We start from the raw sequence: 72,089 nt of genomic DNA, 5'->3' as shown, positions 1-72,089 counted from the left end.
ACAGTATAGTAATAAAAAATGGATTTGAAAAGAGGGAGGTTGTAAAAACAGCATTCCAAGGATGAGGCGATTGCGGACTCAGTCCGTGCTCTTGTCTAACTCCACCAGGCCTGTGTCTGCACAGGGGACTGGCCATTCATGCTGTCTCATCCGCAGTAGAGACCCACCACAGTGCATTCCCAGGCCTGTGTGAGACAGCTGCTGTTCAGGCAATGTTTAAATGCATGTTCAGTTTAACTATTTAAAATATGCCTGGCACCAGTAGCTACGCCTGCAATCCTAGCTACTCAGGAGGCTGAGATCTGAGGATGGTAGTTCAAAGCTAGGTCAGGACAAAAAAAAAATCCGTGAGCCTCTTATCTCCATTTAATCACTAAAAAGCTGGAAGTGGAGCTATGGCTCATGTGGTAGAACATGAGCTTTGAATGAAAAAGCTAAGGGACAGTGCTCAGGCTCTGAGTTCAAGCCCCAGGACCAACACACACACACACATACACACACACACACACACACACACACACACACACACACACAGAGGCATAAAGACTTCTTTTTTTTTTTAAAGTAAACCAACAAGAACCAACTCTAATTTCCTTACTGTATTAGAAAGAGCTCATAGAGAAATATAGCAATAAAATCAATACACACATTTTTCATAAGAATATTTTCTAAAATCCTTGAGCATACCATCACTTCTTTATTGAATAATATATGCATGAAGCCTGATCATTCTACATATGATTTGTATCACTTGCTATGCATGTTCAATTAAAATGATAACTTAAGCAAGAAATAATAAAGAAAAGGATGTGAGGTAGAGAGGTGATAATTAGAAACATTGTCACAAGCATCAAAATCAAAGTGAGTACTGAAGTTCACAGAATTATTCCCATTTGCTATGAAAAATATCAGGATTACGATTGTAAATGAACCTTGTCTGGAGAGATTTTCTTCCAGGCGTCACTTTGGAGGGCGCTTCTGGATTCTTCTATATTATAGGATGGTCCAAGATGATATTGTAAGGACAGCTTTCTGTTATATGTGCTCCATCGAGCATATGAAAGCTGGTATTGTCTTCACAAATTTCTAAAAGTTCTAGTTAATTAAAACTTAAAGGTTATACAAAAACTTCTTTCCCTATTGCTTTTCTATTCTAGCTCTATTTTCTTTTCTTTTTTGATCTCTTCCTTGCCAAACTGAGAACTGAAGAAATGAAGTTGCTCACTGATGCAGGGCTAGGCCTGGTGCCTTCTTGCTGCCCCACCAATATGAAGTACAAGGGTGTGGAAAGGCAGTTGGCACTGAAGGAGATTGCTTAGCATGTGAAACCATCCTGGGACTCATCTCTGCCTTTGAAAACCCTTCATCTATGGAGTTTGGTTAGGAGATCAGATTTACGGACAATCACATGTGGATGCATGCCAAGTAAGGTAACTGCATACTATCTCCCCACACCCAAGGGCGGGCTGACTGCTGTGGGCGGTGCCCCTTATTCTAGGTTTAGGGACATGGGATGATAGCAGAAAGGAGCAGCACCAAAATTCCCAGTATTAATATTCCCAGGATTAACACTGACAACTCTCCATTCGCCTCACTTCTTTCAATAATTTACCTGTTTGAGAAGACTCAGAGTCAGCTTTAGATAGTGACGATGATATACCACTGTTGACATTCTGTGGCTTTGGAGTTCATGTAAATGTCCACAGTTCCTTTTCCAACCACTTGCTCATTTGAAATTTGACTTGAAAAACAAACACGGTTCCTGGGTTCTTGTGCTTAAGGCCAGCACTCTACCACTTCGAGCCACAGCACCACTTCCAGTTTTCCAGTGGTTATTTGGAGATAAGAGTCTTGGAGACTTTCCTGCTCAGGCTGGCTTTGAACCCGCAGTGCTCAGACCCCAGCATCCTGAGTGGCTAGATGAGCCACTGGCACCCAGCAAGGTTTTTTCTTTGTTGTTTTTGTTTCTTTATCTTGTTTGGTCCTTTATCTGCAGAGAGTACAAAAATTGGGAGGGTGAGGGGACACAGAAATGGAGGGACAAAAGGTGAACAAATGCAGCAGTGATCCTCACTAGACACTATGTGGAAAATGAACTATACAACTGGTGGGTGGGGAGTGAGGGAAATGGGGAGTGAGGGAAGGGGTGACATTGTCCAAAAAGAAATATACTCTTCTCCTGACTTATATAACTGTAACCCCTCTGTACATCACCTTTTTAATAACAGTAAAAAAAATATTTAACATTGTTCTTTGTAAGAACAATGCTTAAGAAGAAGCCCGCATCTTGCTCCCAAAGTCCTTTCCTATCCAGCTCTTACTATTTCAACCTACCTTTTGGCCCCTATTAGGGTTAAATAATGATTATAATGGCTCCTAGACATTTTACATGGCACAAATTTATTTTAAAAATCATCAGGTAGATGAAATACATCTTTATAAATTTTGTGCTCTAAGATCTCATAGTTCATCACTTTTACTACCAGGTAAATAAAAGCAAACAAGAATGAAGGCTAATAGTGTTAAGTGCAACTATTCTGGTCTTGTGTTAATTCTCATATACTGTTAGTTAAGTAAAAGCATTACCAGCAAGTCAATGCATGGAACTTTTAAGGAAAAAAAAATGCTTGTACCTTTGTAAAATCTATTGAATCACAAATATAAAATGTTGGCATTAAATGCCTTCTATGAAATTGCCAATGTCCATTAAAAAAAACAGTACTTCTTCCTTGTTTTTGACAATTAGCATGCTTCTGGTAAATTTTAGTGGGTTTATATGATAATTAACCAAATCATGAGCTGACATTTCATTGTATCTTCTTGTGAGTCTTATTCCATTACATCAGCTTCTAAATTTCAGAATCCATTCTGCCCTGACCTCAGAAACAGCTATGGAAGAAATGCATTCTGCTTTCCAAATTAAGCATGCAGGCTACTGAATATACATATATTTGTCCTAGAGTTGCAAGTTTTGTTTATATGTGTTCACACAGTACACATAAAAATGTATAAATACATTCATTTTGAAAAAGTATAAACAAAGCCTCAACCAAATTTCCCTTTAGTCCGCAGCTACCCAAATGACCTCATTTTTCCCTCCTTGAGAAAATACTTTAATGAAAACACTGTGTCTTTTTATTCAAACTCTTTTTAAATATATGCACGTAAATTCCAAGAAGGCTATCATCTAGATCAAACCTGAGATTTCAGTGGGACAGTGATAAGAAGACATCAAAATTAGCCAGAGTCAAGAACACAAGCTTCTAGATAGCCAAGGACAAAGATTGAGAGATAAGCTGAGTGCCAGTGGCCTACACCCATACTTCCGCTTGCTCAGGCTGAGATCCAGAGGATTACAGCTCAAAGCCAGCCAAAGATTCTATCTCAATTGAGCCAGCACCATCCACGAGTGAGCAATCTGCCAATCAAGCTCAAGGCCCTGAATTCACAACATTGTACTAGTACACACACACACACACACACACACACACAGGATTAAAAAGTAAATCTTATGTATACATGGAGGTAATTGTGTGTAAGGTCAGAAAAGGAAACCTGGAATAGGGTAGTTTTCACTGAAAAAGTATGCTTGGAATCCCTAAAATATTTACATTCTACTTTGCAAACTACATCTTAAAACTCATTTAAAAAAGTGTTCTATTCTCACTGCCTCTTATTAAACATACTGCACTAGTACCAACCCTCTGTAAGAATTACACTCATAGAGGAGAAGCTAGATGCATGCAGACTACTTGATCACCATGTAGCATACATGGAAAGATACTGAAGGACAAAACACAAAGATACTGAGGCACAAGACACCCTTAAGCCCAGAACCATCACAATCAAAGGACAACTTTGTGGTAGGGGGCTCAGACCAGATTATGGTGTAATCTTAGACTTGTTAAAAAACTATTTTCCAAGCAGCACGGCACTGCTACTTCTATAAATAATTGCTGAGCAGCTCTTCAGTGGCTGGGCCTCAGCTCTGCACTTTTGCAGAAAATATATTACCTAGATAAATCTCCTCAGCTCCTGAGTTCCAGAAACCTTCCTTGAGCCATCAAGTACAGGGCCCCAAGATCATAATATCAAATTGCTTTTATAAATATATCCTCCAGGAGTTTGCTTTTCATAGTCTTTCCAATTCTACAATAGCCTTGGAATGTCTTGTTTATGATCTCTTGGGATATTAAAATGACAAATTCTCCTGAGGGATACCAAGGAAGAAAAATGGTATTTACCTGTTTATTTATTCCGTGGCCTAGGCATGGGTATACCAACGGTTTGGAAATGTAATTGTCTCAATCTTTTGGACCAGTCACTATCCTTATTGGAAATATTCTTTGTTTAAATTGTACTAAAATGTAGGTGTTAAGGTCACTGAATAGGCATGTGCTAAACATAAAACCAATGGTTCATACATGAGACACATTCATGAGCAGTTTCCCAATCATAACACAAGTTCATATCTAAAATTCCCATTTTTTTGGGTCACATCAAATCACATATATTCCAGGCTACGGAGGAAAGAAAGCTTTCCGGAAGCAAAAGCTCTTGAGGTGCTCTTAACTCTGGGATTATTCATGAGAAATTCTCTAGGGAAACGTGGCAGGCAGAACTTGGAGCAACTGGAGATATCAGAGGAACGTTTTAAATTGATAAGATTTGTGCAGTGGAAGCCATATAAAAACATGCATTGATTACAAATGTGTGTGTGTGTGTGTGTGTGTGTGTGTGTGTGTGTGTGTGTGTGTGTGGTTCAGTCATTGTATTGATTGCTTGGGGCACTCATTACAACATCCCATAAAGTTGATTCTGTAACAATTCTGGTGGCCACAGTCCAAAATCAAGATGTTAGAAGGACTTTATTCCTGTCAGAAGCTCTGTGGAAGAATTTCTTCTATGCCTGGCTAGTGAGTACAGCCTTTCCTACCATGTATCTACAACTGTCTGTCATCAATCTATTATCTATCTATCTACTTATTCATTCATTTATTAGTGTCATTGGAAATTGGACTCGGAGCCTCATAAAGAATGCTTCATTGTGCATATGTACTTCTTTTTCTTTATGCATTCATCAAGTGATCCATGTTTTGGAATGATTCCATATTTTGGACTGTTGTGAACACTGCTGCTATGAACATGTGTGTGCAGGTATCTCTATTGTATGTAGACTTACATCACTCAGTGTGGCATATTTATTTGTTCATTTATAATTTACTGCCTTAACACTGAGATGTAATCCATGAAAGCTGAGTCCTGGTCTTACTATTTGCAGCTAATTCTCTAATACCAAGAATGGTGATGAGTATGGATAAATATCCGTTTATAAAACAGTCATCACAAGGCTATGGGACAATCAAAAGTTACAATATTAAGCCAATGACAATCATTTCTTAATACTAGATTTTGTTCTTTTATAAAGATCTTGGTCTTTTATTTTTATTGAAAAATTGTTTATATTTAGGGCACACATATGAGGTTTTAAAACATACATGCATTTTATTTTTTTTCTTTTTTAAATTTTTTATTGTGAAAATACCATATAGAGGGGTTACAATTACATAGGCAAGGTAATGAGTACATTTCTTATCAAGCATTGTTGCCTCTGCCTTTGTTTCCCCTTACCATCCCTTCCCATCTCCCTGCCCCACCCCCCTTGCTGGCCAAAGTTGTAAAGTTTGTTTTTTTGTTTTTTTGGTTTTTTTTAATTGTAAAGATACTATACAGAGGGTTACAGTTACATGAGTAAGGTAATGAGTACACTTCCTATTGAGCATTGTTACCCCCTCCATTGTTTTCCCCCTACCATCCCTTCCCTCCCTACCTTTCCCGAGGTTCTTTTTTTTTTTTTTTGATTGTGATTAAGTGATTACATAATTTCCCGAATTTCACAGTATTGTGGAATAATGATGCTCATTTAAAGTCACAAGTTCATTCTAGCTTTCCTGGAGCAAATTGTCTATCACAGTCTGTAATATATAACGGTGTAGCCGGGCGCTGGTGACTCACGCCTGTAATCCTAGCTACTCAGGAGGCTGAGATCTGAGGATCGCGGTTCAAAGCCAGCCCGGGCAGGAGAGACCGTGAGACTCCTATCTCCAATAAACCACCAGAAAACCGGAAGTGACGCTGTAGCTCAAGTGGTAGAGCGCTCGCCTTGAGCTGAAGAGCTGAAGGACAGCACCCAGGCCCAGAGTTCAAGCCCCATGACTGACCAAAAAAAGAAAAAAAAACACATATAACGGTGTACACATGTTATACACCATACACATACATGCATTTTAGAATAGCTAGGTTAAACTAATTAACATAAAAGTCAATATCAACCTCCATTACCTCACATACTTATCTTTTTGTGGTGAGAATATTAAGATCCATTCTCTCAGCAACTTTGATGCATATTACATTATTACAAGCCAGGCTGGGTTGTACTACAGGTAGTATTAACTACCACTAAACTATCATGTGTACTTCTCACACAACCCTCAGAAGCCAGTGGGGCTATTTCCATTTTTAGAGAGTGGATGGTGCACCAGCAATCACACAGTCTTCATCAGAGCAGAATCTCAGCTGACATTGTTCTTACCACAAATGTTGTGTATCTTTAATGATGGCTCACTAAATTGATTTCATGACCACTTGACAGATTATATGTCATGGTTTTAATTTTTGTTATAGTGTTTGAAATATTTTTGAATAACTAAAGTAATATATATATATATATATATATATATATTAAAAGCAACACAAGCCAGGCATCTGTGACTCACACCTATAATGCTAGCTACTCAGGAAGCCAACCCTCCTGAGGGACAGTTCTTGAGATATCTCCAGTTAACCATCAAAAAAAAAAAAGTAACAACATTTTCAAGTAATCTCCAGAAATAATAAATCCAGAGTCTAAGCATGTTTAGAATCAAGAAAAATGAATTCCATTTCCAGAAGAGTCATAAAGTAACTTTGGAAATTATTTCCGGGTGTCTGTGGCCAACCCACCTCTGCATCTGTTCGCCCTAATTGGCAAGTCTTGAGCCAGATGAAATTCCCTCATTCTAGTCGTGGTGGATGTCTCCCTCTTACTAAGAGTATGTGGGAGGAAGGTGAGGAAGAATGGATGCTAATGGCTGGCTTCTTTACCACCAACACCAATTAAACTGAGGTCAGACTCCTGAGCTTCACCTCTACTCTTTGACAGGAGAGAATTCAGAGCACTCATTTCGCATACCACATCTTCCAGACAACTTTCTCTGACTCTCCCAAGCAACTCGGTAATTCCAGACTCTCGCTGCTGAGGATAGTCTGGTTAGAATCAACAAGGAAAGAAGTGATGTCAGGACAGGTACTACCGGTGTGCGAATGGGCTAACAGGTGCATTCGTTTCTTATTTGACTGTGACACATAAATAGATTTAGTGGCTTAAGGTTGCAGAGTTGATGGAGTGAAGTTTTGAGGGTCAGGGTCAGAAACGGGCTTCCAGGCTTTCGCATGCTCAAATCAAGGTGTTGGCCAGGTTGCACTCCTTCTAGGCTAGGTTCCAGGTTATTGAGGTTGTTGAATTCCTTGGATCATGGCCTCTTCTTTTAAGAATGAACAGGGAACACCTTTAATTTTCTCTGGTTCCTTGCCTTCCTCTTTCCCTTGCTAAACCAGTATGAGTGAGTCCACTGGTACCACCTGGACATCAGCCCCTAACCTTAGCTCAAGATATCTGGTATATTTACCATCTGCAAAGCCCCTTCTGCTATGGAGACAAATGTTTGATTTTCCATGTGCTTTTCTCTTACTGAGCTTTAATATTTCTGGTTCTGGTGATTGGGGAGTGGGTATCTTTGCTGGGCCATCATTCTTTGTCCCCATATAGTGAGCAATGCCATAAGCAACTTTGTTGTAATGAATTGGAGCTTTAGATGCAGATGTAGTTATTTTACAAAATTATTCACACATGCTAAGAATAACTAATATATTCCTATACCTATTAAAAACGTAACATCTATAGTTATTAAACATCAATAAAATTCAAGACCAAGATCACTACCACTTGAGGAGGAAAAAACTCCAGAACATCTGTTCTACGTAAACATTCCCAGGAAACTGAAGAGAAACAGTGCATCTTAATTCAGCCTATGAGGGACAAAGTGATTCTAAAATTGACGTGAAAAGCAAAGGATATTAAAAGCAAAACAGTGAAAGAAATTAAACATTAGTGGAGTATTAATTGTCATGTAGCTCCTCTCAGCCCTATCTACACCCTACTGTGGCCTCAGTCCATATAAGAATGAGGTGGGGGGAGGGAAGTGCGGGGGTGAGGGAGAGCTGATGTAATCAAGAATCCAATCTGAGTAAGTGCTAGAGAAAATTATAGTAAGGCAATTTTGGCTGAGACATGAGTGCTGTATTAAATGATACGACGCAAGAGGTACCTCAGCTTTATTGGGTATTGGATTGGAAGTAAATAGTAAAAATTTGCATGTACCTGGACTATATTTTCCCTCCTTCGCACCTTTTCAGAGTGCTTGTGGATTCATTATGCTGTCTATCCATCTGTCATCGATCCATCCATCGATCATCTCTAATGTACCTCAATCCTTTTTGTCCTTCCCCTGGCTTGACTCTATTTCTTGCAGATCTGTAGATGTGCTGGGATAGCAAACGGGCTTTCTCTGTCTGTTCCTGGCTGTCTTTCATTGGCAAAAGAAGGTGTTATCAAATGTATAGTTGTATTAATGACATTTCCACTAAGAAAAGGGCTGTATTAGGCCTTTTCAAACCATTCTCTGAGTTATAAGGAGCTGACCAGTTTTTCCTATTAGCATCAGATATTCCTTGTTTATAAATTTTAGGTATTAAATTGATTTTTTATTTTGCATCTCATGGATGTCATTGAATCAATGGGCCAAGTTTTGTATATGCCTCCTACAACAGATCACAGCACACATTCTTGTAATTGCTTAGAGAACAAAAACTCTTGAAGTGTGTGGCTTGCATATTGAGGTTATGCTATTACCTATGGCTCATCTCTGATAAGATGTTGTTTAGCTTTTGGTTTAGTTTTCCTCGCTTGCTATAAAATGAACATCAGAAGTTTCGTATATGACAAAAGAAGATAAAATTCCTATAGAATTTGAGTCACTTTCATATCCAATAAAATAAAAGTATATTCTATAAGTAGGAAAATTTTAACTTATTAGGTTATAGAACCAAAGCTTTTGCAGTAGATAACATGAATGAACTTGTATAGGCATACTTTGGAGATACTGTAGGCAGGATTTCAGACCATTGCAGGAAGACAAACATTGCAATGAAGTGACACTCCAATATTTGGTTTCATGGTATATATGAAATTCATGCTTACATTGTACCATGAACTACTAGGTGTGTAGTATCATTACTGCAAAAGAAATACCTTCATTCGAATGGTTTATTACCAACAAAATCTGATCCTTCAGGGAGACAGAGCCACCTTGCCGGTGGTGGGTCTTGCTTCAGTGTTGATGAAGACAGTTGAGATAACTCTGACAACTATTTAAAATCTGGCAATATTAATTTGCTGCACCCTCTGGCTTTTCCTTCTACAAAGGGGAAAAGGTGAGTATGCAGTGCTATTTAGCAGCATTTTAGTCAAACTTGTAAACTCCAAGTCAGAAACTCTGATGCTTTAACCATCTAAGTTTATATCCTATCCTAAACCTTTTGAGTCACTTAAGCCATGTTCATAGTATCTTCCCCAGGAATAAATCCCCTCACAAAGAAACAGCTTTCTTCGTTCATCCATAGGAAGCAATGCTGTATCCACTGAGGTTTTTATCAGGAGACTGTAGAATTCTATGCTCATCTTAAGACTCCACTTCCAGACTCCTATTAGTGTTGATACTTTTACCTCTTCTCATAAGTCATGAATATTCTCATTGGTGTTGTGAACTTTTCCTGAAGGTTTTCACCTTTCTTGTGTCAGATATATCAAGTGATTCACTATCTGTGACCCTACACAATATCCTTCATAAATAATAATGCCAGGCATATAAAATTACTCACCAATGGTCTGAAAATGAATGTCTTAGTAGGCAGTAAATCAACATTAATCCCCTATAGCTACTTTAGAATTCTTGAGTAACCAGATATTGTCAGTGAGAAGAAAGTCTAAAAGGAAAATTTTCTCTGAAAAATAGAGGTCTCAACAGGACTAAAATGTAGTGAAGCATGTTGTAAACAGATGTCATCCAGCTTTGCTGTATTTATAGGTAACAGGAAGTATAGCTTTAATAACTTAATAATCTAAGATCATTAGAATGATAAATGAGCATTGGCTTCAACTTAAGGTACTAGCTGTATTTGTTCTTAATATGACAGCCAGAACGTGTAAACTTTGAAGCCAGTCATAGACTTTGCTTCCGTATGACATCTTCCAATCCAAAATAGTTCTCGTCTGTGATATTAATCTGTTGTTTTGTGTAGTCCCCTTTATCCATTATTTTAGCTGCATCTAGACAACAATGTGGTTTCTAATTACTTACAGCTTCATGTTGAACTTATAGAGATAAAGGGAGATTTTTCCTTTAATGAACAACCTCAGCTCACTTCAAAGTCTTCTGCAGATTTCTTACCTTTCCCAGCTTTGCCAGAGTTGCGGAGAATTATGGCCTTGCTGTGAATTAGGCTTTACCTTAAGGAAATGGTGAGACTGCTCTATCTAGATCACTAAAATTTTCTCCATATCACTGATGCATCACTTCCATGCCAGGGACCACACGGGGGCAGGCAGAGGAGAAAGATGATTACAAGCTTTATTAGAGGAGCCACATGGCAGCCTCCACTATCTAGGTAGCAGCAGGGTCTGGGTGGTAGGAAGTGAGGAAGATGGGAGCTCAGGTGGGTCTGGGCGGAGAGGGAGGGGCCAGCTGTGTGATGGGAACTCCAGGGCAGGGAGGAGCTCAGGTCTGGGTGGACCTGAGGACCAAAGGTGGGCATACTGCTTACAACCAATAAGGGTGTTTCCTTTTCTCATCATATCTTGATCAAAGTAATACATTAAATTTCCTTCAGTAACTTTCCTGGATAACTTTATTGCAAGAGGTTTAGTTTTCAGACTATCTTAGATTTTGTTTGCTGATTTTGTGTGTATGTTTGAGGGTTGTTTTTTATTTTGGTAACTGAAGCTTGAACTCAGGGTCTGGGCACTGTCCCTTAGCTTTTGTGCTTAAGGCTGGCACTCTACCACTTGAGCCACAGCTCCACTTCTTGCTTTTGGAGGTTAATTAAATATGAGATAAGCTATCCTGTCCAGGCTGGCTTCAAAGTCCTCGGATCTCCACCTCCTGAGTTGCTAGTTTTTGATATAGCTTCTATATTAAGCTTAATCATTTGAAACTTTTGATTTCAATGAAGAGACACTCAACTCTTCCTTTCATTTGACCACTTTGTCTTAGGGTGTTAACTGACTTAAATTCAATATTATTGTATCTCAGGTAATAAGAAGGCCCAATGAAAGAGAGAAATGGAGGAATGGGTATTCAATGGACAGTCAGAATCCATATAACATTTATCTGGTAAGTTTGCTGTCTTACATAGATGTGACTCATGGCAAACTCCAAAACAGTTGTAATAGTAATATCTAAGATCACTAATCTCAGATCACCATAACTGATACAGAAATAATAAAAAAAAGTTTGAAATATTACAAGGACTATAAGATTGTGACAAAATAAGCAGAGATTGTTGGAAAATAATGCTAGCAGACTGATTTGATACAAGGCCATACACACACACACACACACACACACACACACACACACACACACACATCAATATCTGCAAAGTACAGGTAAGCCAAGTGCAGAAAATATTTCCATACTTATTTAGGAACATTTTGTGCTTCTCTGATACTTTCATAAACTGATGGTAAGTCTGCCAAGGCAAAGAGGAAATTGACTCTATCCAAAGAAATTAAAGATATGCTTGTTCTTGAACTCAGCAGTCGCAGATTTAGGATACTATCCTAAATTTACAATTATAAAAGTATGTAACAAGTACAGCCTCATCAATTGTGATATTATTTGTAATAGTGAATGGCTGGAAATAAGCCTTAATGCAGATCAGTAGAGACCAAGTTGAGAATTTATGACATTGTCATAGTATGTATGCTATAGGCAACCATAAGGAAAATGAAGAGGATTTCTACATAATGATAGGTTGTACTTACCAGGACATATTAAATGGGGGGAAAAAAGGAAAATCAATACGTACAGCAAAGTGTGTTTCCAAAGTGTTCTTTTGATTAATCTCATTAATGGCCACTGTAAGTGGCTTATAAACTAGAAATGAAGCTGCCCTGAGCACTGTCAGTGATAAAAGTTTCCATAAATTCCATCCCAGATGGTCAATTTCACCAACATGAGGAAGAGAAAGCTGTCAAACCAGAGGTATCTGGAAATAAGAAGGCTTCTTGCAAATACATGTGTAAAAATACTTTCTTGACAGAATCCACACTGGCATAAGTTTCTAATTATATTTTGTAATTAGTGGTAAAAAATGATAGTTAAATATTTCATTGGTTTAAGATTTGCTCCAAGACTATTATTATAGGATCACTTACTTGGTGCTGTAAAATTTTTATGTTTTAAAAAGTGTTTGATGTGCCCAAGACATGTAGTAATGTTAATAGCTCCAGAGTCTCTAACAGCACTCCTCAGCTTTAATGTTGAGTTTGCTTCACAGTCCTTGTATGGAATTATAATCTGGCCAATGATTAATCATTAATACCAATAAACATTTGATTACAGGAACAGTATGCTTCTCATCAAAGCTCAAGTTGGTATCACATTCTGAAAGCAGTGATTAAAACCCTACAGGGTTCTGTTTCTGAATTGAATTATGAAATAGATTAATCCTGAATTCGGCATTTCCATCGCTATTTTTCTTGTGCGTTCCCTTTGCAGAGTAATTGTGGTGGGAGATTCCTTTGCTTCTGCGGGAATGAGATACCTAACTGCTCCATGGGTGCCTTGCTCCAAATGGAAGACTCCCATGCCTGACGAGGGGGAAATGCTACCTCTCCTCTGGATAAAATCAATTAGCAGACATAGATCACTTCATCCCCCAGCAAGGCCGTCCGTAGAGGAAGCCTGCTTCTCTCTGCAGGTAGAGCCTACCTTAGGATGTCCCAGTCTGGAGCAGTCTGAGGGAAGTGTGACAGGGCTGTGCTGTGGAAACAACATCAGTAGCTCATTAAGGATTTGAGTGTAGAGAGCTGAGCACAGCATTCTTTTATTCATCCTCATCACCATCATCATCATCATCATCTTTAAGTAGCTGTATAAAAGGGTTTCTGTTCAACATGTCATTTGATACGCGCAATGAATCTCCATCGATGTCACCTCTTGCATCATTTGAGCAGCGCATTCTTGTGGGCCACATGCCCCTATTACTTTCTTTGCCCTGTAAGTTCAGAAATTATCTCCTCCTCGGTTCCTGTAGGTCTTTATTCTTAAGAGGAAATTTAGGTATACCACTTATAGAGATACTAAGAGTCTTAACAGATTCCACTCCGCCTCTCACCCCCTTTGGAACCCCAGATGAAGTCAAGCTGGCCAGCGTCTGAGCGTTCTGCAAGTACCCATAGTGATGCTTTGTGCTAGTGCAGCATCATTTGAGATCTTTCTTCTCACTCAAATTTCCCAAATCCAAATGGTGATTGCTTCAGAATTCCCTTACTAGCCTTTAGGAGAGAAATGATTTGATAGCACAGCATCAGAATTCTTAGATTACAGTGGAAAAGCCTGAGCATGGTTAGGGTCCATTGTCTGATTGTATTACTTTGATCTACTCATTAAACAATTTATCCTCAGCACAAAGTTTAGTATGGCCTGGAAGTGGATTAGAAAAGAAATTTAAATCAGGGATGAAAAGAATGGTGAAAAGCCTACACATTGATTCAGTCACAATATCCCTTATTTTCAACACTTTTTATTTAGAAAAATCTCACATTTCTATATTTCCTAAGAGGAATCTGAGAAGCGTTGCTGAATTTGATTAAGAGAAATATGTGTATACTTATCTTGGGGTTCATTCCCCTAACATCAACTTATCTGACCTTTTCTGCTTGACTCAGACTAGTTATTGCAAATAAGGCATCAGACCATGTTGGCCATCCATGGGAAAGGCCTGGGAAAGACCTGGGGAAAAGACCTGGGAAAGAGAGTGTCTGGACCTGGGCTAGGCCTTATCTAAGGTAGGGGTGGGGAAAGGTGTGGCCACAACGAATCCAGATGTGATCTCAGCAGAGGCAGACGTGACCTCTTCCAGGTGTGCCATTTGCCTAGGTAACGCAGGTACTGGCTGGAGATTTTGCTGCCAGGAGGGTGGAGTCTGCTCAGGAGCGGACCTTACAATGAGTAGCTTCATATTATTTTTTTAAGATAGGAAATAGGCAGCATATATAGTTTCTTATTTTGAAATATGGATGTAAATATCAACTTCAGCTCCCAAATCAATATTATTAGTGAAAGGATCCGTGAAAGGATCAGCCATATCCATGCCAGGGGACCAGGCGGAGGCAGGCAGGCACAGGAGAAAGATGATGACAAGGTTTATTAGAGGAGCCCTATTTCCCCCAGAGAGGGAGCACATGGCAGCCTCCACTCTCCAGGTAGCAGCAGGGTCTGGGGGTAGGAAGTGAGGTAGATGTGAGCTCAGGTGGGTCTGGGCGGAGGAAGGGGGGAACAGCTCAGGCCTGGGTGGAGCTGAGGACCACAGGTGGGCAGAATGCTTACAATTAGAAACAACATCCAGGCTTTCTAAGAACAAGAGAATTCCAAACTAGAAGTATATACACACACAGAGACATACATACATGCATATATACATACACACAGACATACACAGCTCCAGTCCAGCGGCTTGAACCCAGGGCCTGAGGACTACCCCTGAGCTTCGTGCTCAAGGCCAGCCCCCTCCCCCTGGAGCCTCAGCCCCACGTTCAGCTTGTGGAGGGTGAACTGCAGTCTCCCGTCCTTCCCGGGCTGGCTGGGACCAAGCTCCAGAGCTGCCTGGAGCCACCAGCCCCGGCCTCCACCCCACCGAATTCTGAAAACACTTTGTTTAAAGAGCAACCTGATCTTCTGATGTTTCATGAGGATACTTCAGACAGTCCTGACTTTCTCAGACTCTACTTTTGTACGTCCAATTCATACACTGCCTCCTCCTCCTTTCTTCCCCTCCCCCCCTCCCTCCCCTCCCCTTCCACGTCCTCCTCTCCCCTCTCCTCCTTGTCCTCCCTTCCCCGTCCTCCCCTTCCCCCTCCCCCTCTCCGTCCTCCCCTTCCTCGTCCTCCCCTCCCCCCTCCACCTCTCCTCCCCGTTCTCCCCTCCCCCCTCCTCCTCTCTTCCTCGTCCTCCCCTCCCCCCTCCCCCTCTCCTCTCCGTCCTCCCCTCCCCCCTCCTCTTCTCCTCCCCGTCCTCCCCTCCTCCTCTCCTCCCCTCCCCCCTCCTTCCCATCCTCCCCGTCCTCCCCTCCCCCCCTCCTCCTCTCCTCCCATCCTCCCCTCCCCTCTCCCCTCCCCCCTCCTTCCCATCCTCTCCGTCCTCCCCTCCCCCATCCTCCCCGTCCTCCCCCTCCCCCATCCTCCTCGTCCTCTCCTCTCCCCTTGGCGTCTCTCGACAGTCTGGTTTTTTGCTGTGGTTTTCAGAGTTAACTTAGTCTCCATGTTTGCCTTCGTCTTCGAAAAGCCTCGACGTGGGACGCGGGACACGCTTGCACCTCGCGCCCCGACCGTCCCGCCGCCCGGGCGTCGCGTACCCGGGGTGCGCGGGAACCGGGGGGGGGGGGGGGGAACGGGCGGGCGTGCGCGGGAGGCCGCGCGCATCCCCAGCCCGCTCCCGGCCGAGTTGCCCGGGGCCCGGAACCCCGAGCGAGGAGGCGGAAGCCCTCGGGTTTTTGCAAGAAAGTAGCCAGAGTGCCGGGACCCGAGACCCCGGGCGGGAGGAGCCGGGCCGAAGGCGGGCGCTGCGGTCAGCCAGGAAGATGCGTGCGAGCGCGGGGCGGGGCGGGGCTGGGCGCGGCGGGGCGTGGCCGGCCTGGTGGGGGGGGGGCTCAGGTTCGGAGGGGCGTGGCTGGAGGGGTGGGCGTGGCCGGCGTGGTCGGCCTGGTGGGGGCTCAGGCTCGGAGGGGCGTGGCTGGCGGGGTGGGCGTGGCCGGGCGTGGTCGGCCTGGTGGGGGCTCAGGCTCGGAGGGGCGTGGCCAGCCTGGTGGGGGGGGGGCTCAGGCTTGGAGGCGCAGGGGCGTGGCCGGGCGAGGCGGGGCGTGGCCGGCCTGGTGGCGGGGCTCAGGTTTGGAGGTGCAGGGGCGTGGCTGGCGGGGGTGGGCGTGGCCTGCCGGGCCGGGATGGGCGTCCCGTCCGGGGCGCCCGCACAGTGCATCTGCACGTGAACGCCGCGGTCGGTCCCGCGGCCCCCTCCCGCGCCCCAGGCTCGGCGCCAGCGTTCTTGGGGGAAGGGGCTAACCCGGGTGGAAACTCCGGTTCTGTTCGCAGGCTATCGCCCGCGAGGCCGGCGGGAGCTGCAGGTGTCGGTCCGGAGAAGCCGGAGGAGCGGGGTCTCCCCGGCGGGGAGCGCGCGCTCCGGGACCCCGGCGGCGGCGGCGCCGCCCCTGCCCGCGGCTCCATGCTGCTGCCGTGGCTGGCGGGACTCGGGGCGGGGGCGCTCGCCCTGCGCCTGGTGCAGGGACTGCTGTTCCCCCACTTCTGGGACGACCTCCGGTTCCTGCTGAAGGTGGTCCGCCTCGGGGTCCGGCTGGAGCTGTACCGATGGCGCGGGGAGCCGGTCACCGTGCTGGACAGGTTCCTGAGCCGGGCCCGGGAGCAGCCCGGGAAGCCGTTCCTCGTGTTCGAGGGCGCCGTTCACACCTACCGGGACGTGGACCGGAGGAGCAGCCGCGTGGCCCACGCCTTCCTGCGCCGCTCCTCGCTGCGGAGGGGCGACACGGTGGCCCTGCTGATGAGCAACGAGCCCGACTTCGTGCACGTGTGGCTCGGGCTGGCCAAGCTGGGCTGCGCCGTGGCCTTCCTCAACTGCAGCCTCCGCGCCGGGCCGCTCCTGCACTGCGTGCGCGCGTGCGCGCCCGCCGCGCTCGTGGTGGGCGGAGGTAGAGTGCGCGCGGCGCGGGGGACGCGAACGGGCCCCGTCCGACCTCCAGAGCCTTCTCCCCGCCGGGTTCCTATCTGATACTGTGGGCTGCGCGGTAAAGCGCGCTTGCCAGGGGCGCAGAATAGTGTTACGGTTCTAGGGCAGTGGCGGTGCGCTGCCCACCTCCCCCGTCACTCCCGAGTAGGTGGGCAGAGACGAAGGGAAAAATCACCGCGGGGAAGAGATCCGCGCTGTCCACGGGGCGGGGGGGAGGTAGGGGAGTCCCTGCGGTCCATGGGGCGGGCAGGGGGCGGCACCGCTCCTTTCTTCCGGCCCCTGCACCCCCCTGCATCCCTGCACCCCTGCGCTTCGTGCATAAGAACTCCAAGAGACCCAAACCTGGCCAGTTCTAGGTTGCGGGAGCTCTAGCGGTGTGTTTTGCTTTTAGTAAGAAAGTTACCTTGACTTCATTTCAGATTAACTTCTGGCTTCCAGTCATCAGGCTCTCAAAGATGATTGCAAAAGGGACATGTTAATCTGAGGTGCTCGACGTCCCAGTGGGCGCGTTCCTGCCCAGACCCCAGGGCTGTCTTTCTCTCTTACTCTTGCTCTCCTCCCGGGGGTTATTTTCATTCTTGCAGTTGAGCTTTATCCTTGCCTTTGGGAATAGCTTGGGGTTTGATGACAAGTATTGACACTGAACTATCAGTAAAAGTCTTCGGGTTAGTGGCCCAGTTAACCAAGAAATTAGGCATATGGGCTGCTCCACAAAATGGAATTGAAGTAGGACAAACGACACTTTCTTTGGGTACAATCTGACTGGTTTATAGCCCTTCTTCTTCCATGAGAGGGGAAAGGGTATGAGGGAGACGATTCCTGGTAAGAATCTTTATAAAATATTTAAGCACTTTAGATGAATAAATATATGCTAATATCTCTTAAGGAGTCTTAGATTAACAAAGAAGTATGGAAAAATAATGTATGTTTATACTCAATGATTTACAGCATAGAATTTTCCAAGAAATAACCTTTATTATATAATATTTGGATGGGACCAAAAATCAAGTTAGTGTTCAGGAAAGGAGTAACCCCAGGCCTATTACCCTTTCTAGTTCTCTTTGTCCTTCATCTCAGCACTGGGCTGATAAAGTGGAAAAAGTTTCCTGCCTGAAGCACTGATTTCATCTTAGGTCTACAGGAATGAAGGAACCAGGAAGTGTCCCTTTTGCATCCTCTCCGAGGAGACTAACTACATGTTTACTGCAGTGCTCCATTAGCAATTAGTAAGGGGAACAAAAGTCATACAGAATCTTGATACTGTAGTGTGAATGCAATAGGAAAAGTTATCAACTTTCTCAGTGCCCCAAGTATGAAATGATAGTTATAAACAGGTATCTAAAAATTATATACTAGTCTGCAATCTCCTACTGTGGGATTTGAAAGTATTTTATTTCTTAACTTATTTTAAAGTATTTTAGGTTCTCTTTCATGATAAATAAAAGCCTATGTCTATACACACGCAGCAGTGTATACAGTTGTAAACTGTTTTCATGAGCTGTTGCACTCAGATTGTGCGGTGCAAAGTTCTGGTTAAAAATCAAGCCCTTGTACTTCTGCAAATCATGTTTAGTCATGAAGGCAACTGCTTTTTAAAGATCAAAAGGAAAGGTTAGATGAAAAATAAAGATTTTTTTATGTTTGACAGAAAGTATTATGCATCGAGATACATAAAGGAAATATCTTTTACAGACTTACTCCTATGATACCCTCCATAGTTTCTAGGGAATTTCAAAATTTATACTTGCAGTGACTAAAATGGCCTGTGTTTGATATTTTGTTTCCATCTTAGGCTCAGTAGGTGAGACTCTGACCAGAAAGAAACAATTGGTTTTACTATTTCAAAAGTGCACAAAATTAGATAGAGGATTGAGTAGGATGTAGTGGCTTGGATCTATCCCATATCAATAAAAGAAGTATTCAATAAATCATAAAGAGACAATTTTTGAAAACAATTTTATAATGGACAATATACAGAATAGCTCTTAAATTTTAGGTAGTGGAGTTTGAAGTCCAATATACCTGAATGACAATAAAATCGCTATCATTTATTAGGTTATCAATTTTCCTAATCTCCAATTGTCTAAAAAGTCCTCAATGATGATTTTCTAGGAGTGGACATAATCCATACTTGCTAGGTTTCATGATTATTAATCAACTAATGTTTATTTTTTAATGAAGCCGGCACATTATTCACACAAATTTGATTTCAGGGCTTGACATGAAATATTAATATCTGTATTTTAATATGCATGTCTTTAGGATATTGTTTACTTAAGCATTAAGTGGAGTCTGGATCTCACAGGAGTATAAATGGGGTGGGGAGGGTGTGAAAGGGGGTGAAACTTTACATATACATATGGAATTGAATCCTTTGTACAATTAATATATGCTTAAAAAAAAAAAAGAAAGAAATAGAACCATAAAGTTGGGTGTGATGGTGAATGCTCGTCTGTAACCCAAGCATTCAGGAGGCTGAGATAGGGGTGTGTGTGTGTGTGTGTGTGTGTGTGTGTGTGTGTGTGTGTGTGTGTGTGTGTGTGTGTGTGTGTGTGTGTACCAGTACCAGAGCTTGTGTGTGTGTGTGTGTGTGTGTGTGTGTGTGTGTGTGTGTGTGTGTGTATATACCAGTACCAGAGCTTGAACTCAGGGCTTCATGCTCTCCACTTCTTGTTGACAACTACCACTTGAGCTATGTCTCCAGTAACATTTTACTGAAGATGGAGCTTACAGACTTTCCTGTTCAGGCTAGCTTTGAACCTTAATCCTTGAAGTTTTAGCCTCCTGAGTAGCTAGCTAGCATTACAGATAAGTCTTGGGGTGATCATTGCAAGTTCAAAGCTACCCGTCTCAAATAGAAAGAGAGAAAGAAAGAAAGAGAGAGAGAGAGGGAGGGAGGGAAGGAGGGAGGGAGGGAAAGAGAAAGAAAGAAAGAAAGAAAGAAAGAAAGAGAGAGAGAATGGAAAGAAGGAAAGAGAGGGAAGGAGGGAGGGAGAGGGAGGGAAAGAAGGAAGGAGCAAGCAAGAAGGAAGAAGGAGGAAGGAAGGAAGGAGAAAGAAAAGAAAGAAATTGCTGTGACTTTCAAGTTTCATTTGCCTATTTCTCTTGCTTTGCCTTCTAGATCTTCTCGGGAATGTGGAAGAAGTCCTCCCCAGCATCCCCAAAGAAGTCAGTGTCTGGGGCCTGAAAGACTCTGTTCCTCCAGGCATGACTTCTCTCACACAGGAATTGCGCGAAGCCCCAGAAGACCCTGTGCCTCGCAGCTACCACATCACCTCAAACCTCAAGTCTACTTGTCTTTACATTTTTACCTCTGGAACAACAGGTATGTTCCAATTCTTTTTCAAGCTTAAAAGGAGCACCACATGTTTTCTGCATGTTAAACAATTGAGAACTGCCTGAGAATACTTCCCTGCAAGATGGAGGTTCTCAGACGCAGCGCATTCAAGTGTGGATGGAAAAGTTTCTCTGGCTTGGCCAGAGTCTCATTTGGAAAGGTTTTCTTCATGTGCTGGAACAATGAGCACTTTCAACATCTGAAGAACTCCGCCCCGCCTCCTTCTGCAGCCCCTAATATCTAGCCAGCTTCTTTGGCAAGATTTTTGCTGGTTTCTCTGATTTTCAGATTTCTCATACCTGAAAGGAAAATATTTTAATTTAATAATAATTTAAATAATTTAGAGAATTCCTAATCCTCCTGTATCAAAACAAATCTGTTAATCTACTTGGAAAAAAGTCCTCCTTATTCCTTTGTAAAGTCTAGCCATGGCTATATTTTAAGCACACGTGGCCGGATTTTTTCCTAGAATGATTAGATCATATGATGAAACCAAAGGACTGAAGACATCCTGGGTTTGGAAGAAGATACAAAGTAACTAACCTTTCTTTTCTTTTGAGGGGTAAACAATAATAATAACAACAAAAGAATAATGAAACTGAAAATTCAAAAGACCTGTTTTAACTTCAATTTTTAAGAGAAACTGAACAATATTAATAGTAAGCTCAATGGGTTTGGTAATTAGTTTGAAGATGGTTGTGAATGTGATTTAGGTATATTACAATATCCTATTGCTAGTTTTTTGTGCATAGGTAATTTTGTAAAGAAAACAAGTCCACAAGTAAAATTTAGTACTGGGGTTTGAGCTCAAGGCCTTGTGTTTGATCAGTTAATGCTCTACCACTTGAGCCACACCTCTATCCCAGCATTTTGCTGATTGACTGGAGATTAAGTCTTTCAGACTTTTCTACCTGGAGTTGACCTCAAACTACTGTCTTCTAAGTAGCTACAAGGACGGGTGTGAGCTCTCAGTGCCTGGCTCCATAAGAAAAGCTCTTCCTACCTTTAACTCAAAGAAAAACATGCAATTCCTCGGTGTGATCTCTTTTAAATTAGAGAGTAGACTACATTTTAAGAATACAATTAGGGCTGGGAAGGTGGCTCAGTGGTAGAGTGCTTGCCTTGCATGCATGAGGCCCTGGGTTCAATTCCTCAGCACCACATAAACAGGAAAAGCCAGAAGTGGTGCTTGGCTCAAGTGGTAGAGCGCTAGCCTTGAGCTGAAGAGCTGAGGGACAGTACCCAAGCCCAGAGCTCAGGCCCCAGGACTGACAAAAATAATTAATTAAAATAAAAATACAATTAGAACAACTTTAATAGATGAACTGGACATGCTAATACGTGTTGAATTATCAGTATAAGTGTCTTTGGAAGACAGTATTTTTTTTGTATGTTTGTGCTGGTCCTGGACTTAAACTCAGGACCTGGAAGTTGTCCCTGATCTTTCATGCTCAAGACTAGCATGCTATCACTTTGAGCCACGGCTTCATTTCCCATTTTTCAGTATTCCCATTTTTTTAAATTGGAACTAAGAATCTTACAGACAATCCTGCCTGGGCTGGCCTTGTACTTCAGTCCTCCAGTCTTGGCCTCCTGAGTAGCTAGGATTGCAAGCGTGAGCCACCAGCTCCCAGCCTGAGAATAAAAATTTTTAAATAATATTCTTTGAAAACTTTCAACAGAAGATACTTGGCTAGTTTGTCTTTACAGTTCTCATCTTGTTAAAAGTCAAAAAGTTCAATAAAACAGTCTTCAATTCTCCACAACCAAGAGAATAGGCTGGAGTAGATCTAAAGCTATAGGGATTGATGCCTTTGGACAAAAACCAGAAAGCAAAAGCGTTACTAACTTGATATTAAAGTTACATAGCACAAAGTCAAAAAATTGTAACAGTTTCAGTCATTTTAGAGAAAAGTATCATACTCCCCCTCTTTTGCTTTCCCAGAGCAGCTGCATTACATATGATTAGGCTTTATGTTTTATACGCCTCTCCCATGAGTAACTTGCTAGATAGTTGGTAGATACTTACTAAACATTATCTCCTGGCTTGCCACCACCAAAGACCAGGATTTTGTCTTTCATGGCCATCTGTTCCACCACTATGTTAAAGAGTTGCCCTGAGCCAAGACCGTCATTCTCTAGGAGATCCTTGACTGTAGGAAGGTTTGGAGGGTGTGGCAGGCGAGACACAAGGATGTGGTGAAATCCAATTGCAAGGAACAGGAGGAATTTATTATGGAAGGTGTTGGAGGGGTGAGGATGGGAGGTGCAGAAAGTCAGCTGGTAAGTGGGTAGTGACTCGGTGGACTGTGGAACTCTGCCATTTTTTAAGGACCATGGGCATTATCACTGAGGTTGTCCTAGGACGCTATGGGGTTGGAGATGGGCTAGATTAGAGCAAACACTTTACTGACATGACTCTGGAATTGACAATTTGGTTTATTTTAGTCAGCAACTATGAAGTGTTCCCTTTTGGGTCACTGACATGAGGAGCAAAGGACTACATTATAATCACATTGGGAAGAATCTTCACTAACAAGTGGATTTGAAAAAGTTATATTATGCAAAAATGGATGCCTGGATAGCAATTCTATTAAAGAAATTTATGCTACTCACTTCTTCCTTAGGGGAGACACTTAACAAGACCCATTGTGCATATAAACGACATACTGAATTGAAACCCTTTTGTACAAGTACTTAAGGTTAATCAATATAAAAAATAGAGTTCAATTGAAAGCAAAACAAAAAAGAAAACAATTTGCCTTTAGATACTGGAAAGGTAACGTGTATTTGTCAAGCCTGTTGTTTTTGGCCACCTCTTTGCCAGACATTCCTCCATTCTGTTTCAGTCTTACTGTCTTTCATTCCTTCAAGTCCTCACAGACTGATGTCTCTTTTCCTAGTCTTACACAAGAATGGCAGTTTGCAGAATTGTAAATTAGGGATTTGAAGGCATACTCTATTATCCTTGGAGTTCCACTATACATGCTATCAAATTCTTTGCCTTTCTGATTCGGTGTCCTTTATTCAAACTTTTCTTCTTCTTTTGTAACTTTTTAATCTTTCATGACTCTCTGGTAGTTTATCATACCATGATGACTGCTAATGGGCTGGTCTTATTTTTCTGGGAAATTTGCAAGCCTTTTCAGTCTAGAAACTCATATCTTGCAATTCTAGGTACTTTGTAAGTTAAAAATACTGCATCTTTTCTTTGTTTTTGTTCTTTTGGTTTATTCCCTTCTTCTGTTACATTTGTTAGTTTGTTAATCCTTTCATCTTTAGTACTTCTATATATTTAAAGACTTTTGAATTAAATTTGTCTTCCGACTCTGTATATTACTCTTTGGGGAGCATTTAAAAAATATTTTTGGCACTTCATTGCCTTACATCTTTCAAAATAACAATACTTTTTTGAAAACTTGTCTCTATCATATCTGTTTTCTTTAACATCTTTTTATATCTTTTGGTGTATGTTGATCTCCATCTTTTATGCTGGAGAATTTTCTAAGTAACAGATAATCTTTGTCAGTTTATGTTTAAGTGATGTTAAGGACCAGAGGAATGGCTCAAGTGATAAACCATGTAAGCAGTTATAAGCAGAAAAACGTTGAGCAAGGGCCTAAGCCCTGAGTTCAAACCTCAGTACTGGCACACAAAAAAAGTGAAGCTCATTAAACATAAAGCAAACATAATTGTGACTAGAAACCTTGTGTATCTAAGTGGAACTGACCTACTACTTGATTTCATTACCCAGAATGTCTTTTGAGACACTAACAATGTCTTTTAGCTTTTACTTATGTGCTATTTGGGTTCCTCTGATAAGAAATTTGAAGAGCAAATCTTACAAAGAGAGGTAGAAGTCAAGTATTTTTCCTTCTCTGTTTTTTTCAACCTTCGGTCTTCCTGATGTTTCTAGAAGTTAAATTTTTTTCTCCAGAGAATAAATATCAGGCTTACAACTAAGGTTGAGATGGTAATCCATGACTCAATTGTTTCTTAAGCAGAACTCCTGTGAAGCTACTTGCTTATAGTTTCAGGTTTATCTTCTCCTGATCCCCATGTCTGGCTGGGCCACTGCTGTTTTGTGATGGCAGAACCTCTTCCTCCTGCCTTCACTTTAAGCATCACCATCTTGAGGCAGCTGAACCATTCACCGTTCCTTTAGCTCTACTGTCTTCTCCAGCCCCTCTCGCTTTGTCTTGAGAGCCAGGTCCACGTACAGATGTAGCCTGTCCCTTCCAGTCCTGCCATTGCTAACTGCACTTAATGAAGCAGCCTTGAGGATCTTTAGGAATGGAGGCTTAGGCTGGCCAGAGCAGCCACTATGAACATAAAGGAAGAAAACAAGATCTCCGCCTACCAGGCTGTGCCTGCTGGAGCCAGTGGCCAGTGCCATCCAATCTGTTTTGATTTCATCTTCCCCTTCTTCCGACAGCTTCCTTCTTTTCTCCAACCTTACACACAGACTCCCCAAATCTACCCCTGCCTCACAATTGTCATTCTTCTTGACTGCATCTACCCTTTCTCCTAACATCCAACTCAATGGACATCTCCCTAGTCTTTCTTTCCTCCTGGGTCCCATCCCAATGACCTACTCAAACCAAGGGATATTTGGAAAATCTGAGCATTAAGAAAGCATGACAGGTGGGGCACCAGTAGCTCACACCTGTAATCCTAGCTACTCAGGAGGCTGAGATCTGAGGATCACGATTCAAAGCCAGCCCAGGCAGGAAAGTCTGAGACTCTTATCTCCAATAAACCCACTAGAAAACCAGAATTGGTGCTGTGGCTCAAGCCATAGAGTGCTCGCCTTGACTGAAGAGCCCAGGGACAGTGCCCAAGCCCAGAGTTCAAGCCCCTTGACCAACACACACACAAAAAAAGAAAAGCAAGCAAGCCTGACAGTTTAGAAGATGCAAGGACTCTAAAAACCATCAAGAGAAGTATTTCTCTAAGTAATCTCCTCAAAGAATGAAATAAAAATTGAAAATGGGCCTTTATGACCATGTAAATTTGAGAATTCCCACTTATACACATTTGGTATTTATACAAATACCAAAGTTTTTGGGCTGCTTTGCTGTTGGGATCTGTCATGAATTAATATGATTCCTAAGTACTTTAAGTAAAATACCTAAAATGCAGTTTTATTTATTCTTTCATTCTGTTCTTTCACATTTTAAACTCATTTAAACTTTTTCATTTGTTAGACATTTCTTCTTTTATAAAAAAAATCTCACAAGTACTTTTTACAGTCTATACTAAATTAGTGAAATGATTATCCACCTAAAAGTTCTAAATAAGAAAGGAAAATGTATCTAAAAAGTAATTAATGGTGCTTTAAATGGGTGAATAGCTAGATCTATCATTCTTTCCTTGATAAGCTTCCAAGGGAAAAGTTATTATTTTAAAAGATTACTCAGAGCTGAGGCCCAAGGATGCTGTAGAGAATAGGGTAGAATCATGTCAGGGAATGGCTTTGAAGCAGGAAAGGCATAAATATTTGCTGTTCTGTATGAAGCGTAGAAAGACATTGATTCTTAACAGCCAAGGTTCACCCAGTTCTCATTAGATATTTTTTTTTAACGTATTCAAATATTTAATAGATGTCAAATTGGATTACTTTACTTTTGTTTACATTTAGAGTAGAGAAAAATTTGTCAGTGCATAGAGCCAATATCATCTTGCAATTTAAACATATGTGAATTCTAATGTCAGCTCCCAGAGTAGACAGTGAAAGTACATTGATTTGTCTTTGTGAGTTTCGCTCTTCTTTCTCTCTCTCTCACACACACATTTTTTCTCTTTCTCTCTTTTCAATGTAGAGGATACACATGAATAATGTATTCAGAAATGTCCTTGATAAACTTAGATAAAAATTGGATTCTAGTATGTATTATAATGTGTAGTATATTTTCAAAAATTAGCAGTTCAACTCATCTACTGTCTTAATTGTAAACGTGTGATTTTCATCGCAATTCTGGCATTAGTTATGAGGATGTTATACTCACTAAACTTCCCTCTTTTTCTCTGTACACCTATAGAAGACTCAATATGAGAGTGTTGCCCACTTCTTTTTATTTATTTTTTTAATTTTATTTTATTTTATTTGAGAACATACTGTACATGGGCAGGATAATGCATACATTTCTTACCAAGCATTGCAGCCTCCTCCTTTGTTTACCCTTCACCTCCTTTCCCAGCCTCCCCCCTCCCCCCCCACCCAATCATATCCCCCCTCCCCCCCCCCCACACCGACATTGTAAAGCTGGTTTTGACATGACATTTTGTACTTCTCATTGTTGCAACAGGTCCACCTGAATCCTTAAATGACTTGTTTGTCCCCGTCTCCTCCACATGTTATACTGACATCAAGTATCTCATTAGATATTTTTATATGTGATCTTGAAGAGGAAATTTGAAGATAATATCGATGTTTGAGTGACAACAAACTCTTTCAAGTTGTCAAATTCCAGCTATTGGGAACAGCTTCAGAGACCTACTTTGGAAATATTTATAGATAGATTTTTACTTAGGAAAATAGGCAAGGCAATGCCTACTTCACATGTGCAATCCGATTGGAACTGGTTAACAGACACGGAGCACACAGTCTGCCATAAAGTATCAGGGCAGGTACAGAACAAAGTAGACTTGACACTTGCTGATAAGAGCGTCTAGAAGTCACTATCAACTGTGGTTCATACCTTGTTTTCCTGCTGCAACCAAAAAGCCTGGGAAAACTTTGGCTTATAGCGATAAATATGTTGGACCTAGGGAGAGAATGATATCCTATTCTATGTAAGACTATGGTCCAGTTGTCTATAAAGTATAAGTATAAACATTTTGGTTATAGAAGACCATGTTATATATTATAGAATATATATATATATATAGAGAGAGAGAGAGAGAGGGAGAGAAAGACAGAGACAGAGAGAATATATTACAGAACCAGAGAAACAGGCAGTGAAGCAGAGAAACTGGGCTATAAAACTGAGACATTAGACATGAGAGTATATTTTAACACAAGATTCTACTCCTGCACAAGCCAATAATAGTAGGACGTATCCAAAGTCTGGGAGACTTATTTTCAGGTTAAGCACTTGATTTCTAGAATAGGGAAATAAAGTCGGTTCCAGTGCATCAAATTCTCAAGAGCCATTGGCTTTAGGAGCGAGATCTCGCTGGACTGACTACTAAGTGGGCTGAGTCAGTACATGGGATATTGACTAGGCTAACACTTCAACAATTTTCTTTCTTTCTGTTTTGTGGGTTGTAGGGCTTGAACTCTGGGCCTGGGCACTGTCCCTCAGCTCTTCAGCCTAAGATGAGTGCTCTACCACTTGAGCCTCAGCACCACTTCCGGTTTTCTGGTGGTTCATTGGAGATAAGAGTCTCACAGACTTCCCTTCCTGGGCTGGCTTGGAACTGTGATCTTCAGATCTCAGCCTCCTGAGTAGCTAGGAGTACGGGTGTGAGCCACCGGTGCCTTTCTTCAACATCAATTTTCTGCATCTCATGATTCATTATCCTTCTGTTTGCTCCTCTGGCATTGGTCTCAGGAAATCTTAATGATAACCCTTGTCACTATATAAAGCCAGGCAATTTCATTGATGAGACAGATTTGTTTGGTTTTGTTATACTTGGGATTGACCCCTAGGCCTTGTGCTCAGGAATGCTGAGCAAGTGAGGGAGATATACAATGGGAACTTCTGCACGGAGACATTCTAAAAATACTAGAATCCTTCCAGTCACAGAATATGATTGGAATATAGTTAAATCTAATACATAGTTCAAGAGATGATACTTGTCAATGTGACAGTAAGTTGTGTTCCACTGTAAGGAACTATCTGTTAAAATACATAAAACTACTAACATTTAACCATAAACATGCCAATGTCATGTTAGTCAACTTATCTAATTAAGACTTGGATTTGTGGCATTGATACTATAAATGCAGAAGACTTTATGACAATATGAAAAAGATATCTGGTCTACAATATGCTAAGTAGCAACAGCAAGATGCAAATTCTTTTTTTTTTTTTTTTGGGTCCGGTCACGGGGCCTGAACTCTGGGCCTGGGCACTGTCCCTCAGCAATTTAGCTCAAGATAAGCACTCTACCACTTGAACCACAGTGCCACTTCTGGCTTTTTTTTTTCTGCTTATGTGGTGCTGAGGAATCGAACCCAGGGCCTCATGCATGCAAGGCAAGCACTCTACCACTGAGCCACCTTCCCAGCCCAAGATGCAAATTCTTTCTATATTAATTACAACTGTAAATCATTATTAAAAGTAAGTTGTGTGTGGAAGAGTAGATGGAAAAGGGAAAACTGTGCTTGGCTCAGAAACACATGGAACAATTTCAACATTGTATCATATGACCCTATTTTCAGTAATGATTGTATTTTAGGACATATTAACAAGACAAAAAGGATGGCTCACAATGGAGAGTCTTACTTGGGGCTGGACTTGTTTTCTGGAAAACTTATTTCCAATATAACTGAGATTTGCATTGTGATTGATGTCACTGGCTAGTGAACACTTTCAGTTTTGAGATATTTATAGCATGTATGGCCCTTTAAAATTATGTTATTCCAAATTTTTCGTTTGATCTTTCTGGGTAGATCTAAGATTATAAAACTTAATTCCAGCAATTGTCATTTGCATGGCTGCTTTTCTTTTCTTATTTTTATTGTAAAGATGATCTACAGAGGGTTTACCATTACATACATCAAGTAATGAGTTCATTTCTTTTTGAACAGTGTTACCCCCTCCCTCATTTTCTCCCAGTCTTTCCCCTCCTGCCTCCCCTCTGTCTAGTGAGTATCTGCTGAATCAGTTCACCCTGTGACCCACAGTGTCTGGGCTTGCCCTTCAACTCCCCAATTCAGATAAACTTACATACAAGACAGAAGGTACAGAAATCAGTAACAGTGACAGAAGAGGGAAAAAAAGAACAATAAAAGAAAAACCAAGAACCACAAACAGTACAATTAAAAAACCCTCGTTTCCATTTCTTGTGGTTCACTTTGATACGCATCATTTTATATGATCATATGCTTTTCTTTTTAAAAGCCCCTAGCATGATGTACGTTGTGTCAACTGCATATGTAATTGAAAGTGGCATAGCTGTTCTTTCTGCTTCACATACACACATTTATGGCATAAAATAACAACTGTGTTTTAGAGGAATGATGAATATTCTGAGTCAAGTATGAGTGACTGTGGCCTGGAAACAGATTCAAGGTACCGTGAATGGCATGGGGAGATTATGTGAAATTTTGTAGCCACAAAACAAGACAGGTCATAAATGACTACCTGAACAAATATGTAGGAAATAGGTAGGAGACTATGTGGGGAGATTTTTCCTGTAGGTTTTAGGTATTGTCATACAGCTTTCTTAATATACATCAGGTTGATGGAGGCCACAGGTTTGCTAAGCTTAACCATATAGTCCAAGTTTTGCCTCATAGTCATGAGAATGTTAGCTTAGATTACATGGCTAAAATAAAGCCCTGTTTTTCTAAAGCTTCTGGTAGCCCAAGATCATTTTGTCTCTCTATGTACAACCTTCAATTTCTCCATAATCACACCAGTTTACTAGGCCTAGGTCAAACAGTTTTCAGGGTCTTTAATGGAGATATCATTTCTTCAGAAAGCTTCACATCGTTGTTTTTGTTGGGGGGGGGGTGGTGGTGGTGTGTATGTGTATAACCTTTTCTTTTCTTGCCCTCCAGGTCTACCAAAAGCAGCTGTGATTACTCAGTTGCAGGCGATAAAGGCTTCAGCTGGACTGTGGGCTTTCGGTTGTACATCTGAGGACATTGTATATATAACCCTGCCTCTCTATCATAGTTCAGGGGCTCTTCTAGGCATAAGTGGTTGTGTTGAGTTGGGTAAGTTCTTCTTTTCTTTTTGTTAAGTTTTACTTTGTGTAATCATTTATAATTAGAATCTGTGTTCGTCAACCTTCAAAACTACCAGCAGTTTTGTGAATGTGAGCATTGCATAATTATACCACAGTATTTACAGAAGGGAAGTAATCATGATATAGTGAAGTAAAAAAGAATGAATGAATGCTGAGAGTTAGTCATTTGTTTGGAACAAATTCATTGTCTAATGATCTGTATGTTTGCATGGAAATCCAGGAAGGAAGAAAAATGTTCCTAAGAAAAGGAAATGAATTTTTTACTTTTAGAGAAGCGACATTTTTAATTTTTCAAATCATTTTTTTCATGAAATCCATTTAAATGGGAGATGATGAGATGTTTTTGATAAATGTGTATTCAGTACATAATGTTTACATTCCGTGAAACATATCTATCCCCTCAAACATTTAGCATTTCTTTATGGTCAAAATCCTCTTTTCAACTATTTTGAAATTTACATGATCATTATCTGAGTAATAAATAGCAAAGATCTTCTTGTCTGTTCAATTATAATTTATACCTGTTGATCAACACTCCCCTCTTTATCCCTCCATCCTGCTGATTAGAAGTAATAACATTTAGCGTGAATAAAATACAACAGAAATAGTACCTACGTAGTGTTCATTTATGTTTGTTTACAGTGGTAGAGGCCAGTGCTTCGCAATATTATTTTCACTATCTTGTTAGCATCTCTTAGTTGTTGTGACATTTCTAAACATACACACCACATATCCCGTCAACCCCAACCCTCTACTACTGTCTCCCTTTCCTACCCCACTTCTTAAAACAGTCTGTCTGTTTTGGCCACAATTCAGCTTCGTTACCCTCTCTCTGTGTCCTCTCCCTCTTGCGAGGAACTCTACTACTTGTAAATCTTCTACTTATTTTGGCTCTTGCTTTCATCCCATGTATTGCAAAAGGTAATATTTGCTGTGAAAGGATGGCTCTATGGCAGAAATATTTTTTAAGTTATTGGGCAATAAAACCTACATTTTTAAGAAAGCGTGGTCTAAACATAAGTTGATGATAAATTATAAAAGCTCAGGAAGTGAGCAAACATGTTTAGACAAGAACAACATGGTTTGGATTTCATGTTAATTCATCCCATGAGGTTTTCCCCTAGTTCCTGTTTTGCCTTTTCTCATAGGTGCCACTTGTGTGTTAAAGAAGAAGTTCTCAGCAAGCCAGTTCTGGCTTGACTGCAAGAAGTATAACGTGACTGTGTTTCAGTATATTGGAGAACTTTGCCGCTACCTTTGCAAGCAACCTAAGGTAAGAGAGAGCATTCTGCAAGAACTGAAACCATTTATTTCTTACATTCCATATTCTTCCAGAACAATTTAGCTGAGATACAAAGATGTCTGTCATACACCAAGGACAAATAAGTAGAAAACAATCACAGAAAATACAGGGAGGGGTCTCCAGGAAAGTGCTAGTAATATGCTTTGTTCTATCCTAGCAGGACAGAGCAATCCATTTCAATCTGGGTCTAATCAGATTTTCTATTGTGAAATCAGATGCACACTGTGTTTACATAAATCAACCATTCCAAGTTTAAAGTAATCTTTCTAAAAACAACTTATAGCACTGGTTATTTTTCGTTTATATAAACGATTGCATTAGCATATCTTTTTGTTCTAGTTTAAGAAGAAATTTAGCTTTGAGTTACTCCTTTTCCCACTTAGAGTGCTCAGTCATTTGATCGATTGCCACAACCCAGGAAATAGGTAAGCAAAGAGGTTCAAGAGCCTGTAGTTTATGGGTTTGTTTGCTTTCTTTTTGCCTTCAGCAGCTATTTTCCTTTCTCTGGTCTTGTATCTTCTCAAATGCTTATTTTTTTCTGCATTCTGATTTCATAAACATTCTTGAAGTTGCAAAGAAGTTAATCAGGTCAATGTCAGTCCCTTCATAAATGTCGGTCTAGGATGTCATCCCATGGGGACTGAGCAGCAGACTTCTGGCTGTTCAGACTTCGTGGAACAACCAACAATTCTAATCACGCAACCTCATTTATTTTCTGTTCTAGCTTCCAGTGTGTTCTTTGGTAATTATCTGGACTAAGTTAATTTTCTAAATTAATTTTCTAAATTAACTTAGTATCTTTAACATTAGTTGAGGACTAAGTTAACTTAGAAAATTACCTTAAATTAACTTAGTCCTTAACTAATGTTAAAGATACTTTTAATGAGGTTCCATGATGATAAATAGCACAGGGCACAGTAGGTGCTACCTGACGATCTCATACAGCCCTTAACCCTGAATAGTATCATAAGCTTTTCTTGAAGAGTTGTTCACTCAGTTATATAATAAGAAATGGGTGAATACATATACTTTTTCCCCTAAACTTCTGTCACTTTAGTAATGCTATGGTCAGTCTTCATGCAATATGGCCAGTAGGAGGTCTCAAAAGAGAAAGGAAACAGTAGGTAATATATATTCTTTGTAACTTTTTAATGGTGCATTTCAGGATTGCTCCTCAAAGTAGTTGGAGCCATTTAGAATCCTGCTGACATATGGGAATGTGGTCATTGACAGTGCTTTGTCAATACAGTGTGCTGTAATAAATGACGGCCTTTTGCCTATGATCCAAAGAAACAGGAAGCCCACAATGTCTCCTGAAAAGTCTCTAAGAAACAGAAAGTAGAGGACAAGCAGTCCAATGTCCCAGACTCACCCTTTCAAATATTGGGAATGGAATCCAATTTGCTTAGGTTTCTCAATTATGTTTTATTTGAACACCAAAAACAAAAACAAAGCCTAAACTGTTCTCCTTTTTGGTTGTGTGCTGGAAGTCCTGGAGATTAAATTTAGGGCTTTCCCTTGTAAAGCAGGTGCTCTACCACTTGGGCCATTTGGATGGGCCCCATGCTAGTTTCTTTGAAGTTCGTTGTACAAGTAGGTTTTCGTGCTTTTGCCCAGACTGTGGTCCTTCTATCTCTTCTTCTTTAATAGTTGGGATTCAGTTTTCTTCTTTCTTAAATTAGGGAAATGATCATTTAATTATAACTTCTCAGACTAGAAGCATACATGTATTAATTTTCTCTGCTCATATTATTGGAAACGTAGGATGATTTTCTAGCTGTATTAGTCTTTAAAGTCCATCTGCTGAGTCTTTTAACTCATTTATCTTATTTATTTTTAACTTATTTATCTCATCTATTTTAACTCACTTGTTTAACTCATTTATTTTAACTTACTTACCTCGTTTATTTTAACTCATTAGCTCATTTATTTTATTATATCTGTTTGGACTCTCACTTCACAAAATAAAGCTACTAGTCATTTATCGTACTGGCTATATATTACAGTGCTTCCCTTTGAATTTTTTAATGAAATGCAACACTTTTTGTTCCTATTTGGGTTTATCTCACACCAATTTGGGGAAAATATATAGCTACAAAGAACTTAAGAGAATTAAGATCTGAAAATAGAATTCTTGAATGCCTTTTAAATGAATTTTAATGTCCATTTTTTATTCTTCCTAAACCTCCTTGAAGAAAAGACAATGTTTATGAAATAATCTCTATATCTTTAATTTACCTGAATGTAATTTGAGAATGACAAAGAGCTTTTCCCAATATAGCTTTTCCCAAAGGAAAACTTGACAATTTTTTAAGCAGAGAAACATTACTTTACCTAATATCCTTTTGTTGATTTACACGGAATGAATATAAGCAGTTCTTGGCATTGGAGCGCAGGAAAAGAAGCAAGTCATTTGTTAGGACATACCCATTCAAGGTGAACTTGCTTTTGTGCTACCTCATAGTCTTTTCCATGGCCTTCTCTTGGAGGGAAAACCCAATGTCTGCTGTGTAGCCAGCTCAACCATGGATTCAGGAAGGGCCAAAGAATGAGTAAGTGACACAGCCTTACCTCAACCAGATGATCTCAGAAACCATGGTGTGAAGCTCTCTGTGCACCCATTTAGAAGAAACCTTTTCCCTGCACAGTGGCTCACAGCTGTAAACTTAGCTACTCAAGAAGAAGGGGAAGATCACAATTCAAAGCAATTGCTTTGGGAAAGAAATCACCATTTGTAGCAAGTGGTCCATAAATAACAGCTCCTCTAACAATTACATCTGGGTAATGGGGAGTGTGAGTTCAGCATGGTCTCTTATGGCCTGGACACAGACTCTCACAGGTCTTCTTAGACCATTACTTATGCCTTTAATTGTCCTGCTGAACTAATGACAGGATGCCCAAACTCAGGTTTCAGGTGCAACAAAGGCTTTTAGTGGTAACTGGAGCCCATGCTGTCTGAGACTTAAAAAGCCTTTCCTTTAAAATAATCTCCCATCCTATTCTTCAAGAGGTCCTACCCTCTCCCCGCACCAATCTTTCCTGTTCAGAACAAGAGAGGCCCGTGTGTGTGTGTGTGTGTGTGTGTGTGTGTGTGTGTGTGTGTGTGTGTGTGTGTGTGTGTATGTGTGTTGGTTATATTCAGGGCCTCAAGCTCTTGTAGGCTTTTTTGTTCACAATAGCGTGCTCTACCATTTGGGCCACACTTAAAAAGTCCAGCTTTTTTTGCTGCTTAATTGGAGATAGAATCTCAAGGACTTTCCTTCCCTGATTGGCTTCAAACCATGATTCTCAGACCTCAATGTCCTAGGCTCCTCGGCTAGAGTTACAGTTGAGAGCCAAGGGCACTGGTTATCAGCATTCTCTGCCATCCTGTTTTGTTTGCTGTTTCTTTTGCCCATTCTGTAATACTTGACTTGGTACCTAGATGGGTTCTGTGTACAGTATTGTCTGCAGAGAAAGCCAGCTGATGGAAGGCAATTTCTTACTAGATACACAGGGATACCCGTGGGACAAGTTGGCGTGTACAGGTTTTAGGAAAAGAAGTGTTGAAACTCAAGATGGATGGATTTGAACCCTAACATACGTTGTTATGTTTTAGGAATGCTTTTTTGGAATGAGATCATTTGGGCATTAAATTGCCAGTTATGCAAGGCTGAAGGCAGATGTGGTTTGCTGGTTTTCCCACTATGAATTTATGCTTTTACTGGCTTTCCCTTTCCATGTGCCAGCAAACCTTCTCAATTGGAAACAAAATTACCTGAATTTAGACAGAAACTCTCACTTCTCCTAGGCATCTAAGGAGGCTAATCAGCCTGAGTGGAGCCTGTGTTCTAGAAGAAAGAAACTTTGTTTCCAGGAGGCCATTGTTGACCAGGGAGGTGGTAATTTCCTTTCAACCCCCAGATAACAGCTCAGCAAAGCGCTCTGTCAAGAAGCCAGAGCCTTGGTTAAAGTCAATGCCTCTTCTTTTTGAGGGTTGTCATGTCAATCTGGTTGGAGAGCCAGCAGGAAGGAAATATCTACTGCAATCCAGGACCTTGGGGTTTCTCTTTACTGGTTCAGCAAATTCTCTTTTAAAGGGATTTAAAGGGTATGTATTGAGATATGATTCTCCTCTCTCTCTCTTCATCTCCCTCTCCCTCTCCCTCCTTCTCCCTCCATCTCTCCTTCCTTCACTCCTCTTCCAACTTCTCTCCCTTCCTCCTTCCCTCCCTCCCCTCTCTCCCTCTCCCTTCCTCCTCTCTCTCTCTCTCTCTCTCTCTCTCTCTCTCTCTGAAGATATGTATTGGGAAGTAATTTACTCTCTCCCCCTTCCTGCCTCCTTCTCTACCTCCCCTCTGGTGGGGGGGGGGGGGGCATACATGTAAGCATGGAACAGAAATAGTATAAAGGATTCTGCATAGTTTTCAGATTGATCATGTAAAGTGTAAAATAACAGTATTAGAAGCTGGTTGGATGGCTTCCTATAACTGCAATCATGGGGACCATCTTAAATACAATAACCGTGTACTTTTGAGTCATTTTAGAGCTGGTTTACTCCCTGCCCCCCCCACACACACACATTACACTCCACTCCACTTAGTGCCAGGCTCTACATAATAGGCACCGCTCTGGCCACTAATCCTCAGCAGTGAGAGAGACCTCAGAGGTCTTTGCAAACCATTAGTTTGTGTTTTGAGCTAAATGGCAAAGGAATGGCCAGGCACCAGGCCTTTGCCTCCTGAATGCATGTTTTAATGTTTAAATCCTGTTTAGTGTACGATCTCTCTTCCTTCCTTCCTTCCGTCCTTCCTTCCTTCCCTCCTACCTCCTCTCCCCCCTTCTCCTCCCTCTTGTAAGGTCTCACTTTTTTATTTACTCTGTTTCTGTCTTTGCTTTTGCTCTTGGTGAGGAATTCATTTTCTTTCACTTCTTCTATCTTTGCTGCCCATGTTCTAGTTCTGTGTGTGTGTGTGTGTGTGTGTGTGTGTGTGTTTGTGTGTGTGCTTCCATGTCTTTCCTTTGTGTGGATGCACGCATCGTTATTCTGAATTCATTCATTCATTTAATTGTGTTCATGCTCATTTCCAACATAGCTTAGACAATACCTCATGTTAAGTAGCAAGTTCATTTTAGGAAGAATAAAACAGAAAAGAAATTTATTTTCAAGAAGGCTTGGTGGAGACATAGAGAAGGATTTTCTATATGGATAATACCATGTGTTATCCATTGGGGATGATGTTGACACGTTTCACAGCTTCTCAAAGCCAACTCCTTCAAAGCCAAGCACAAGTTCCACTCCCAGTGTCTTGAAATCCCAGGGTGACTTTTCAAGACCTTTCTTACATCTGTCATTCCTTTCACTCTACTGTTCTCTTCTGTAATGGATACTTTAACTCACAAATGAAGCCAACCCCTAGGCCCCTCCCACTGCCTCAGGGGGATAGGGTCCTTTCAAAGGGGGACTTATTAATCGAAAGTGCAGGGGACTTGGGACTCTAGAGAATCTTAATGAACTATTATTATACACACTATCAACTGATGGGACAATTAACCAGATGTTACCTAACTAGTGTTAATATGTAGGCTTTATGGATCATGTGGGACAGAGCTCAGCCCCAGGATAATAAATATTATGGGCTCTTTTGGGTTGGGTGAGTCTCACCAGGACTTGATTCTACCTAAGTATCTACAAAACAGCCAATATTATTTTCCAATAAACAGACATGGCTACTTTTAATTGTTTATTTGTAAACAAGGGCAAAGGAGGTGTACTGGAGGTGGTGCCTGTAGGCTGTGGTGTGCAAAGACAGAGAGACTAGATTATGGTGATCACTAGGTCAAGGTGACGGCTGGATTGTGGGGTGTCGGTGACCACTAGATCACAGCAGCCCTTTCTAAAACAGAGGATGCCTTATCTACCACTTCATGGAACCAGAGCAGTTCTGACCTGATCCCTACTGCCTGCTCCTACAGGCATATTGGATATTGTTTACATGGCATGGAGCTAGCCTTGGATTTTTACTAGTATTTTTCTGTATAAAACCCTAGCACTAAAAAAAAAAAAAAAAAAAAAAAAAGTAGGAACCAGGTGCCAGTGGCTCATGCCTGTCATCCTAGCTATTCAGAAGGCCATGCTCTGAGGATCATGGTTCAAAGCCAGCCTGGCCAGGAAAGCCCATGCGACTTTTGTCTCCATCTATCAAAAAAAAAAAAAAAGCTTGAAGTATAGTTCAAGTGGTAGAACACAGCCTTGAGACAAAAAGCTGGGAGACAGTGCCCAGTTCCTGACTTCAAGCTCAGAACCAGCATTAAAAAAAAAGAGAGAGAGAAAAATCTTGGGATTTGTTTTGCTTGAAGAGAGCAGTATTTTATGACACAACTCTTGGATGCTTTTCAGGTCAGGGATGAGTTTTAGCAAGTATCAATATGTGTGAAATATGTTGGCAGAAACCACTGGAAAGATAGTTTCTAAAACAAATTTTATAAATTTGCATTTGTATATGCTGTAGTTATATAAAATTAATAGATAAGACAACATCCTAATGATTCAATTGCAATAGAAAGTTAACTCATTAAAACTAGGATCAAGACTTTTTCCATGAATATCACATGTGCTTCTGTAGCTCTCTAGATAGCTTTAATCTCTTGTCTTATCCTTTAAGAGAAAACCCAGATTATGCTTGAGGAGTCTGAGCAAAGATGAACTGACTCATAGATTCTGTGTGTGAACATAAAGTATGTTTTGATGCTGAAAGACACACACGAAAGAAAAATGGTATAATACAGAAAAAAATAAAAGTTAAAAATCTATAATCTCACCATACTAATATTATCACTATTTTAATTATCTGGATCTATAGATTGCAAATTACAATTGTACATCATGCAAATACAAAGTATTTTCTGGATACTGTTCTCAACTATTGACAATTATTCTTCAAACACAATTTTCTATGATTATATGATTCTCACATAACAATAGTATAATTTATTTTCTCATCCTCTGTTTTTTGATTGTCACAGTTTTAATTATTCACCATTATAAATAATGCTAGGCTAATGTCTTGTCTATGGATCTTTACATTTCATGTGGGATAATTTCCTGGAAAAAAACAGAGTTATAAGTAACTTCATAACTTTATTACCTGTTTAAAATATGCATTCTAATTCTTATTGGAGAGTTGGCTACCTTCTCAACAAAGACTATGAATTTTCCTTCAAAATTTCAATCTACTAAGAAAGTATGATGTATTTTGTAGATTTGATTGACTTTAATTTCTAAGAAGGTGAATGCCATTTTATATTCTAATTACATTTTGTTTTAATTATTAAGAGTACTATTTTTGATTTTACATTTAAGTCTATTCAGCATTCACTTCATAATTAAATATTATTCTGCTCTTGTTAATAGTTTATGATTAAAATACTTTCTAACCCATAAGCAACAGTAATAATAATGATTCAAACATTAACTTCTTTCATTTTGTCTCGTATATAATGAGTTTAGATTTCATGAAAACTTAATTTTAACTACATTTATTCAGATTTGAAAATGGAAGGCCTGATAAGGGAAGAGATGACACTGTCTAAAAAAATGTTTTTATCTGACTTATGTAACTACAACCCCTCTATACATCACCTTTGTGATAACAATAAGTACATAAATAAATAAAATTATTTCCAGTGGTGGGGCTGGGAAGGTGGTTCAGTGGTAGAGCACTTGCCTTGCATGCCTGAGGCCCTGGGTTCAATTCCTCAGCACCACATAAGCAAAAAGAAAAAAGCCAGAAGTGGCGCTGTGGCTCAAGTGGTAGAGCGCTAGCCTTGAGCTGAAGAGCTGAGGGACAGCGCCCAGGCCCAAAGTTCAGGCCCCACGACCGGACCCCCCAAAAAAAAAAATTATTTCCAGTGGTTCTGAATAGGAAAAAAAGGGCGAAGGAGAACAAAGGCGTGTTAGGTAGCCCTCAAAACCCTCCCCCACTGATGGTTAACAACAAAATTCTTCATTTGTACTAAAAAAAAAAAAAAAAAGAAATAGAGGGCCTAAAAATTAAAAGCCTAAAAAATTAAAACATCTTCAAGTTGACTTCAATTTATAGGAGCACAAAATACTCAGACAATTCCTAAAATCTTCCTTTGAAAGATGACAGAGAATCTAAATATGAGCATCTCTGAAAGGCTAAAACATTGTGATTTATATCACACAATTTCACAGATTACTGATATAATTACTGAAAGTTATCAATAACATTATTTAGTAATCTTTACATCCAGTGCTAATTGCTACACATTGAAAAGATAACCTGATGATAATTGCAATAATATAATTAATTGCATTTAATAAGATTCATTATTCTATATAGTTCTAATTTATTCACATCTATACATACATATACTTTATATTCGTGCATATGTTATGTAAATATGCCTGTGTATATCAGAATATTATTTATGTGTTACATATAATTTTAATAATACATCTTATTTGCTGTATAATATCCCTGAATCAGACTATATATGATACTATATATATATATATATATAGACACATATGTATAAAAAGAATTAATAGTCATTCCTATGTAAAGACACTCCTGTATCATCTTATTTTTGTTGGTGCCAAAGAGTACTCATTAGCATTTCCTCTGGTACCATTCTATTAAAATCCTAAGTTTTAGTTTTCATTTGTTGGGAAACATCTTTTGCTTTTCGTGTGTGTGTGTGTGTGTGTGTGTGTGTGTTGTCGGGAAACATCTTTTTTTTGGGGGGGGGGGTCCGGTCGTGGGGCCTGAACTCTGGGCCTGGGCGCTGTCCCTCAGCTCTTCAGCTCAAGGCTAGCGCTCTACCACTTGAGCCACAGCTCCACTTCCGGCTTTTTTCTTTTTGCTTATGTGGTGCTGAGGAATCAAACCCAGGGAAACATCTTTTGCTTTGTGTGTGTGTGTGTGTGTGTTCCTGGGACTTGAACTCAGAGCCTCGATACTGTCCCTGAGCTTTTTTTTCTTGAGTTTATCACTCTGCCACTTGAGCCACAGCTCCATTTCCATTTCTTTGGTAGTCAATTGAAGATCAGAGTCTCATGGACTTTCCTACATGGTCTGGCTTTTAACTGTGAACCTCTTGAGTAGCTAGGATTACAGGTGTGAGCCACCAGTACCTGGCTTTTCTCTTACTTTTGAATAATACTCTGAGGGGAGGTATGCTAGGTTAACACTGATTATCTTTTAATTTCTTAAAGATATTATCCTATCTGTGTTCTATAGTGATTGTTTGAAGGCCACCCATAAATATGCATGTCTCTGTCAGAATGCTCCTAAAGTTCTTCCTCTTCTCTTATTTTTATATTTTTCTTCTCATGGATCTTACCAGAAAATGTGAAAATGTATCCTCTCTGACAGTTTTAGATTTTTTAATCCATAGCTTGCTGTTTTGGAAAATAGTCACTTAAATTTTCCTTTCTTTTTTAGCGATATTAGGATTTGAACTCAGGGCCTTCTGATTGCTAATATCACACCTGGTCCTTTTTAGCCTTAGATAGTTCTCGCTTTTTGCCTGGGGCCACCTCAGGCCACAGTCCTCGTCTGTGTCTTCTTGTAGCTGGGATTGCACGATGATCACTGTGCTTGGCTCCTTTGATGAGATGGGGATCTCACGTATCCCTAAGCTGGCCATGATCTAGCTAGAGTCATAACCATGTACGACCATGCCCGGCCTAAAATTTCATGCATTACTTTTCCACTCTCTTACTGTTCTGGAGGACTCCTCTTACATATATTTGAAATTTTCCTTTTATGTGTTTCCTTTTCTATTCTTTTTATCCTTTAAAAGTACCTTTTAATTATATTTCAGAATGTGCTACTATAAATCCAGATGGAGGGCGCCAGAGTTTCATGCCTATAATCCCAGCTACTCTGGAGATGGAGATCTGAGCATTATGGTTTAAAGCCAGCCCCAGCAGGAAAGGCTGAGACTCTCCCCTCTGCCAAAAAGCCAGAAGTGAAGCTATGGCTCAAGTAGTAGAGAGCTAGCCTTGCGGAAAAGCTCACGGATAGCACCAGGACCTGAGTTCAAGTCCTTGGACCAAAAACACAAAAACAAAAACACAACCCTGGATGGCATTGGAACTTGTCACCAATGTCCCAGTTGCAAGTCCAGGGATGTTGGTTTCTCTTTCATTGCCAATTTATGATCACTTCTGACCATGTGTGTTACTCTTGAGGATGGTGGAGGGAATACTTAGAAAACCGTGAGCTTACTGTGAGCACACTGATAAGTGTATTTCTACTCTAATTTTAATCAATCCAAATATCATGTCACCCAATGAAGTGCCTTTTGAATATGCTACAAATTCAATTCAAAATTTGATTGAAGTTATAACCAATCTGATTTAAAATATGAACTGTAACATGAAATCTGAACATATTACACATTCTAAAATATTTCCACATAAATGTTACATATGTTCAAGTTACATATTATGTCAATCCTATGACGTTAATTTTATTGTTCACTATATTTTGCATTGGGAATTCATGGTAGATGGCAGTATGTACTTGAGAGAGATACCTTTTCTCTGATGGATAAACTGACAGAGGGAGTCATCATCTTTTTCCGTTGTGTCTGTGTGTCTGTGTGTCTGTACTGGCACTGTGCTTTAGATTTTTCACTCGAGGCTGGTGCTCTATCCCTTTAGCCATAGCTTCACTTCAGGCTTTGTGGTGATTAAGTGAAAATAAGAGTCTCACAAACTTTTCTGTCTCGGCTGGCTTCAGACCACAGTCCTCAAGTCTCAGCCCTCTGAGTAGCTAATATTACAATTGTCAGTACCTTTTTGAAATATTTATTTCCAACAAATGATCAAAGAGGAAGAATAAACATCAATGAATGTTTATTATCCCCTGAAATATACTTTCTTCTGTCCCTGGTATCTGCCCCCAAAAAAGATCTTCAATAATCTAGAATTTAGAAAGTATATCTAGAAGATATACAAATAGAAGCTCTATTAATCTTCGCCGTTGTTAATTTCATAACCTATTAGATTCACTTGTATATAAACTGATTTTTTAAATTTCTCTCCCACTAGTACATGTATGTAGGTTCTACACAAATTTCAGGATCTTTCTTCTATTTAATAATGATAAATAATGATAAATAAAGAATTGGGATTTGGGATTCTTTCCAAGTAAAATCTTTTCTCCCCACAGAGAGAAGGAGAAAAGGACCATCAAATACGAATGGCAGTTGGGAACGGTATACGGAGCGATGTCTGGAGAGAATTCATACACAGATTTGGGAATATCAAGATGTGTGAACTGTATGGAGCTACTGAAGGAAACATTTGTTTCATGAACCACACTGGGAAGATTGGAGCTGTGGGAAGAACAAACATGTTTTACAAAGTAAGTGTATTATTTTATCAAAGGTAATTGTTAAGCTCTGCTAATTCTCTTTCCTAACTCTGAAGTTCGTGCTTACAAATGATGATAACTACGGTTACAATTTCTATGCATATATGTATGTATCTGTATATGTACATATGTATGGTTGGTTGGTAGTACTTGGATTTGAACACAAGGCATTATGCTTTCTTAGGCAGGTTCTCTACTGCATGAGTCCAGCCCTTAGTGTTCTAGCGATTCTTGAGGTAAGATCTCCCTTTTTACTCAGTCTACCCTGGACCTCAGTTCTCTTATTTGCTCTTGAGCATACCGGGGATGACAGCTACATGCCACCACACCCAGCTTTTCTCTTGAGATGGGGTCTTGTAAATGTGTTTCCAGGGCTGACCTCAAACCTCCATTGTCATGATCTCAGCTCATAAATTCCATGCCCACTGCTCCTACGTACAACTTTGGGTACACAGAGCAATGTCTGTAGGTGCTTGATGGCGCTATAGGTTACTCAAACTCATCATCTCCCACTTTTTTCAGCCAAAAAATGATAAATATACTGAATTTGTTCAGTGTTCAAGTTTACTGCTATAATGTGTAAATAGTAAGCATAAGTCCTCATATATACCAATTTAACCCTTTCTATTTTCCTTGGTTACTTTTCTTTCACCATTTTTTATCTTTCACTGTTTACATCATTTGAAACTTGTGTCTAGGCTTCTAATAAATGATTTATTTAGAAAGTATAACAAGATACCATATAACTTATAGCAACGAAAGTTAACTGAGCACTTAACTGTATTTCAAATACGTTACTCAGAGTTTAAGAGTTCTATTTAATTTAAGCCTCTACTTTTAAACATGGTGTGAGGTAAAAATTAGTGTTACCCTATTGAAAGGTTAGGCCCTATGGGAAAGGCAACAGAATAGACACATTGTTCTAGACACAAAGATTCTTTATTAAAGTGCTAGCTTGTGTGGTGGGTTTTGTCTGTAATTGGGATAACAGGATATTGGCCACTTGCCCTGATGGCTGGTAAGAAGAAAGATTCTATTTTTGGACCAGACTTTTTTTATCATCTTGGTCAAGATGATAAGGCTTTGTTCCTACAAAGCCTTGCTCATGGTTCCTTTTTTTCCCATCTTTTTAAAAACATGCTTCATGTTGAAACAGTTCCCAGCCCTAATGATATCGGCTGTTATTTCTTTTAGATTAATTTGGCAAGGATACCGAGTGGGATCCATTCCGTACTCAATTACTGTTCAGTGTGTCAGACACACTGGACATGGTGGTCCAGAAATTGGGAAAGTGCATAACTCAAATGAAATAAACATAGTACAATTTCTAGCCATAACTGGGGTCAGTTAAAAGTACAGGGATTCTTCCTACATTCAGGAGATCTCCATGATGTTAAATACACAATTAAAAACAGATGCTGCCCGGTAACATACCACAAAAGTTCATGTGTATGTCTGTGTGTCCTTCTAGCACACATGATCCGGGGGTCTCATTCACAAAGGTCTTGAGAGGTAGGCTTCCCAGAGCTATGCAGTCCATACATTCGTGGCCATGTGCCGTGGGCCTGCAAGGCCCTTCCCCAGTACACCTTTGCATACACAGAGTCATGAATTTATAGATTGGGAAAGGGACCCAAAAGGCATTCCCTCAATGAATATGTGTGGAGACTGTGAACCTAGAGAAAAGTACGTTGTCAGTCAGTGTCAGAGCTGAGGATAGAACCAATCGCTCAAGCTGTAATCCTAGGTACTCGGGAGGCTGAGATCTGAGCACTGCCATTCAGAGCCAGCCCAAGCACATAAATCAGAGAGACTCTTATCTCCAATTAACCTGCAAAAAGCCATATGTGAAGGTGTGGCTCAAGTGGTAGGGACCAGCCTTGAGAGAAGGAATGAAAGAAGAAAAAGAAGAAAGGAAAGAGTAAATGCCAGCAAGGGAATGCTACTCCCTAGTACATTCTTTGATGATCTTCATACACTTACTCAACTTTTCACCAGCAAAGTAACTTTGTGTTGGTTAAGGAATGAAGATTTTCAGTCATGCAAGATGAAAAATTCAGGAGGTCTCTTAATGATTTAACATTACAGTTAACACTAATGTACCTTTAATTCTAAAGGAATAAGATGCCATAATTTCTGTTGTGTTATGTATTTACAATACAAAAGTTAATTTGGAAATACTAAAAATTAATTTTTAATGTTGCTTAATTTAGTTTCATGAATTAATCTCATGAAGCAATTTCACTGTGCTTTTTACCTGCATACGCGTATATCAGATCAAATTCACTGTATCTATATAAAATTTATTTTATTGGAGCCATAGTCTAATCATTTATTTCTCTTGAGCATAAAACCTATCAGTAAGTAGATGTCATTGCACAAATAACTAAATGCTTGTTGTTTTCATTGATAAATCTTACTTTTGCAGCTTTTTTTCGCTTTTGACTTGATAAAGTATGATTTTCAGAAAGATGAACCTATGAGGAATGAACAGAACTGGTGTAGCTCTGTGAAAAAAGGTAAGACAAAGATTTGAAGCTATCTTCTTAGGCAAAATGTCTAAAGTTGCTAGGTTTAGGGAAGAAAAAATAACTGACTTTATTATGTAATTTGACTTATTAGAATTTTAATGCTGCTGATAACAGCATCTCTCAATTACATTTCTCTCATTTAACTTTATAGACACTGTCCAAGAACAGGGTAATTTCTCAGGAGCTTCCTCAGAACTTAAACCCTGATTGTCTTATTACAATTACAGTGATTGTTGATGTTGGAACGTGAATCTCAGAGCTATGTTTATTATGCAGTCACAGAGTCTTTTAAAAAGTAATTGATCCCTAAGACCTATTTTACTCCTTTTGGAATTTCATTGAGAACTGTTCAGTGTATTTTAAAGTAAGGCATTATGTCTCCACAATGGCAATTTTGCCTATTCATATCTGAGATGAACACGACCTATTTGTGCATTTTTGTAATAATTAGTCTTTGGAGAAGGATCCAATACCTGTATCCTGAAGAAGAAAAACACAGAACATAAATTTTGAGAGAGGTAAAAAAATGTAGCCAGGCACCAGTGGCTTACTCCTGTAATTGTAGCTACGCATGATCTGGGGATCATGGTTCAAAGCCAGCCTGGGCAGGGAAAATCCAAGAGACTCTTATCTCCTATAAACCACTCAGAAAACCGCAAGTGGTGCTGTGGCTCAAGTGGTAGAGCACTCGCCTTGAGCTGAAGAGCTGAGGGACAGCACCCAGGCCCAGAGTTCAAGCCCCACGACCAACCAAAAAGAAAGTGTCTTGTAAAATTCTAAAACATTGGAAATGTAGACGGATGATATACAGTGATGAGGAGGCTTTGAAGTCAGATGGACCTATTGTAAAATATTATAGATATATGGATAAACGACTCCTACATTTGACAGCCTGATGTCAGTGAACAAATTGCTTTCTTGTCCTTTTATTTTATCTGTGCAATGAAGGTGATAGTGAGGCCTTTCTTACATGTTTGTGTTGAAGAATAGGTGGGAAATATATGTGAAGCCCTCAGAATACTGGCTGATACCTAGAAAGTGCTCCGTGGATAAAATGTTACGGTGATGATGATGGGATGATGATGACGATGACAAGATGGCGTTAGTAAAGGACGTGACTGAGAATAGGAAAACGAAGGCTTTTGTTGGAATACAAAAAGATGTCTTTTGGCCAGAGGCAGGCTCGTGTGCCCTAAGAAGCCAGCAAGTTCAGAAGGGATCAGAGAAAAGTAGTGCGTTAACATGACATCAGATTGCATAGAGTGAACTAGTGGCCTGCAGGCTGTCACTTGGTCATGCAGAATAGGCATGTGCCTCTCATCAGCTGCTGAAGGCCACCTGTCTATTTCAATAATTTAGTGTTCCTTTCAAATGATATTATAAATGTCCAGTGGTTCTTGTCAGATAAAAAGTCTCCTCCATTTCAAAAGTCATGTGCATGCTGCCTCTCTTTACAGCAGGCAAAGCAAGTAAACAGTGGCCTTGATGTCTGTGCAGGGATGCTACTCTCTCCATTATCCTTTTCTTTTTAATTTACAACTATGTTTTATTTAAATGTGTTCTTCATGCTACCATGCAACCTTTAAAATCGACCAAATACATAACATTAAAATGCTTTCTCAAAACATATTAATTTAAATGATAACCCACACCCACAGCTTCTAAACTTCTACAAGGCAGCTTCACTATCCAAAAGATCACAATATCATAACTAGGATGAAATCCCACCTCAATGCAAATTTAAGAAAAGCAAACTGAACAATATTATCAGACTACCAAACTTCAGTGAGATACTACTATTTAATATGCACACTTTTTAACTCTCTGTCCATTCTTGTCTTCTCTAAGAAATAACCTTTACCCTGCAGGTTTAAAAGAAAAATATTGTTTCATTAAGTTCCATTGGCAAAAATATTTCAATTAACGTGTCTAAATGTAAGTGGACCTGGTTGAGTATGATCAGATGGGAAATCTATTCAACCTCCCATTCATTCTACGTCTCATCTCTTGTTTGTCAAAGGTTTCTAGAATCAAGCTTCAGGGGAACAAACTATTTTCTTAAGTTTCCAGAAACATATCAATCAGATAAGAAATAATGTTTCACAAAATTCCAGACTTGAGTTTAAATTCTAGGCCTATCTTTCACACATTTTTGACAGTGTACTTCACCCTTCTGGTCCTTAGTTTTTTTTGTTGTGAAGCATAATTATAGTATCAGCTTTAGAATATTTCTGCAGAAGACAAATAAGATGACACTTGCAAAGTGGGAAATGTGTCATGAGCATCACTAGTATCATTTTATTAAAACAATTACTGAGTTTAAACCAAAAATAGTCACTAAATTTGAAAGAAATTTGTATATATTTCCCTCAGACAATTCCTTTTGATTGTTTTCTTCTTCTCCTGTTTTTTTTTTTTTTGTTTATTTGTTTTTGTTTGTTTTTTTGTGTGCCAGTCCTGGGGCTTGAATTCAGGGCCTGGACACTATCCCTGAGCTTCTTTTGTTCAAGGCTAGCACTCTGCTACTTGAGCCACAGCGCCATTTCTGGCTTTTTCCATTCATGTGGTGCTGAGATATCGAACCTAGGGCTTTGTTCATACTAGGCAAGCACTCTACCACTAAGCTACATTTCCAGCCCTTGATTGTTTTTTTCTAAAGTAGTTTCTGTATTTGAGGATGGGTCAGATGTAGGTTTTCAAAGAGTAAGTGACCTCAAATACAATAAAATAATAGCAAAGGATCGTAGTCGAGCCACATGGGTTACGTTCACAGGATATAATTTAGATCGTGCATGTTGTGTGTAACAATATTGTGATCAGATGGTCAAAATAATGTTTTCTCTTGCAGGTGAACCAGGACTTCTTATTTCTCCTGTGAATACAAGGAATCCCTTCTTTGGCTATGCTGGTTCTTACAAGCATACAAAAAGCAAACTGATTTTTGATGTTTTCAAGAAGGGAGATGTTTACTTTAACACAGGAGACTTGATGGTCCAAGATCAGGACAATTTCCTGTACTTTTGGGACCGGATTGGAGACACTTTTAGGTATGAGCTCTGCTCATCTTGTAATTGTGATCCAAGGGTCTATGGAGATATCAGTCTCCAGGCCCCCTACTTTCAGGACAGAACTAGCCTTTGTCTTCACAATACCTCCTTGTTTGTAAAGTGAACTGTAAGTTGAATTTCAATTTTAAGTTTTTTCATTATTTTAATGAGCCACTTTAGTCCAAATCTGTGAGCTCACAGATCTGGACCAAAGTTAATCTTAGCATCCTACCACTTAAACCTCACAAATATACAAATATATGTAGACCATTTAGACATATATGGAAAATAGAAATGAGGTATAATTGGCAGTTTGGTCATAATGATAAAAATTGAAACAGAAAAAATTATCACTTTATCTTCCTTCCCATTTCCTAAGATTAACTTAGATGTTCTAAATTATTTTGCATGTGTAGTCAATAACAGCATGGGATAAATAAGGCACACATCTAGACCTTCTCTTTCTCTTCCAGGGATGAATAGGCTCTCAAGCACAGAGCTGAATCCAAGGCACTAAAGCTAAAAGTGGCCCCCTAGTTTTTCAAATAAGGATGCTTTAACTGATTATTTGTTTTATTTAGGTGGAAAGGGGAAAATGTTGCAACCATGGAGGTGGCTGATGTCATTGGAATGCTGGATTTCATACAGGAAGCTAATGTGTATGGTGTCACTGTGCCAGGTATGAGCATATTTCAGACTTTGCAGGATGCTCACAAACCAAATGTGAAGTGCAATGCTTTTTTAAAAAATGTATTTTGCTAATTTAAAGTTATTAAAATAAATATCCTAGTCTTTTCTTAGCAAGCAATGCTTTTGATCCAACTAACAGGCATCGCGCACAGGAAAGAAACCTACTACATTTTAATGTGTGAGTGTACTTCCAAACAGGTATAAATCCAATTAGTGACTCACTGAAAATAGAAGCTGTTCAACAGTCCATTATCTTTCTTGTGATGCCGTGTTTATACATATTTCTGAAGAGGAGCATGTTGCAGATCAAGTGTTTAGTAACAGTAGCTTATATTTGATGCAGATATTTTTTAATTATTTAAAAGATGTTATGCCCCCTTTACAAATATGAGTGTGATGATTACTTCCTGATGTGCAAATGACCAATGTATAGACAGTGTGTGTGCAGGGCTGGGGGGGGAGGGATAGGAGAAAAGAGGAGAGAATATTAAGTAGCCACTGGATATTGGATAAGGCTCTAGAACATTCGTTCTAGACTAAGACCTGTAGATGGCACAATAAGCAGTAGTTAATTATGGAAACACCAGTTTCTGGTTTCTTAACTAGAAGCTAGAAATATGTCCTTTATATTTTGCGTTAATACAGAAAATGTATATTCCACAGGAATATAGTTTGTTTCAAGTGTATTCTTTTTTAGCATTTATGTTGGTGGTAATAGAATGAAATTGGGGATAGATTATGGCCTTTCTGATTATGACATTATTTCTAAGGAGAAAATCATATTCATCTTAGAGATGTTACCACCACAATAGATTTAATATCTCTGGTGAGTGGTATTCATCTAAAACTTCTTCAAAATGATTCTGCTCACACTTTCTTCCAGGTTATGAAGGAAAAACAGGAATGGCTGCCATTCTTTTAAAACCAAATAAGTCTTTAGATTTAGAACAAATTTATGAGCAAGTTGTGGCGACTCTCCCAGCATATGCCTGTCCACGATTTTTAAGAATTCAGGTAATTTTTCTATCTCAATGGATTAAAGACTGGGAACCCAGAAGATTCTTTACTAGAAAACTAATTTTATATCCTTAACATAATACATTCATTTCTCTTATAAGAGTAACAAGAAAATATACAGATGTAGTGTTCGTGCTAAATGGTACCACATTTGAAGCCTAAGTAAGTTAGATGCCATGATGAAACACTAGGATGTATTTGTCTTTGTCCTGCTTACAGAATGGCTCTCTTCCTGGAAGTTAGGGCCACAGGAAAGCTCTGGTCCCAGGGAAGCCACGTCTTGTGAAGATGCATCATGTTCCTCACAAGATACATGTGCTGTCTGGTGACCCTGTTCACTTGACCCTGTCCACCTAGATTAGATTCCACCAAGCAGACATCAGAGGGTCCACAGGAAGTGTGCAAAACCTAAGGCATTTAGCTTTAAGGAATTCTGCTTTTAATTTTCATCTTTTTTTCTACCTTTGCTTTATATTTTGGAGAATTCTGAGATCCTCACATTGAGAATGAAGGCTCTCACTTGATGATATAGAGTAGAGTGAAATGAAAAAGAATTTACTCAGTTACTTTCTTGTAGTTACTCAGCTACTAAGTAATTTAACTTCTTGTTTTTAATCATTCTTTTATTAATGCTACATCTATCAGATATAATTTCCCAATGTTAACAACAATGGTTAACATCCAATCACATGGACCTTTTTTTCTGGATGCACTTGTTTTATTGTGAATAGATCCACAAAAGGACAGAAGATTGGGCCATATTCATTTGAAAGCATTTGTGAAGCAATCTTTATGGCCAAGTCACACCATCCAATTGGATAGAAGTCTATATTACCTTTGTATATTTTACTTTTAAAGAAATTTATACATTGCCTTAGATTATTTTCATGACCACCCTCTGAAATACTAATAGCAAGTTAATATAAAGTAAAAGCAATGTATTTTATTTGAATTTTTGAGAGTTGTGGATATTCATCTACTTTTAAGAGTTACTATATAAACCAGGTAGCAGTGGCACATAACTGTAATATTTGAATTTTTGAGAGTTGTGGATATTCATCTACTTTTAAGAGTTACTATATAAACCAGGTAGCAGTGGCACATAACTGTAATCCTAGCTACTCAGGAGGCTGAGATCTGGGGAGCATGGTTCAAAGCCAGCCTGGCAAATAAGTCTGTGAGACTCTTATCTCCAGATAACTACCAAAAGGCCAGAAGTGAAGTGGTAGCTAAACTGGTAGAGAGGTAGCCTGGAGCAAAATGCTCAAGAATAGTGCCCAGGCCCGGAGTTCACACACACACACACACACACACACACACACACACACACACACACACACACACAGAGCCTACATATCTTCTACTTTATTCTAAAGCACATATATCATCAAGGTATCAACATGATCTAGTTTATTAAAATTTGTACTAGTTTAAATATATATGCACATTATTTGTGTATGCTTTTTATACATTCTTATCTTCTGTGTAGCTTCATGAGTCCGTGATAACAGCAGACATAAACAATCTCCACTCCATAAAGATGCTATTCCGTCCTTCTGTAACCATAGCAACTTCCTGTCCCTCCCACCAGACCCCTTAAGTAACATACTTAGTTGGAATGGAAAGTTGATAGAGTTGATCATATTTGGTAAGGGTCTTTTATGTAAGGTTACCTTAAAATTTACCCTCATGAAACAGAAGATATATCTTAGCACTGGATTGTTCCAGAAAGCTAGAGCAACTTTGTAAAAGTTTTCTAAATGTTTTAATATCATTGAATCATGGGCCGTTTATTGCAGCATTTGCTGTAGTTAGCACAAAGCCTGACAGTCAGCAGTCACATTTTATTTAATAAATGAATTATAGTAATACATGACTTGAAAATGCAAAGTGAAAATTACTTCTCCCATCCAGGCCTGACCCTGCTTAGCTTCCGAGATCGACGAGATCAGGTGCGTTCAGGGTGTTATGGCCAGAGACATGAAAATTACTTCTGACTAAATGAAACAGCTATCTTAAAATCTAACACAGATTCTTATGGGCTCTTTTGCCAGTAATCTTCAAAATTTGTAAAATATCACAGGAGGCCAAACAGTGGGAATAAAACTGACTTTGTCCTTTCATTCTACATGGGAAAACACAAATGTTTATAACCTTTATAAAAAGCTTGTATTACAGTTTTTGTCTAGTATAACTTTTAACTTCTATTAATATTCTCTCTATATAATACTATGTGGGCATTGACCTGAAGGAATAGAATACATATTTCAAGCATATTTATAACCTGTTTATGGATTATATTCATAATCTTATATGTTTAATGAGTTAATTTTTAATAAAGCTTAAATATAAATCAAAATTTTAAATATTTTATAAGGTCTCTTAAAATTTCTAAGGTTAAATTAGACGTATATAGAAAGAATATTGTCAATGTTAAGATTAAATGTGATCTATAATATTATAATATGATCTACAGAATTAAATGTTTTATTTATGTGTAGTAAGTCGTGTGGATAATAATAAATAATTCTACTTGTCCTGGTGATTGTTTTATAGGAAAAAATGGAGACAACGGGGACATTCAAGCTGCAGAAGTTTCAGCTGGTAGAAGAAGGATTTGATCCACTGAAAATTTCTGAACCACTTTACTTTATGGATAGCTTAAAAAAAGCTTACATTCCATTGACCACAGAACTTTATGATCAGATAATGTTGGGGGAGATCAAACTATAAGACTAGAGGTAGAAGACAGGCGCTGGTGGCTCACGCCTGTAATCCTAGCTACTCAGGAGGCTGAGATCTGAGGATCACGGTTCAAAGCCAGCCCGGGCAGGAAAGACAGTGAGACACCTATCTCCAATAAACCACCAGAAAACCGGAAGTGGCGCTGTAGCTCAAGTGGTAGAGGGCTCGTCTTGAGCTGAAGAGCTGAAGGACAGTGCCCAGGCCCAGAGTTCAAGCCCCACGACCGACAAAAAAAGAAAAAAAAAAAAAAAGACTAGAGGTAGAGATTTTCACAGGCTTTCCTAGGAAGAGAGGGTAGATTCTTCATTTATGGTTAGTTTTCATCTCAATAAATCCATCATAAGCTCAAAATGTCATGTCAGAAACCCAACTTACCTTGCCTACCACACATCACAGCTTAGCAACCCCGTACACTTGTGAAGTATCATGTGTTTGCCCTCGTGATCATGTGACTGACTGGGCACTACTGTGCCTTGACTGGTCAGCACTCCTGTAAAGGACCATAGTGCCTGTCCCTGCCTGGGAACCTATCACAGTTCAAAGCACACATTTTACTCTATGCTTACAGACAAGTAAAATTTAAAATTTGTAGGTCCAGCCATGGTAAACTGGGAACCAACTGTGACTCTTTACTATAAAATGGGAAGAGGAAGTAATATTAGTCATGGGCTCTATTTCCTTAATAAGCAAGAATATTTCATAATATAGTAAAACTTTAATTTGCTGTAATTGATATGAACTTTGGCTGATTGTTCTCTTCTCCTACTTGAAGACTCAGTTCATAACTAAATATTTGCCTTAATGTTAAAGATTTTAAACAAGACGTAAGTAGTTAACAGCTTAGATGGTTGCTTTAAAATACTTCGTAATATGTAAAGTTTCTGGTTTTCAATGAATGATTAAATTTTACTCACATATTTTGTTTTCATATGTGCTGCCTCCATAACTTTGTCTTCCTTTATGTGCCATTTGTGTCTTCATTTTGATTTTAATTGTAAACAAAGGGAGCTGGTAGGTTACACACATGCCCTCATGTGTCTCCTTTCCCTTAAAAATCTGAGAAAATTCTGACAGATATATAAACGGAATTAAAACTGAAATAGACAAAAGAACTCTTGGTACGATCACCAAGATCAAAGACCAAAAGGGCTGCAAGTTTGAGCAGGTTTGTGAGATGTTACATGGAAAATTTGTTACAAGAAAGAGCAGTAAAACCTTAATTGGAAGCATGGCTTAATTGGAAGTGATAGCTGTACTTCCCTTAATTGGAGTTTTTTGTTTTGTTTTATGCTAAAACTGCAAATTGGCTTATAATAAGGTTGAGGAAAGGCTTGGGTACAGTCTGAATGTATCCAATGAATGTATCACGAGGAGGGAGCTTGTCCATAGCATAGAAGTGTTGAGGTGGTGGAACCTTCAAGAGGGTGGGGTGAGAAGAGCTACTGGTGTTGGTGGGCTGATTTTATACCCTGCTCCCTTCACAAAGTCTTGAATCAGCTCTAGTGGCTTGAGCCTGTAAGATCCTTCAAGTACAGGATCATCCACAAAAAGGGATAATTTTCCTTCTTCCTTCCCTACTCAGATCCCCTATTGGTTTTTTACTTGCCTTACTGCTCTTGCTAGGAATCCCAGTAAGAAAAAAAAGCCAACAAACTGGGAGAGTTTTGCCAGCTACACATCAGACAATGGCCTAATATCCAAAATGCACAGAGAACTCAAAAAATTAAGCCCTCATAAAACAACCCTATTGATAAATGGGCTAATAAGCTAAAGAGAGTCTTCTCACAAGAAGTAAAAATGGCCAATAGACATGTGAAGAAAAGTTTGAAATCTCTGGCCATAGAGGAAATGTAACTCAAAAGAATACTGAGATTCCATCTCACCACAGTTAAAATGGACATTGTCAAGAAAACAAATAATAGCATGCTTATGAGGATGCAGTCAAAAGGAACCCTAATACCCTGTTGGTGGGAGTGTAAGCTTGTTCAACCACTCTGGAAAGCAGTGTGGAGGTTCCTCAAAAAACATAAAGCTGGGCACCAGTGGCTCATACCTATAATCCTGGCTACACAGGTGAGATCTGAGGATCGTGGCTCAAAGCCAGCCCAGGCAAGAAAGTCTATGAGTGTCTGATCTCCACTAAACTACCAAAAAAAGTGAAGTGGAGCTGTGGCTCAAGTGCTGGAACACCAGTTTTGAGCAAAAAAGCTCAGAGACAGCACCCAGGCCCTAAGTTCAAGCCCTAGGACAGGCATCAAAAAAAAAAAAAAAAAAAAACCCACCATAGAACTACCCTATGACCAGCAGTTCCACTCCTGGCATTTACCCAAAAATTATAAAACAAGATACAGTAAAACCACCAACACAACCATATTCATTGCAACACTATTTACTATAGCCAAGGTATGGAATCAGACCAGATGTCCTTCGTGAATGAATGGATCAAGAAAATGCGGTGTATATATACCCAATGAAATTTTACTCGTCCGTTAGAATGATTTTGTACCATTTGTAAAGAAATGAAAAAACTTGCAGGGGGGAGAGGGGGAATACATTAAGTGAGGTAAGTCAGGTCCAGAGAGACAGAGTATACATGTTTTCTCTTCTATGTGGAAGACAGATTTAGCTTACAAACTCATAAATATATTGAGCGGCGTACAAATGTATTAACTGAAGTACTATAGATTCTAGGGAGATCTCAAATAGAGAACCAAAATCAAAGTTCATCAAAATAAAACACCAGGAAATGGACACTCAAAAGGGGTGGAGTGGAGAAAAGGGGAAAGGGGGAGGCAAATGAAGAGTGGGAAATGCAGGTAAGAGTCTCCTCTCCCTCTCTCCTTCTGTTTCTTCCTCTCTGCTTCCATTCCCCCACTCTTCCTATTTCTCCTTGCATCCTGACTTGCATTAATTAACCGGCGTTTCTCCACAACGTATTCCTTCTTTCCATGATACTCTGCCTTGCTACCGGTCTTGAAGCAATGGAACCAGCCGAAGGTTGAGTGACACCTCTGACACTACGAGCCAAAATAAATTCTTGGTCTTTTAAGTTGATTTTTCTCAACAGTTTCATTACAGTTGTAGAAACTAACCCCTGAAATATCATTACAAGTTGAAGAATACAAATGGTATTTACATTGAGAAGCTAAGAAACGGCGGCTAACACCTGCAATCATATCTACTCAGGAGGCTAAGTTGTGGAGGATCATGATTCAAAAATAACTAGAAAAAAATCTGGGTTGGAGTCATCGCATAAGAGGTAGAGCCCAGTCTAGACAAGCATAAGGCACTGAGATAATCTGCAAGACTGCTAAAAAATAAAAATACACTGAGAAATAGGACCATTTGGAAAGACAATTTCACCAATTTGAATAAGTTCAATACTTAACTGGAAAATATATACAGAAAGGATGAATTTGTACTTTTTATTCTAAGCCTTCTGAATTATTTGTAGTTTAAATTTGCTTTTACTGCTCACTTATGCCTTTAAGCCAATTAGAAAAGTGAAGCACACTGCCTTCTTTAGGGAAATCATAAGACAAAAGCAAGAAATTGAGATAATAGAAGTAATGTAAGAAGCTCAGTCACTTCACAGTAGAAATAAATTTTAGGTCTTCATTATCTCTCTCAATATTTCTTTAATTCCCTGTAGAATCTATCACTTTTTGACATACAAAGAATTATTTTAAGACTATTAAAATATAAAATGCATTTGGCTATTTCTATATATCTTTTTTTTTTTTTTTTTGGTCAGTCATGGGGCTTGAACTCTAGGCCTTGGTGCTGTCCCTCAGCTCTTCAGCTCAAGGCGAGCGCTCTACCACTTGAGCCATAGTGCAAGTTCCAGTTTTCTGGTGGTTTATTGGAGATAAGAGTCTCACAGAGTTTCCTGCCCGGGCTGGCTTTGAACCTTGATCCTCAGATCTCAGCCTCCTGAGTAGCTAGGATTACAGGCCTGAGTCACCGAAGCCCGGCTCAGTGTAAACTTCTTGAAGAAAAGCACCTTGCTTGTTAGTTTTCCAAAAAATTTAATGCAGAAAAAAAGCCAGGTTGGAACAACATTCAAAAAAATTGGGAAAGGAAAGGGAAGAACAAAATGGTGAGATAAAGGGCAAAGGGTAAACCAACGCAACAGCGATACTCAGAAGGCAATCCGTTGGCAATGAACTTTACAACTTGGGGTGGGGAAAAGGTAGGGGGAGGGAAAGTGGGAGAAAAACGAGGGAGTAACAGTGTTTGACAAGGAATGTACTCTCTACCTTACGTAACTAGAACTAGAACTACTCTGTACATCAACTTGACAATAAAATTAAAAAGAATTAAAGTTATATGTTCTTATTTTTTAAAAAAACAAAGATGTTCTTTCTCTGAGGTGCTTGTCATATCTGTGGTGACTTTACTGGTAGGAGGATTTAATGCTGGAACTCTTAACTTTCATACAAAGAAGCTCTGGGTAATGTCAGTAAATAAAAAGCCAAAGTTAAAATGCAGTAGTAACAATGTCAATGAAGTTTATTTTATGAACTTTCTTGCAGAGATTTTCTTATTCAGAACACTGGTTCTTAATATAACTATGTAAAGTTTCTAATTCTGATCTTCTTTTTTGTTTTGCCAGTCCTGGGACTTGAACTCAGGGCCTGGGCACTATCCTTGGGCTTCTTTTTGCTCACAGCTAGCACTCTATTACTTGAGCCACACCACCACTTCTGGACTTTTCTGTGTATGTGGTACTGAGGAATCAAACCCAGGGCTTCATGCATGCTAGGCAAGCACTCTACCACTAAGCCACATTCCCAGTCCCTAATTCTGACCTTTTTAGAGCTAGAAGCACAGCCATGTGATGACTAGCTAGGTTCTATATCACATTTCAAGAATGTGTTGAAAGGGCTGAAAATTTGAAAGGCTTTCTTAGTTAACACATCTGACCTTATACACAGTAACACCTCTTTCTCTTCCATCAAATCACTGCATGAAGTCTCCCATGTCCAACAACAACAAAAAACAGATTCTCAAAGCTAGAGGGCATTACAATTATTTGTACACAAATTCAGATTTCTGGAACTAGGGTATGGCAGTTCATGCTTGTAATCTGAGTAACTTGCAGGCTTGAAAGTTGGAGGCTAACCTAAACAACGTTGGCTGTCTTTCAAACATAGTGTAAACCAAATGGCTGGAACTTGGCTCAATTAGTAGAGCACTCAAGCATGAGGCACTGTGTTCAATCCTCTGTACAGAAAAAGAAAAAACCTAGTCAGGTGACATGTATCAAGTGGTAAAGTTCCAGCCCTGAGCAAGCAAGCTTCTCAAGAGCTTGAGTTAGAGAGTTTAAGCCTCAGAATAGGCAAGATAATAATGATGATAACTTTTTTAAAAAACCTCAATTCTAGATTTGCCATTAGACTGAAGCATGGTTCAAGTGGCAAAGCACCAGCCATGAGCAAGAAAGCCAAATGAGAGAGCAAGCCTGAGATCAAGCACTAGTAATGGAGTAACTCCCACACGCAAGTATCCTTTGGAAAGTTAACAGAATGGGAAACTTAGTTTGTATATTTTCTTTGGGGTTGAAGTTGTGGCTCAAGTGACAGAGTTCCTGCTTAACGAGCATGAAGCCTTACATTCAATCTCCAGTACCACTACTACCAGAAAAAAAGGCATTTTTTTTTTAGTTCCATTTTGGCGGTAAGCATGGCTCAAGTAGTAAATCATGAACCAGCCATGAACAAGCAAGGCAAGCAAGAGTGTCAGGCCCTGAGTTCAACTGGAATATCACCATTATTTTCATAGTGCCCAAAACAATTTAAATATACATGTGTGTGATGCATATCTATCTATCATATATGGTACGTGTATTATAGCATATATAATGCATATATAATCCACATGCATATAAAGATATATGCATATGAAGTATATGGCATAGTACATTGTATATACTATAGTGTGTAATATATATACATATATATCTTCACTGTGTATTCTTGCCAAGGTAGGAATGAAAATTTTACTATTAAAAGCATAATCGTATATATTCTGGAGTGATAATCTTTCTTTATGAACTGTTTCTGAGCATCAGCAACATGGTAGAGCAGAAGGCTCAGGCTTATCCCTCTATCCAAGCTACATACGGACCAATTCTCCACGAACTACTTTGGAGACTCACAGCCTGGCAACTGAGAAAATGCTTACTTCTTATTGCTAGGAGCAGTTGAGACACACTCGTTCCATAAATCCCAGAGCAGCATCATATAATCAACTTCTTCTTGAAGAACACAGACTCCAGGGACTGACTCCCAAGCTCTCTATTTTTGGAAGCTTACTGGCTAGAGAATTGAGTATGCTCCCAGGACTGCAGAAAACTGCGGAGATTTGAAACAGGTGGTCAAATATTTTCCACACCCCTTCTACCTCTCAGTGCAGAGGACACAGACAATAAAGCCCACCTTCTAGCTTCTCCCTAAAAGGAGCAATCTCAAGTCCTAACCTTTCCAGGCACTACCCATGGGTCTGAATTCTAACTAGTCTATAGCTGGGTGCTTATGGGTCAGGAATTCAATATCCTTTGAGAACGTGAATGGGTTTCTTCACTCTGCCTTAGATGTGAAACCAAGCCTCCAGCTTCTCCCTGAGAAGAGTTAAACCACACATTTTGTTACAACTTTTCCAGCTGCTAGCAAAGGACTTAGTTTCTAATCTGCCTTATATGTTAGTCTAACACATGAAGCCTGGAATTTTGTCCCCTCGCGGTTGCAGAGAGCAAAGCATAGTTTACTGAAATCAGCTGGAATCAACTCTTCACCCAGGATCCTAGATGGTTAGTGCCAATACAGCTCAATATCAAGGAAGTAGACAATAAATTCCAATTTCTAGCCTCTCTCTGAGAAGAAAAGAAGTTAAACCACAAAGTAGCATCTCCACTTGGTCAGCTGCTGCTACCTGTGGGCTGGCTTTAATCTTCCGTGTCTCAGGGCTCAGCTGAGACGGAGCATACTCTACACTCCCTCCTGCGGCCTTCTAAGAATGGAGACAGTGGTATGGATGAGCAGGAAGAATTAAGAGTATCTGACTACGCTAATCAAGGAGGTTCATTTTTCAAATGAGGGCAGTCTGAAAAATAGGAGAGATTACTGTTTTATCTAATATACAGAAAGTTTGGAAACTGTACCATACAAATATGTTCCAAATAGAAGAACAAGATAAAGTTCCATAAGCCAGCCTGGTTGAAATGGAGATATTTTACTATCTAATAGACAATTTAGAAAAAATTAGCAGGGCTGGGAAGGTGGTTCAGTGGTAGAGCGCTTGCCTTGCATGCCTGAGGCCCTGGGTTCGATTCCTCAGCACCACATAAGCAAAAAGAAAAAAGCCAGAAGTGGCACTGTGGCTCAAGTGGTAAAACGCTAGCCTTGAGCTGAAGAGCTGAGGGACAGCGCCCAGGCCCAGAGTTCAGGCCCCACAACCGGACCCAAAAAAAAAAAAAAATTAGCAATCATAAATGTACTTACCCTAGCTCGAAAAGCAATGGATAAATTAAATGATATTTCAATACAGATTATATTAAACAATGCCAAGGAGAAATCACAGAGCTGAACAATATAATAACCAAACTGTCCAATTTGGTAGAATATATGAAGAGCAGAATAGATTGAGTACAACCTCTAATTCAAACATGGAAAGTAATTCAGACATAAACGAAAAAGAGTGAAAAGAGCAGCAATAACTTAAAAGACTTCATAAAGCCAAGCAATGTATGCAATATATTAATTTGTTTTATTTATATATTTTACACACATACTTGTCTATATATACATATCATAAGACATGACTATCTATATATAATAAAAGATAAAATAGACTTTATGATGAAAACCATCTCTGTATACAAAAAAGTAATGTGATAAGTTTTAAATTACTTCAACAAGCCAGGCATTGGAGGCTCACACCTATAATCCTAACTACTCATGAGGCTGAGATCTGAGGACCATGATTCAAAGCCAACCCCAGGAGGAAAGTCTGTGAAACTCTTATCTAAACCACCTAAAACCTGAAAGTGGAAAAGTAATAGAGCACTAGCCTTGAGCACAAAAGCTCAGGAACAGTTCCTGAGTCCCACAACCAACAACAACAACAAAAACTTCAACAGAAAGGTGTAACATATATAAACATCAGAGCACTTAACATCAAGATACCTAAGTTTACAAAATAAAAAATACTGAAAGACCTGAAAGGAGAAATGTACAGCCATATAATGATAGGATATTTCACTATCTCACTTTCAACAATGTACAGAACATGCAGTCAGAAAAAAAACAAAACAGAAGCAGGAGACCTGAGCAACAGCGCAGATGAACAGATATCAGAGAATCCAGCTCTTTTTTCAAGCACACATGAACGATTCTCCGGGACAGACCACATGTCATATTACAAAACTGACCTTGACAAATTTAAGGTCAGAATTATACTGTATTATTCAGGATTCTTCAGAGAAACAGAACCAATTCACATCACAGATAATGGACAAATTTTTCAACAAAAAGCTCTAGATGTTGTCAAGGAAAAGATAAGTAGCATAGTAGACAATGGGCAAAGACTGTGACCAAAAGCGAAAGAAAAGAATCCTTTCAGACCCTTAGGGCATGGTGACACACACCCATGTTCCTAACAGCTCAGGAGGCAGAAGTAGTAGGAATCACAATCCCAGACCACTCCAGGCAAATCATGAGACTCTAGCCGAAAACCAGATTAAAAGCAAGAGGACTTCAGTCACCAATCAATTGGTTGAGTGCACCTGTGGAGCCCTGAGTTCAATCCCCCGTATTACCCTCAAAAAGAATCCCTTAATTTTGTACAAAAAATCATATCTTATTCATAAAGTCCAATCCCCCGCCCCCAACTCTCCATTTATCAGATTGCCAATAATTCAAAAAAAAATCACAAGAGTTGGAGGGGAAATGGAGAAGCAGGTCCTCTCTCAGCTAATGGATACACAACATTATCACATAGAAATGTGTTAGCCATTTCTATCAACATTATCCAACTGCTGAACTTTGAAATAGCAATCCCAGTTCTAAGGGTTTATTCAACAGAGTCATAGAGATTTACACAGGAAGAAATACATAACAAATCATTAATATGAGCTTGTTTTTACTAGCACATTATTGGAAGTCATCCAAGAATCCACTAATAGGGGATTATACCTCAACAGACTATGATTCATGTATTTAAGACCTCAATAAAACATAAGGCATTCTGTATATACTGTTTGGCTAGCTCTCCCAGATACACTGTTCAAGCAATGCTATGGCTTGGTCCACAGACATGCTACAGATGGTGTAGGTGTCATGGCTGCTCATATTTCCAATCTCTTTTGCTTTAGGCCCACACAAAACCAGAAGCCTTTTGTATTACCTGATAAACAGGTCGACAGCATTCACAAGAATGGAATGTATTGCTTTTAAAGCCCTGGAAAAGAGCATCCATATAATTTGCCAGATAACAAGGGTAAGTAGAGGTCATCGTGTTATGCAAACAAAGTCAGACATGAGAAGAAAAGCATTCAGTATATAATTGCCCAAGTATTGCATAGTTCTTCCTCGTGGAGGCTTAGTTTCTTCATCAAAAAGTCTTTGGGAAGAGAAGCAGCAAGAGAAAGAAGCAGTCATTGACCTCCCTAAATGCTTCTTCGGGTAGTATGGGGAGAGTGTGTAATAAAGGTGAGGAGAATATAAGAATTCCTACCATGGAATTCCTACCAAGAACATGAATTTCCTATCAACGTCCAACTTAGCAGGACAAATAGTAGTCGGAAAAGGGCGGAAGGCTTCCCAAATTTAACTAAAAGCAAACAAAATAGAATAAAACCTTTAGGAGGATTTAGAATGTTTCCAGAAGAATGAGGCTTGCACCTAAAGACAAATTGCTTTCATCTTAGAGAAGGAATATATAATAAGAGGTTACTAAGACTATTTCAGAAACAATGGTTCTCATGACTCCGGTTTTGGCACAAACATTACTGAGAAAGGCACCCAGCTTCAAGTGGCTGAGTGACCGGGAAGAGGACACTTCAGCGGCTTACCGTTTGGAACTTTGGGTGCCAAGTAACGAAATGATTGTTCTGGAGACCCTGCAAAGAATCTCTGCAAATACGTTCTGCTCATTTTCAAGGACTTAACTCTCATGTCCAGGGACATGATAGAAAGAAGAAGAAAAAATAAAGCAAAGCCAAAATTATTTGAACTCAAGTATTTCCATCTCTACTTTCAAAATGGAAATTGGACTGATTGTGATTAGCACTGAAATTTTTAATTCCCTAGAGTGAAACTAAATTCCTAACACACACACACACACACACACACACACACACACATTGTATAAATGGATCTCTATAGACACTCAGGGGGCCTGGTCTCGGAGCTGCTTAGAATTTTGCCACAGGATTGCTCAGCATTGGCAGGTACTTGGGTCTCTGTCCGTGTTTGTGAGATGGGGCTGGAATAGGAGAAGCCAGGAGATTTCCTGGACTTTGTTGTGCATGGCGGGGAAAACTTGAAGCACAGAGTGGAGGTGACAGTCACACGGACGCAGCTCGGCCACTTTGGGAATGCAGCTAATCAGTAACTCATTGTCTTATTATGCTGTGACTTCCTCCATACCCTGCCCTGTCCTCCTCTCCTCCTTTTCCTCTCCTCCTTTTCCTCCTCCCCTTCTCATCCTCTTCTTTTCCTCCTTTCCTCTCTTCTTTTCCTTTCTTCTTCCTTTCTTCCCTTCATCATCTTGTTTTTATGGGACTAGGGACTGAACCCAAGACCTGGTATTTGCTAGGCAAGTTCTCTACCACTTTGAGCTATGTATATATCTACTTCTTTCGTTTTTACTATATATTTCTAAAGAGTTAATAATTTTTCTCCTTCCTCTGGCTCCTGAGCAATAATTGGCATTACTGGCATGAACCACCATGTCTGATTTCTTTTCTTACTTCTTGGATGTACTAAGACCAAAACCAAAAAGACCATTTTCTTCAGATATAAGCATTGTAAATCATCAATGGCATAATGGAAAATTAAAGCAAATGTTCAGTATATTAACAGCTGCAGTATTCAGACCAGATATAATATTCCCATGAAAACAATTTTAAAATATTGAAAGTGATATATAAAAACTTATGCCAGAAAAGCAATAATGTGTTGAAAAGATTCCTCTCAGGCTGCATTTAGCAAACAGAAGGCCAGTTTAATTTTTGATATTACCACAGAAATCTATGTGCTCATTAGTTTAGGCCTGGCCTTAGTGAGTGATGAACTATGAAGCTTATGTCTATGAATGTTCAATTGTTTTTTATAGATCAAAACACCTGATTGACTATTCCCTTACTTTCATCGCCTATCTTCCAGAAGGAAGTATTACTTGATACTATTGTTTGATATTGTCACACTAATTTTGTGCTATGTGAAAATATGGTGATATTTAGGTCAAAAGGTATTAAAATAATAAGTTTCAAACGTGTTTTCTGAACTTGGGGCTTGATGCTTACTAAACAGGCGTTCTACCCCTCCATCATGCTTCCGGTCCTAAAATGCTTTTTTAAATACATTTTGTTGACCCTGGTCTAAAAAGAGATTCCATACAACAGCCCACAGATAACCCTAGTCTAGTCATGAGCAAAAACAACAGATGTATCACAATTAAGAACATTCTACACTGTACCTGGCCTGACCAGTGCAGCGATAAATTATAAGGCCAATAAAATCAAGATATAAAAGCAAATGTTATACAATATCCTGGATGGCTTCCTAGAACAGAAAGGAATATTAGTTGAAAAATCGAAGGTAACCGTTCTTACCTCTTTATAATTTTCCTGGTCACATCTGCCCACTAACCCACACTGTAAACACATTTGTTTCTACATGAAGAAAAAGTATTGTTAAATAAGTGATTTCTGAAATTATGACTTCAGTCTTCCTGGCATCTAGCACTGTGGCTTCTAATTTGAAATCATAAGTTATTCAACTCATAAACTTCATAAGTGAAATGAAACTGGAGTCAGAATTTCTGTGCTCTGTTTTATCACAGCTTCGCCATTTAATTAACTGGATGACCTTTGGCAAGGTCATTAGAGACTAAAAATCCAGTTTGCAGAAGTGCTATAAGGATGACACAAACATCACATGTGAAGGCCGTGGGCATACACAGCCAAAAAAAAAAAAAATGCTGCATCTATCTGGGATATGCAAAGCTCTATGGAGTCTTCATTATGCAAAGGGTCAGGATACTTCTGAGGATTAACCTTTTCATGTGTGTACGGGTCTTGGTCTTGATCTCAGGACTTTGTGTTCTCAGCTTTTTTTCAGACATAGCTGCTTCTTTACCACTTGAGGTATGCCTCTAGTCCAGGATTTTTGCTAGTTAACTGGGGATGTAAAGTCTCTCAGCCTTTTCTGCCCAGGCTGTTATAGAACCTCAATGCTCCAAGTCTCAGTCTCCTGAGTAGCCAGGATTATAAATACTAACCACAGAGCCCAACTATTACACTTAATCTTAATTGTCAGCTTGATTGGATTGAGAGACACCTAGAAGATTAGTAAAGCAAACTTTGGGTGTATTTGTGAGGGTGTTTCTGGGGACCATTAGATCATAGTGATTTTGACCATGGATAGATCTGCAGTCTTTTTTTAAAAAAGACATTTGTAATATATTGTATTTTTTGTAATTTATTTATTTTGTTCATGTGGTATTGAGGAATCGAACCCAGGGCTTTATGCATGCTAGGCAAGCACTCTACCACTAAGCCAGGCTCCCAACTCTGGATTTGCAATCGTAACAAATTGGTGGTGGTGGAACAGTGGAAGATGGGTCTCATTGGAGCAGGTGAGTGATGCTTTTGAAGGGTATATTCTGGCCCTGGCACCTTTTGTTAGCTCTTTCTGTTTCCTGGTTGCCATGAGGTGAACAGTTCCATTCTACACAGCCTTCCACCAGGATTGGCTTGCAAAGGCCCAGAAGCCACACAGCACGACAACCATGGGCTGTAATCTATGGAAATGTAAGATCAAATAAATCTTTCCTCTCAGGCATGTGTCTAACTTCAGGATAATATTGACTATGATCATTTATATTAGAAAACGAGCATGTTAACTAGGAAATTTTGGTATTTTATTTTATTATTATTTTTCGGTTGTGGCACTTGAACTCTGGGCCTGGATGCTTTCTCTGTGCTCTTCAGCTCAAGGCAAGTATTCTACCACTTGAGCCACAGCGCCACTTCCGATTTTCTGGTGGTTAATTGGAGATAAGAGTCTCACGGACTTTCTTGCCCAGGCTGGCTTTGAACTGCAATCCTCAGATCTCAGCCTCCTGAGCAGCTAGGATTACAGGTGTGAGCCACCAGCTCCCACGGTTACTTTATTTTATATCGTTTCACTGATTCAGCTGATAATTAAATGTATAGCAACAGAAATGATAAGGTCCTTATAGATATGTACCTTCATTTTATACGTATGTTTATATTATACACAGGATATTTATTTACTTCCATTTAGCAGACTCTAAGGAGAGGGACTGTGTTTGGGAAAAAAAAAACAACCGGAGGAAGTGCATAAGAAAGAAAGTTTAGAAAAAGACAACTTGGGCTGAGTGTTGGTCTCCCACTTGTAATCCTAGCTTCTCGGGAGGCTGAGATGTGAAGGACAGTGGTTCAAAGATAGCCCTGGAGGAAAAGTCTGTGACTCTCCCTCTCTAAAAATCAGCAAAAGGTAGAACCGGAAGCCTGGCTCAAGCACCAACCTAGCAAGCAGTAAGGCCCTGAATTCAAACCCCAGTACCACAGAAGCAGCAGCAGCAGCAGCAGCAGGAGGAGGCCAAGAAAGAGGAGGAAAAAGAGCCCTAAATGAAGGCAAACATGCTCCATTTCCTAAGCCTATCATCAGCGTAACGGTAGTGATGTATAATTGACCTCATGTCAAAGCTAGACCTGATTGATTCTACTTACCTGGCCCCTCTTGACTAGCATAGGGACGCTTACTTGTAATTCCAGCTAAATTCAGTAGGTGGCGATTGGAAGGGCTGTGGTTACAGAGCAGCTTGAAGGTAGACCTGGTGAGACTGAACCTCAATTAATAAGCCATGTGTGGTGATGTGTACCTGTGATGCCGGCTATACAGAGGCATAGGAAGGGAAGTAGCTGTCAGAGGCTGACTGTGGGCAATAAGTAAGACTGTATGTGAAAAATAGCTAGAGTCATAGCCCATGTGGTCCAATGCCTGCCTAGCCATCATACGGTTTTAATTCCAACCCCAGTTCTACTGTCCCTCCCCATCATAACCTTTTCTGGGCATAGTCCTATGTTTTCTGGAAATTTTTTTCTGTATATTTCCTGGAAACAAGAGGAAATAAGAACTTGAGCCAGATGTGTGTAAGGAAGCATACTATCCTTGTTTTCAGATATACTTGGATTACTGTTACGAGGGGGATGAAAACACGTTAAGGGGGTTAAAAAATAAATAAAGTTAACCCACAGAGAAGTTCAGAGTTGGGAGCACTGCAGGAAAGCAGAAGAAAATGATTCCTAACTGGACTGCTCCTGCCATTTGTTTTTCCACTGGACCTCTAGTTATAAAACACCCCGAATCCCTTTGGTTTGGTTAGGACCCTGTTACCACTCACTGAAGGGTCCCAGGTGTGCTTGGTAAGAAACACACCAGAGTTTTTCAGGAGGACAACTACATAGGGTTTATGTTGTGCATCAACCCAGAGCTAAATAAAAATTTTTTTCTCTATCTAAAAACAACTTTATGAAGGCTCAACTGAAACACGGTCAACTTCCTATTCACATGTATAATTTCAGAAGTCTGAAACTCACTCAAGAGAGTAACTGATAGGTAGCAGCTAGCCACCAGGAAAGAGGATCTGTAAAGAAAATCTAAGATGGGAGCTGCATGCTGGTGGCTCACGCCTTTAATCCTAGCTACTCAGGAGGCTGAGATCTGAGGATCGCGGTTCAAAGCCAGCCCGGGCAGGAGAGAACGTGAGACTCCTATCTCCAATAAACCACCAGAAAACCAGAAGTGGTGCTGTAGCTCAAGTGGTAGAGTGCTCGCCTTGAGCTGAAGAGCTGAGGGACAGCGCCCAGGCCCAGAGTTCAAGCCCCATGACCAACAAAAAAAAAAAAAAAAAAGAAAATCTAAGATGGAAAATTCTTTGGGGGCTCTAGTCATGAGATAGGAGAGGGACAGCAGTGATCATGGGAGAAGAGATCACAGGCCTGTAAGAGAAAATACTACTGTAATTAAATCTTCCCACTCACAGGAGACTTCAGCCCTACAGACTGGCCCTGGAGGAGGACTTTCTGAGAGGCAATCTTAATATGTGTTCAGATCCCAAAGGCCAAGGCTGTTGTTCCCACCATAGGGAAAACCTACTTCTGGTCTATTGAAAATGTATTTGTAACAGGTGTTTAAACTGATTTTGCCGCTACAAATTAACCCAAAGCAGAACAGCTGCCATCCCTGCCTCTATTTTGTGTTTGCCACCGTTCTAAGCTGTTCGCTCCACAGTCACTTTGTAGTTACCCTGGGCTCCAAGAAAGAAGGGAACGAACATTGATATCTTTATGACAAGAGACTAGAACCACCCTTAAGAAACATCAGAGCCTGGAAAGACCTCTCACCTGTCAATGTGGGTAATCACCGCTAACGATCAGGACGTCCCTTGAAGCAGGAGGAATCTCATGGCAATCAGATTGCTCCCCTCATGCGATGACAGTGGTAACAATTTGTCCAGAAATTGGGAGAGCCAGAGCTGAGCTAATGACCAACAAGGTCATGCCTCTAAATAGGACTCTTAAACCATGCATATCCTAGCCCTCTTCTCCCTAATTCTTCCTGTAATTAAATCTAAATGCTCAGGTCTATACGCCCAAAGATAGCTGAAAGTGAATCAAAGTGCCATCAAAGTGCCATCAAAGTGCCATGTGGTAGGCCCATGCCACATTATAAACCTCTTTTTATTGTCCTTCATCATGTTCTTTATTTGGCATCTAGGGGACGGTGGCCAGACCCACTTTCCTAGCATTTTCACTATGCTTTGAGCCTTGCCCAAATCCTCTTCCCAGATGCCAGGCCCTAGGTCCATCAACTGCACTGACTCATCAGAAAAAAACATAGCTATATGCATCACTCACAAAAGTTTCCTCGCCTATCTAAATGTGTTCAGCATGTATCACCACAAGAAATGAAATGCTAATTTGAAATACTGATTGTTTTGAGCTGAAAGGACTTGAGAAACAAAAGACAAAAAGAAGATCTGACTACATCCTTTCTACCTAAAGGCAGATTCTAAATTTCCCCTTGAGAAGGTACCTTTGTGGAATGGACTGAAAGCAAGCCATCTCTAGCAAATGGCAACGACTTCTACCCTGGCCTAGGTTGTTACTGGCTTTAAGGAGCTTGAAGTAGTAACCCCCTGCCAGGCCCAGCCAAGTGACAAGGCAAAGCCACCATCCCAAGATTAGGGCAGGTTTACCAAATTGCATTTGACCACTAAGAATGAGTCCCTGGCCTGGGTGGGTAAATTGAAAATGATTGTTTCAGGAAGTATTTCTTGAGCTACCTTCTGCTGGCTCAAGGAAGCCTGTTATTTATTCTTAGGTAGATGGGAGACACAATACGTCTTGTGACATCCCATGACCCTGATGTGTCCACTTAGGCTAGTAGGACGATGTAACTGCACTAATGTCTATCAGACAGTTTCATGGCATGTATAGCAGTATTAAGATATAACCAGAAAGGGGCTGGGAAGGTGGCTCAGTGGTAGAGCGCTTGCCTTGCATGCATGAGGCCCTGGGTTCGATTCCTCAGCACCACATAAGCAAAAAGAAAAAAGCCAGAAGTGTTGCTGTGGCTCAAGTGATGGAGTGCTAGCCTTGAGCTGAAGAGCTGAGGGACAGCGCCCAGGTCCAGAGTTCAGACCCTACGACTGGATCCCCCCCCCCCCAAAAAAAAAGATATAACCAGAAAGAGGAGGAAAGGAGAATAACATTAAGTAGCCATTGTCATAGAGAAACCATTAATAAGAACCAATTATGTCAAGCATGATCTTTGTAAATGGGACTTTAGATGGTGGATACCATAGGATTCAAATGCCAGACTGGATTATTACATGGGCGAGGGGGATATCTCTGTATTGTCTTGCTGTTTTCCCATTATCTCCTGGCTGCCAAGTTTCTAGTTGTGCAGCATCTGCTGGGGTCAGCCAGTGTGGTCCAAGCCAGCGTCAGAGAGCTCTCCTTCTGACAGTTTCAGATTGTGGCCACTTGAGCCCAACGTTTGACTGCCCGTAAGTATGGTCCTTGCCTAAAAATAGTTTTGCTCCCTACAGGACTGAGCAGATCATTACACCATGAAAACATAACACCTTGATGGGCTGCTACCTGGTTTTGTTTTCCTGCTAGCCTATAAAAATGTTCACGTTGGACCTTAAAAATACAATTGTCTAACAAAAAAAAAACTCCAGTGGTATAACTTCAAGAACACCACAAAAATGTGAATTTCAGGGGGGAAAAAAGAGAACCCATAGTATTTGCCAGCATCTAAGTTGTAAGACGACATTGCCCATCGGGGTGATGAGAATGCATTCACTATAGTTGTCAGTGTGTGTGTGTGTGTGTGTGTGTGTGTGTGTGTTGCTGTATTTTTCTTCCATCTTTTCCTGAAGTAAAACTTTTCAACCACCATGTAGTTGGAAAAGAATAAACTTGAAATCACAAGTAATTATTTTTTTTGTTCCAGAAAATTTTGTTCCACAAAATCTATTGGCGAGGGGAAGAGGGCAAGGAGGGAGAATTCTGGGAGGAGATCCCACGCTGGGCCTGAGGATGGACCACCCACGGAAACGCTGATCCCACAGAAAGCCTTCTTTCCCAGGAGAATACGGCCAGGCTTCTGCTAGGAGCCAGAGAGAGACGAAATGAAAACTTTTCCTTTCCCAGTCTTGGCCAACAATGTAAATGAATTTTTAATATATGTTGTCAATTTTCTCTTAATGTAGATAAGAGTTCTTTAGGAACCTTAGTTATTCTAGCATTTAAAGTCTATAGTTTAATGTACCTTAGGAAAAAAAATGAATAAAACCAACATACCCCAAAACAGTGGTTAATTAACTCGCATTTTTTTTTCTCTCTTGCTTGTGTAATTCAGGCTTGGATTTTTCTCTCTGACACTCAGCTCTCAAGTAGCCTTCTTCACTGCAAACTCCCCTAATGGAGGGAATGTCTACATAGTTTAAAAATATTCTCTGAAAACTATTCAGTCTTCTGTTTGCCTTTTCTGGTGTTTATTAGTAGGAAATGGAGACTGCGCATCTGGAGCTCTGTCATCTCAGCAACGACACCTGTGCCCAGCTCCCTTTCGCCACACCACTCCTTCCACCAGCCCAAGCCATCATGTCCGCTGCCTCCGGGTAGATGGGCTCATGATGCCAAAGGTGGGACAAAGAAGTCAGCATGCTTAGCCCGTGAGTTTTCAAAGCTTAAGCTGCAAACAAACAAAACCAAGGCAATAACTTGTGCATGGGAACAAGAGGGAAAGATGGGAAAGGAGCTAGGGAATGGGTGACATTGTCCAAAAAGAGGCACTCATTACCTGACTTGTGTTACTGTGACACCTCTGTATTCCACCTTTATAATCACAATTTAAAGGGAAAAAAACCCAAAAACGTTTAAAATGCAAACTGAAAAGCCTGAAGTGGCTCAAGTGGTAGAATACCAGCTGTGAACAAAAAAGCTCGGAGACAGTACCCAGGCCCTGAGTTCAAGCTCCACACACACACACACACACACACACACACCACAAATTCAACTAGGTATGGTTAAACCTAAGATTATAATACAATACCTAATGGGATTAAAAATGTGATAGAGGTGTAAACCAGAAAAATGGGT

General features: G+C 39.9%; 1 protein-coding gene across 1 annotated transcript; it reads left to right on the top strand.

Moving 5' to 3' along the window:
• Positions 1-16,658: 16,658 nt before the first annotated feature.
• Slc27a6 (solute carrier family 27 member 6) lies at positions 16,659-53,455 on the top strand. Its single transcript, XM_042674418.1, has 11 exons — positions 16,659-17,139; positions 20,299-20,502; positions 30,248-30,406; positions 31,587-31,711; positions 42,928-43,122; positions 45,560-45,650; positions 48,511-48,709; positions 49,291-49,388; positions 50,283-50,413; positions 52,973-53,157; positions 53,421-53,455. The coding sequence occupies exons 1-10, from the start codon at positions 16,659-16,661 to the stop codon at positions 53,147-53,149; spliced, it is 1,860 nt and encodes a 619-aa protein (XP_042530352.1). The 3' UTR covers positions 53,150-53,157; positions 53,421-53,455.
• The last annotated feature ends 18,634 nt before the right edge of the window (positions 53,456-72,089 follow it).

This window comes from Dipodomys spectabilis, unplaced genomic scaffold, assembly GCF_019054845.1.
Source record: "Dipodomys spectabilis isolate Male_0828 unplaced genomic scaffold, ASM1905484v1 ptg000019l, whole genome shotgun sequence".
NCBI classification, from domain to species: domain Eukaryota; kingdom Metazoa; phylum Chordata; class Mammalia; order Rodentia; family Heteromyidae; genus Dipodomys; species Dipodomys spectabilis.
The sequence above is the reverse complement of the archived record's forward strand: the minus strand, read 5'-3'. Positions and strand labels throughout refer to the sequence as shown.

Coding starts and splice junctions, on each gene's coding strand:
- Slc27a6 (XM_042674418.1), top strand. CDS start 16,659: ATGCTGCTGCCGTGGCTGGCGGGACTCGGGGCGGGGGCGCTCGCCCTG. Junction 45,651..48,510: donor GTGTAGCTCTGTGAAAAAAG/GTAAGACAAAGA, acceptor TTTCTCTTGCAG/GTGAACCAGGACTTCTTATT. Junction 50,414..52,972: donor CACGATTTTTAAGAATTCAG/GTAATTTTTCTA, acceptor ATTGTTTTATAG/GAAAAAATGGAGACAACGGG.